The 54295-nt window shown below is 55.4% G+C and overlaps 2 protein-coding genes across 6 annotated transcripts; one reads left to right on the top strand and one right to left on the bottom strand.

The window, feature by feature from the left end:
* Positions 1–12087: 12087 nt before the first annotated feature.
* Positions 12088–23356, top strand: AGPAT2 (1-acylglycerol-3-phosphate O-acyltransferase 2). The gene is made up of 6 exons (XM_063352700.1): positions 12088–12363; positions 16323–16456; positions 17018–17193; positions 17382–17477; positions 19089–19161; positions 20054–23356. The coding sequence occupies exons 1-6, from the start codon at positions 12176–12178 to the stop codon at positions 20203–20205; spliced, it is 819 nt and encodes a 272-aa protein (XP_063208770.1). The 5' UTR covers positions 12088–12175; the 3' UTR covers positions 20206–23356.
* A 247-nt stretch (positions 23357–23603) lies between these two features.
* On the bottom strand, positions 23604–42376 carry EGFL7 (EGF like domain multiple 7). Of its 5 annotated transcripts, none has more exons than XM_063352698.1 (10): positions 42191–42375; positions 37377–37445; positions 31873–32058; positions 30024–30146; positions 29697–29809; positions 28877–28972; positions 27313–27477; positions 26425–26489; positions 25919–26081; positions 23604–23887 (listed from the first exon to the last, which is right to left on the bottom strand). In XM_063352698.1, the coding sequence occupies exons 3-10, from the start codon at positions 31950–31952 to the stop codon at positions 23865–23867; spliced, it is 828 nt and encodes a 275-aa protein (XP_063208768.1). In that variant the 5' UTR covers positions 31953–32058; positions 37377–37445; positions 42191–42375; the 3' UTR covers positions 23604–23864. The 5 variants fall into 5 exon arrangements, with proteins under 5 accessions (XP_063208768.1, XP_063208765.1, XP_063208764.1 ...); XM_063352695.1 differs by lacking the exon at positions 23604–23887 and adding an exon at positions 38073–38321 and having other exon boundaries at positions 23908–26081; positions 42191–42376; XM_063352694.1 differs by lacking the exon at positions 23604–23887 and having other exon boundaries at positions 23908–26081; positions 42191–42376.
* Positions 42377–54295: the final 11919 nt, after the last annotated feature.

Here is a 54295-nt window from a genome sequence, read left to right as displayed (position 1 = left end):
CAGCACAGGGATCCCACCCACCTGGGGATCCCACCCCCAGTTTCACCCCACCGCCCAGGGGTCCCACGCAGGGTCCCCCAGCCCCGGGGCCAGTTGGTGACCATGGCAGAGGGGTGTTCATGGAGATGCTGATCCCCCAGCACTCGCAGCACCTCAGGTTTTATTTAAAGCTATTTCGGGTGGCAGCCTAGAAGAGCCCCCCAGGTCTGCATTGGGTCACCCCCCGAGCACGGCCCTGGGGCTGGGTGCCCCCCAGGGCTGAGAGCAGCCATCGCCCCTGCTCGCTCCCCTCCTCGCTCTGAATCCTAAACCCGAGCAGCGGCGGCAGCGTCTGTCCTCCCTGTTTGCATTGCGTCTGGGCAGGGAAACCTCAAGGCAAGACAGGGGCTGCTTTGTGTCAGGCAGCGAGCAGACAGGCCAGGGACAGCCCCTCATCCAGGGGGGTGCAGTACACGGGGGCAAGCGAGAGCGAGGGGAAGAGAGAGACAAAAATACGATGGAAAATGGTCTGGGAGGGTCAATCATGAGGCCATTGTTAAAATAATTCCTCGCTCGTTATTAGTAATTCTTCACATTACCCATTTGTCCCCTTTTCATGGTTCAGAGTGCTTTCTTCCACTTGAATTTGGCTCAAAATGGCCTTTGAAAACAAGCTGGTCGCTTCATACCCAGCGGTTCCTACTCGGTGTCGAGCACCGGGTGCCAGGGGACCAACGAGCAAAAGCCTGTGCTGGCCTAATCTGACCAGCGGTGATAAATAACGAGCACCACGATAAAACTGACCCAAAACACCCCGAATCCTGCAGCTTGTTTGCTGCCTGCCTTTAGCACCGAGGAGGTCCCTGCTGCTCTCGCACGTTGCAGAGCCGGCGCCGTGCCATGACCTCCGCGCTCGCCTCCCTGCAAGCAGACACGGCCCACGGCATCGCTCCGGTACCGGGGCCGGGTTCACGTCGCCTCAGCTGCCTGCAGCTCTCTGTCATGCAGGTTTTTACATCCTGATGAAGCCAGGATGGTTCTCTGGAGCTTATGCGGCTTATTTTTAGTTTTAATTAGCCTAGTAAAAGAGAGAGCCTTTGTGATTATTTTTTTTTAATTTTTTTTTTTTTTTTGTGTACAGTGGGGTTGGTAATTTGGAAAACAGCAGAGACAGGAGGATGCGTTGCTGGGTGCCCGGTAGCTGAGCCAGCTGTGAGGATGAGGAGGGCCCTGGTGCTGCGACATGCTGCTTTCCTTCTCGGCTACAGGGAAACAGCTCTTTTACTCAAGCACCAATAAATTCCTTATTTCCCTCCCAGCCTGAAATGGTTGTTTTCACGCTCACCTGAGCCTTCCTTAGCAGGATTTGTCTCCCACCACCCTCGGTGCTGTCTCGGGAGGCAGAGCAGCAGCCGGCAGCTTTCCTGCCCGCCCCCAGCCCCTCACCCCAACTCCTGCCTGCTGAGACTCCGCAGGGTTAAGATGATTTTTGGTATTCATCCTGACAGGGTGGCTGCCTGCAGCAAAGTCCCCTCTGTGCCCGTGGCACGAAGCCCCTGCTGCCTGGGCTCAGCGGCATCCCCCAGTACGCAGGAGCATCCCCCGGTACGCACAAGCGTCCCCCGGCTCACCCTCCTGCCGCAGCTCCCTGCACCTTGAGCCCGGTTTCTGGGGGCCGAGCACGGCACACGCAGGCAGAATGAAACCCTCGTCGGAGACGGGAACCGACACATCTGGGCCAAAGCTGAGAGAGGCTTGAAATGCCATGAATCGCTGCTGCGGGGCTCTGCAACGTTCCGGGGTGGATTGTCCGGAGAATCTAATTAGGAATGAGCAGACCTTCCCGAGCTGTAATACGCCAAGTAATTAAGTGATTAGTATTGATCGTTGGAATGCCTAATGAGCAGTTATCACTGAATGATTAATTAATCCAATCAAAAGAGTAATAAAAATTCTGCAGGTGTGATTATACCTTATATTCAATGCGCGAGGGCAGCGGGATCTCTCCCCACGGTGCCTGTCTCCCGTTTATATCCCAGGCACGTGGAGGACCTGGCACCGGAGATGCCTGTTTTGCCACCCTGCAAGGGCTGCCCCTGTGCAAGGGGTCTCTTCCCTTCCCCAAAATCCACCGGCACTGCCAGGCTGGGCTCCGGGCAGCAGGCAGGCATCCGGAGCTGCTCCATGTGGCATGGAGGTGGGGAAGGTGGTCCCCCAGGAGCTGTCAGCATCCCAAAGATGCCGAAAGCCGTTGATGCTGATGTCCTCCCTGGGAACCTTTCACTCTCTCCGTTGATTAAGTGGCTTCAGTTTCTGCCGGGTCGCTCAGCCCCGGGAAAGCCCTGCTAATCTCCGCTAAACCCACAGCGTGCAGCACTGATCACTTCCCAGCCATGCGGTGGCTCTGTGGGCACGTCCCCGAGAGCTCTGCGCCCTCGGCACCCGGGAGCTCTCAGGGCACCCACAGCCTATAGCAGTCATTTGCTGGCCCATAATATTTACCCAATTACCTGATAATGTTATTCAATACGGAATAAATTGTCTTGCCAGCTAGTGCTAACAGCAAAGTACAGAGCAGCCCTGACTTGTGAGCAGGGACCTCCACCTGCCCGTCCCTTCATCCCCGTCAGAGCACCCTTTGCCGCCCACCTTCCTCGGGGTGGGATGTGAGTGGCGGGTGACAGCTGGAGACAGCACAACCCAATGCCGTCGCAACCCCATGCCATCACCCGCAGTGCCCAGAGCTGCTGCTTGGCAGGGGGACGCAGGACCCACAACCAAAAGAGGGGCAGATGCTCACCCCCTGCCCACGCTCCCCCCTCTCCAAGGAGCGCCGTCAGGGTCAGCCCCACGGCCACAAACCAGGGAGATTTCTGCCCGCGGGGCTGCGATGGCGCCCGGCGTTCATTCCCAGGCACTGCCACAGCTCAGGAGATGACGGATCTGGGCTCTAGTGCTCTTTTCTGCGCATCCTTTAAGGATTTGAGGCTGATCGCCCGCGCTTCCTACATGGCATCCACAGCTGGATCCACACAAGGGCGGCAGCTGCCTCTGCCTGCCTGGCGGGCCCTGATGGGGCTGAGCGCAGCGGTTATAATTAGAAATGCTAATCAGCTCTTGTGTTTCTGGCTTGACAGCCCTGCCACCCCCAGCACAATCTTTCCTCCAATCTGTCCTGTGCTCGCCCCCTCCGCTTCCTCTCCAAATCCCCGCTACTTGTAATTAAGCGCTACAGAATTAGTGGGGGAGGGGGCGGTCAAAAACTGGGGCTCCTTGTGTGCTGGGGGCCAGGCATGCAGCCCCCGCAGAGCTGCTGGCTGGCTGGGGATGGTCTGGGGCTCTCACACTCCATTGACTACCAGGTCCCTGTGCTGGGGACACCCCAGGGACCCCCTGGCCCTCACCAAGAGCCCCAGCACTGAGCCATGGGGTGGAGGAGGGACAGCCCAAGGCAGCGCCAGGGTTAAAGGCAAAGGTGCTGGCTGTGGCCAGAAGCCCTGCGGCTCTGCCAGCCCAGTGGCTCAGGAAGGGGAGCCGCTCTCATTAGGATTTCTGTCATGTGCCAACCGCAGGGTCTTCCCAGCCGAGGAGGAAAAGGAGCTTGCAAAGGAGCGTGGACAAGGAGGGTGAGCAAGCAGAGCCCTGCACAGGCTGAGCTGGTTACGGAGTTATTCATGGTCACGGCTTGCACTAGGAGACACAGCCCTGGGGATTCCTCCCTTGACGGTGCCCACAGACAGCCCCTGCAAGCCCCCAGCCCCTCCCCATGGATCCCCCCACCAGAGCCAGAGCACTCCTGGTGCTGTGAGAGCCAGGACATGGCTTTACCCCTGGGCATTTGGCTCCCAAAGTCAGGTTTGGCCAGGGGGGCCGTTCCTTGGAAGCAGGCACAGGGCTCAGCTGGCCACGGAGCAGACAGAGGTGTGCAGGCGGGATGAGCAGTTCCTGCCACCGTGTGGGGACACACAGAGACCGCTGTGCTCAGAGAGGGATGGTGCCCAAACCTGTGCTGGTCCCAAGTTGGCCATTCAGCGTTCCTCTCCCTGGCAAACAGGAGCCGGTGGCAAAACAGCATGGCACAGGCCAGGCAAAGGCTGGTGGCCCCTCGCCCCACGAGTGCTGTTCAGATGCCCACAGCCACCCGCGCAGATGCGTTAATGAGGGGTTGGGGTCTCCCAGCCGATTTCAGAAACGCGTCGAGTAACCCACGGCACTGGTATAACACAGCAGCACCTACACGGAGCAGGAAACAAATTTTATCCAGAGCTGCAGTCTGGACTTGCCTGCCTGAGCTGTGAACTATCGCAGCATCTCTGAGTGGTGCTGTGCTGGGAGAAAACACACACAGCTCGGGTTTTTAAGTCAGCCTTCATCTTCCAGGTGCTCCCTGTTTATTAACCCCAGGTGGCTGCAGGAGAGAGGCTCCAGTTTGGAGGCTTGATGTGCAAAAAAGGCAAGGGTTTTCCAGGAGGCAGCCGCTGCCTGAGCAAAGGAGATGCCCCCCCTCACCTCTTGCACCCAGGATCCCTACGCATGGCCACGCTTCACCTGGGGCACTCGCCTGCTCCCCACGGCACCCTGTGGCAGGGTCTGGTGGTGGGCATGCGGGAAGCAGCAAAGGGCTTCCTCCCCCTCCCCACACCATGAGCACCATGATTTCTGGAGAAAGAGAAATAAGGGAAACAAGGAGGTATCACAAAAAGGAAGCCGGGGGGGGACAGGGCACGGCGGCTCTGATGGTGACGGATTTGTGAAAAAGCCCCGGCAGCACGGGCAGCTGACTGGGAAAGCTCCGGGGACAAGTCGGATTGGATTTGTCATGACTAATTGACTCCCTCCAGTGCCGCGGTACAGGTTTCACGCGTCGCGTGAGCGGGATCCCGAGCATCCAGGAATTAATGAGGGTCTGACCCTGTCTGCGCAGCCACTTGAGTTTTTCCAATGCAGACAGCTGGCTTAAGAGGCCCCTTTATTCTTTACATATCAGATCAATCGGGATAGTTATAATCTAGTCCTCGTGAAAGCTTGGAGCAGCCTTTGCTGCCCAGCTAGCTCAAGGGGAAAAAAAGCAAGCAAGAGGGAGAGGTCATGATGAACTATTGATTGAGCAGGCGGCGGGGCTGCTCCCAGAGATGGCTTTTGCAGAGAACTCGCCCGGGACAGTTTGCCTCTATATCTCTCGCTAATGCTGCTCCATTGATCTTCCGTGACAGGCGGCAACTACAAGATTTTTTTTTAGCTGGAGTCATTAAGAGGCTTTAATCAATAACAGGGGAAACAGAGAGAGAAAAACTGTTTGTTTCATGGAGACATATTCTCCGTGTGGATTTTAGCCCGCTGAGGTGCACATGTTTTATTTCCAGCAGCCAGGGAGGCCTGCCAGGACAAGAATTCACCTTGTGCTGGACTCTGGCACTTGGAGGAGATCCTGAGCTGGTTGCAACACCCTGGCAGCTCCTGCCAGGCTGTGCAATGAGAGGCAACCAGCTGGGGAGATTGTGGCATCTGATTCTGGGTACCCCAGCATCCTACCCGGCACCCCAAATCGCCCAGACCTTCTGTTCCCACGCAGGTGCCCCAGGAAAAGCTGGGTACTGATTTCATATGCCCAAAGTGCCGGGGACCAATTTCACATGCCCAAAATGTTGAGTACTGGCTTCATGTCATGCTTCTGCTAAATCCAGTTGCCGCCTGGCAGGGGTGCGATGGGTCCCGGCAGCTTTCTCAGCGATCCAGCCCCATGTTTGAGCTCGGCCTGCGGAGCTGCTGATGTAGGCAAGAGGGGAATTCATTCCTGTGGCAAGACTGGAGTTGTTTGCAAGAGAAAAATGATCTTTGTGCTGAAGGCGCCCCAGGCTGCACTGCTCCCTCTGCCCTTCCCCAACCCTGTCAGTACATTTCCATTGCTCTATGGCGGCAACACCCATTTTTCTTCCCATACAGCTCCTGTGCTCAGCCCCAGCAAGAGCCAGTGCAGGTGCTGGAGCCCATTTTCCTTTGGAGAGCCAGAGAAGGGAGCTGTAAACGAGTTCAGGAGCAGGAGGATGGGATCACCTTCAAAGGGACTGTGAACGGTGTGTGCTGGCCCCGGGGCAACCTCGGGCTGCGGAGGTGCCGCAGGCTCCCACGTGGGCTGAGCTCAGCTTGGGGAATAGCATGTGACACAGAAGCTGAGCTGATATTTTATCGCACTTGCAGACTTTAGCCCAAAGGCCCTTTGGACCCGCTGCGTGCCAGTGCTGCTGGCAACACCCTGTGGCACCGCATCGGCAGGTCTGGCAACCTAGGAACACCACGCTCAGCACGCTGCTCGTTGCCTGAGTACTGGAGGGAGCACGGGGAGAGAACACGGCTCCTGCTAACAGGGCCTGCACCGGGCAGGTACCAAGTGATGCTTCAGAGTAAGGAAAATGCCCTTTTGGAGGCTGGGATGGAGATCCCGATGGACATCAGCTTCCCTTTCCTCTCTGGGGCACGTCTTGCCTCAATTCCCAAAGCCCCCGTCTCCCGCTGCTCCAGCTCTCACGGGCCACTGCGCAGTGGTAATTACTGCAGCTCTCTGGGGACACGGGATCTTCGTCTTCGCTGTAATTACAGCTACACGTCCACAGCAAAGGGATCAGAGGGAGCAGGAGAGGAGAGGGTGAGGAGCTCGCTGCTGCAGAAGCAGGTTGCACTGGCGGCAAGCACACTCAGACACACGCTGGCCATAAGCACCCGACAGTCATGTCCCTGAAAACACACATGCAGAGCTCAGCACCATCACCCAAATCTAGCCCAGATGGGGCAAGTTATACTGCTGCTGGCTGGTGGCTCCCTGAGATGACAGTCTCTGATGTGGGAGATACAGCAAACCCCTTTCAGGCCCAGGTTGCCCATCAGCAGAAGCCCTCGGCTAACGGCTTTGCCTTCCCTCTTCACTCCATCAGTCTCCAGGTCAACCACCCAGCCCCTTCCACCAGCACAAAATACGTTAGAAACAATTTGATTTCCTTTATTTACACATGACATTTGGGGAAAAGCCTAATCCTGTTGCAACTGGAAAAAAAGAAAAATTAATTCACTCCAATGTTACAGCCTTGGGCCCGGAGGAGCTGGAGTGCTGCAGCCAGACGAGATGCTGTTTCCAAGGCTGTGCCCTCTGCTTGGTACGCTCTCACTTTACTCAGAGCCTGGCCTGGGGCTGATGGCACGACGTCTTGCAGAGAACATCAGGTGCAGGGGGATTTCCAGCCTGGCCGTACAAATGCAAATGCAACAGGAAGATCTTGCGGCCTCATGTTTTCGCCGCCTGGTGGTTTTGTCAAAGCCAGGTGAAAAAATGCTGAGGGGCATGGTGGGGTGTAAGCCCTAGCCGGTCATCCTTGACTGGTGGTGCATTGACTCTGCAAACACCGATCTCCAGACTCACTGACAGCCAGCGGAGCGGTGCCCTGGCACTCAATGGCACTGCTTGTGTGGCATCCCTCATGCGGATAAGCATCGTGCCAAATCAGCCTTGTCTCTTACGTGGATTTAAATAATTGGTTGGGGTTTTCTTGAGGCAGAGGTAAGACAAGCTCAGAGAAAGCAGGTCTCTCAAAAGCACAGCTGAGGAATGGTTTTATGTGTGTTGGGAGCGGCAGGGCTGGGTGTCCCCAGGCACCGGCAGACACAGGGGTGTTCCCTAGAGGGTGGTGGGGGCTCCCTGGGGTCCCTGAGACCTGCAAGGTGCTTCAGCCCCTGACAAATGGGACCATAAAACCACAGCGGATAACACAGTTACTTTCTCAGTAGTTATTTGTAGGTGAGCAAAGGTTACAGGAAGGAAAGTTCTGATTATCTGATACACTTTTGCAATGTTTTTCTGTCTTAATTGCGTGTTCCCTGAGTCAAACTCCCTCGAGCTCTTACTCTTTCCAGTGACCAGCGGAGGCTGTGCATGCAGAGCCCCAGCACCAGGGCAGTTTGGCAACCTCATGCTTTTGTGCAACCCTGTTGCTACGCAAGTCCTGCGGGCAACTGCAGCGCCCGCGTTCAAACCACACTGAGTCAACAGCCGGGTCCCTCCCCAAGTGTTTGCTCCGTTGTCACGAGAACGCTGACGTGTTATTACTTACAAGCACAGCGACTGAAGGGAGTGTGACCACAGGGCAGCAGGAGCCAGTCTGAAGCTCTGCCTGTGCCACCGCAGGCTCGGCCGTGGGACAACCAGCAAGGGCTTCCACGGCACCCCCACGAGGAGGGGTGGGAGGGCTTCGCCTTCCGTGCAGTGGTGCACCTTTCAGGCTGAAACAAGTGCGGTGGAAACGGGGTTCACCCACGTCCTTTGCACAAACTGCTCTCAGCCACTGCCCTCGCCTCGCCTCGCAGCCTGCAGCGGGCCCTGCCGTGCGCAGCAGCAGATACGGCACAGCCCAGGCCAGACCTTTTCCTCTGTCTTTGCCAGGAGGAGATTTCAGCGATGCCACCCTACTGGTGTCAGCCCTTAAGGCAGCCTCGCGTACTGATGCACAGATGGTCCACGTTGCCAGTCTGTAGCCCTATGTGGGATCAAGCTATAGCAGCGTAACTACAGCTGTATTGTGGTGCTGGGCTGTTTGATGTACCCCGAGCTACACAGAGGTGAGACACAGTGATGCCAGGCTCCGAGACGTCTCTGAAAGCCAGCTGCTAGTTGAGACAGGTAAAAAGGGAAGAGGATGGATCAGTGGATGGATAGCCTGACAGAGGTCTGGAAGAGGTTATACCAGATGCACGGATCATCTTACTGTCCCCACGTCGCTGATAATCGAGGCTGCTTTGCAGCACCCAGCAGCAGGGGTTGCTGTCTCAGAGCTTAAGCAACCCGGGACTTCCTGCTGCCAGCACTATCAGCCCTTCCTGGGAGGGCTCACAAGCCACGCACATGCGTGCCTTGACATGGCCAAGAACGAAGAAGCTTGGCCGGTTGCTTCCTCCTCCCCCTGCTTTTTAATGTCACCAAACCCAGCTGCTGCTTTCAACACATGTCCCTTGGCAGGAGGCGAAGGGAAGCAGGCCGCCGGGTAGAGCTGCCAAAGTCAAGGGCAGAGGCGCAGCGAGGCAGCGGAGAGCGAGACGCTGCTCTGCGGAGACACCCGGCCCCCCTTCAGCACAGCCTGCAGCTCCCGGGGGCGCCTCGCCGAGCACCTCTGAGCCTCCACACCCTGCTGAGCTCTGCACGGTGATGCCAGGCGATGGACGCGTCCCTCCTTCCCTCTCTTCCCTCCTCTGCTCACCTTCTCCTGCATGCGGGGGAGATGCTCTCCCCGGCTCCACTTCTTCTCCAGTCAGAAGCTAGTCATCAAAAGTGAGGTCACATGTTGTTTCCAAGGGAAGCAATAAATTACGGCAAGTAAAAGATAAAAAAACACAGCCAGGTTATTATAAGACATCAGAAAATTAAGGCCAAAGGTAACATTCTGGGCTTTATGACTTTTCACAGGCCAGCCACAGAAATCCTGCCATCAACAATGCTGTGTGGACCCTTCTGCTCACCATGCTTTGCCGTCAGCACTCTTTTACCTTTTCAAGGTAGTTTTTCAAGGCAGCTTTTTGAGGTCCCCGTGGAGGGTGCTGGTAGGCACTGGGTGCCACGTGCACCCTCAATGGGCAGTGCCTGCTGCAGGGAATTAGGCGCTTGCTCAGCGCTGGCTGGGTGCTCGCTCCTGCCACTGCCTCTGGACCCCGCTTAGCGAGACTATCTGCAGGCAACGCTCGCAACACGTCTAAATAATTCAGTCAGTAGTTTAAATATGCAAAACACGCAGCGCAATCTAGTAAGCTGGGTATTTTTAAAAAGAATTTGTAACTGCTTTGTTAGGCTTCTGGAGCTTGGGAGGGCAAGGAGGGGATTGCCTTCGCCTGTGCCCAAAACCGGCCACATTTCAGGGGTGGTGAGGCGATCCCGGTTGCATTCTGCAGCGCGCTGAGGCTGTCGGGCCCTCTTCCATCAGGCAGTTTGTTATGGTAATGTTAATGCACAGGCTGTCGTCATCTGGCAGCATAACCGCTTGCCTTGTGAAATAACTCAGCGTGACAGCTCTGCTTGCTCGCAGGCAGGCCCATGTCTGGCTTCTAATCTGGCATCAGAAATCACTCCCCTTCCTTGAGCTACAGACTACTATTAAACGTTTCATTTGCATTACTCCACATAATCTGTTGGAGAGCGTGGGGAGAAGGGAATTACAGCCGAGCTCCTTTAGGAGCCCACACGTGAAGCAAACACGCAACTGCCATCCCCACCACGTCATATCTCCTAATGGCGTTTGCCATCAGCGCTGTGGCTGTGCTGGAATTTGCATTTCAGTTTCCTAACATCAGCCGGCATTTGCGAGTTGAGCGGATCAGCTTGCATGATGCCCCGGTGACAGATCACCAGCGACTTTCTCCCCATGTCAACAAAAGCGAAAGTCACGAGGATAATGCAGAATCGCTCCCGGCCAGCGTATGTTCAGCTGAAAAGGTCTCGGTGACTTCCCAGTCATATGCTGGCTGGCACGGCGGTGGAGCAAGGCTCTCTGAACAGCCTGCACGACGTGGGCTGGAGGGATTAGTCTAATGCTGCGTCGAGATGCTAATACAATAAGGGTTCTTTGTGGCATTAGCAGGAATCATGAGACCAGCGCTGAGATGTCATTGCCTGGCAGCTGTAGGGAGTGCCGGCCTCGAGCTCTCTGACAGAGAGAAGGAGTTTGTCTCCTGCTTCAAGCATTAAAGCTGCTGAGAGGCCGTGAAAATGCGGTGAGACCCCTCCATTTTGGTGACAGCTCGTTTGGGAATAGCCGCTAGCTCTGTTGTTGAGTCTAGGGAGAGCCGAGGGAACAAGGGTTATTTGGAAAGGGATCATCATTTTTCCTTGTGTCTTCCAGGAGGTGCAAAGCTGTGGATACCAAGAGGGTGCTGGGGACCTCAGCGCCAGGGTCACATCTTACCCCAGTAAAGTCACCGCCACCCACGGGACAGGGGTTTTGCTATAAAAAGTGTTGCAAAACCTGCTGAGGCCAGTAAAACAGTTTGTGTCGGTTCCAGCAGACACAGTTTCATCTCCCTTGCCAGCTTTGCGCCCACAAAGCCGTTGGGCGTGATCCTGACCTAACCCCAGCATTAGCGGGGAAAGCTCCATCCCGCTCAACTCGTTTGTGCCGGTGGAAAACCAGCATCAAGCAGCATCGGAGAACGCAGGTGAGACGAGGAGCAGGGAGACCTGGCGAGTGGGGATTTGTCACAGAAATTCGAAACTGACCAATGGTCACCTTGGTCAGTTGCAAATTTTCGTGACAGACCCAAAGACCTCACACCATGCCAGGGGAGACCCAAAGACCCTGCATGGCACCACGAGGGGACCCCGAATGGCACCACGAAGGGAGTGAAAAGGCCTGTATGACACCATGAGGGGCCCAAAGACTCCAATGATACCATAAGGAGACCAAAAGCCCTCCTCACCACACCAGGAGGGGACCCAGACCCATATAGCGCCATGAGAGAACCCCAAGCCCTCAGGGTCCCCCTGCCAATCCTCCTACCATGCCCTGAGGGGACCCAGACCCACATAGCACCATGAGGGACCCAAAGACCCCACATGGCACCATGAGAGACCCCCCAAAACCCCACAGGACTCCATGAAGGGACCAAAAGCCCTCCTCACCACACCATGAGGGGGACACAGACCCAAATAGCACCACGAGGGGACCCAAAGCACTCAGGGTCCCCATGAGGGACGACGTGGTCCTCCCGTCATGCCATGAGGGGACCTCAAGTCCTCAGGGTCCCCACAGTCCTCCTCACCACGCCATGAGCAGACCCAGTCCCACACACAGCACCATGGGGGGACCCCACGGTCCTCCCACCACGCCATGCCAGCACCCAGACCCATACAGCACTGTGAGAGGACCCCAAGCACTCAGGGTCCCCATGAGGGACCCCACGGTCCTCCTACCACGCCAAGAGAGGACCCAGACCCGCACAGCGCCATGAAGGAACCCCAATCCCTCAGGGTCCCCCCGCCGCGCCCTGACGGGCCCGTCCCGCCCCGGCGGCGGGGAGCGGACGGGAGCGGCGGGCGGGGCGGGCCGGGCCGGGCCGTCCGCACCGCCCACATAAGGCGGGGGCAGCGCACGCCGCTCAGAGCGGCGGCGGCGTCGGTGGTGTCTCCGGCTCCTCCTGGGCTCGGTTGTGCGTGGTGTCGGCGGCGGGCATGGAGCTGGGGTGGCTGCTGTGGGGGGCGGCGGTGCTGCTGCTGCTGCACGTCCTCATGGGGCTCAGCCCCGCCGTCAACTTCGCCCTGCGCATCGGCTTCTACTCCCTGCTCTGCCTCCTCGCCTCGGCGCTGACGGTGCCCGTCTGCCTCCTCGTCAACGGCGGCCGCACCGTCAAGAACATGAGGTGAGGGACGGGGGGTGACGGGGACGTGGCAGGGCCGGGGTGCCGGCGGGTGAAACACAAACTGGGGAGATCAGTTTCAGGCCCGGCCTCTGGGTGGGGGCCTCGGGAGGATGGTGACAGTGGCCTCCTTTACCGCAGGTCTGTGACAGCAGGCCCTGGGGTGGCCGCTCTGGTGGCGGCACAGTTGTCTCTTGGCTCATGGAGGGTGCTGGGGGCCGCTCCGTCCTGTGGCCGTGCCCTTCTCTTTGGTGAGCCTCATGTGGGGATGGGTGCCCTCTGAGGGGGCATGGAAGGTGTGAGGATGCTGGCCAGTGGCCATGCTGTGGGGGCCACACAGGTTTTGGGGAAAGCTACATGGCAGCAATGCTTGTTTGGGGGCTTTCCTCCTCCAGAAGTAGAGGCGGTGGCTAATACAGTGGTGCAAGGAGCGCGGCAGCCACGCAGCTGCCTGGGGCACACTTGTTGCTGTCAGGCCTCGCTGCCTGTGTCCTCTGACAGGACGCCTGGGGCAGTGACTGAGGAGCTGGAGAGAGCAGCTCCTCTACAGCAAAGGCACATTTTAAGGGCAGAGCTGGCACTTCTGGCAGCACAGGAGAACTTGGGCTCCTTGCTTTGCTGTCCCATAGGCAGCTTTTTACCTACTCTAACCATCCGTGCCCAAGCCAAGTTATACGGGTGCGGGGCAAAGGGGAGCCCTGTTGCCTTAATACATCCTTTTGGATCAAAGGTGTGGCTGTGTCTCGGCTGGCAGAGATGGACTTTGCTTTGCGGTGTGGCTCGCGCAGGGTGGAGCGAGCAGGCACAGGGCACTGCCATGCTGCCTTGTGGGCTCTGCCCTGCCCGCCCAAGCCGATGGCCTGCCATCAGCTCTGGTGCTGTGGCCCCAGGCACTGGAAACAGAGCTAGGCTGGAGATCCCAGGGCAGATTGCTATCTCCAGGCTTTGGTTGCCTTGGCTGGCTCAGGAGCAGCTTTCTGATGTGCAACCAGCTTTGCAGCTTGGAGAATTTATGATGTTAGTTAGGAGACACTCTCTTTTTCTTCCCCACCCCTAAAACTTTGTAAATCTCTTGTAAACTTAAAGGAACTCCTTGAGAACAAGAACTTCTTGCACTGAACAACTCCTCGTGTTGAAACTTAGAGCTGAATTTTGGCCAGAACCACCCTTTTCCTGTAATTTAAGCCCATCGTTTCCATGTGCTGGCACTGGCTCATGATGCTGGTCATGTATCCCAGCGCCTGGGAGGTCTGTGGCTGAGGTGATCCAGTGAGCTCCTTATTTCTACATCATCCCAGTCTGTTTATTCCGGCTTGAGAAAGGGGGTTGGAGCAGAGCACATGCTGGTGGACAGACAGAGATAACAGCATCACTGCCAGGCATAGAACACCCAGTCCTTGCTGTGCTCCTGGCTTCAGTGCCAAGCTGGTGTGACTTGGAAGAGGTTGCCCTCTGTGTCTGATAGAGATAGAGCTGTTTATCTGGTGGCGAAACCTCTTGCAAGCGCTTCCAATCTGGTAAGTACACTTCATTAATCCTTGAAAATCAGAAGATCCTAAAAAGGCCTCTGTCACAGGCTGCAGAGCATGTGAAGCTGTGGCTGCTGGATTTCAGACTCAGGCTGTTACGGATGTACTGAAAAAGCACATTCCCTCTCATTTTTCTATTCTCTCCTTGAGTCTGGTAATAAATGCATCAGATTTACAGCTCTCTGAAGCTGTGACTGGATCATTCATGCCAGCAGAGGAGCTGCTTGCAGGGTTGAAGGGGAGTAGGACCCATCTGCTTAACCCCGTGGATGACGTGGCCAGCTCAGCTGGTCACCTGGTGGTTCTTCACTTGGTCTGAGCTCTGCCCCTTTGCCTCTTTTGGTGGCTCAGGCCACGTCTTGTGTAAGGAAACACTGGCTCCTTACTGGCAGAAGGAAGTTGGATGGTTGCTCTTGAGTAATGTGTAACCAGCCTCTCCCGGCAGCTACTGAGCAGTGTGACTTCCAGAGCAGTGACCTCTTTTTTGGTTGGCAGTCAGAAGGGAGGAGAAGTGGGATTTAGGTCAGTCTGGTGGCATGGCATCTACCATGACCTCACTGATTTGTGTCACCCTGCCTTTTCTTACCTGCCCCCTTGTCTCTTCATCTGGACTGCACTCCCGTAACCTCAGTGCAGGCCTGTGGTGCTCAGGAGCTCTGCACCTCCCCGTGTCCTTTCCCTGGGTGCGGCTCTAACCTTTGCAGAAAGTTTGAATGACCTGGGACTGATAGCTACAGTGTCACTCAGATGTGTCACCTGCGGGCATTGGCCTGAGCTCCAGTGTCACAGCCAGGGCCTGGGCAGTCTGTGTGGTAGACCGCCCCATGGAGATATGAGCCCTGTGTAGGTAGGAGCAAGCCAGGGAAGGCCGCTTTGACAGAGGACTGTGGTTAAAGAGTTGATGGCAGGAATGAGGAGGCTTTTGGAGAATAGATGCTGGGAGCTGCTGCCAAGCCAGGATAAGATGCTGTCTGGGTGCTTGCTCACCTCCCACCCTGGGTGAAAGGGATGCCTCCTCGTCTGATGGTGCTGCTTAGCCCTATGGCTGGACCCTGTTGGCAGGGAGAAGCTGTCACTGTCCCTCTGTCTCCTCCTGCAGGGAGGAAAGAGGCATCCTCTGTCTGCCAGGGAGGTGGTGGGCCCCAAGCCAGGGCATTCAGGTGCTTGTTGGAGGGCAGATCAGCTCCTGAATCTGCTCTAGGAGAATCAGCTGGTGGCTGCCTCTGAGGGCTTTGTTTGTCTGCAAGTTTCTCTGCCTCCTATCCTGGCAAATGGCTGCTTCCCTGCCCGAAATAGCTCCTGTGTGCTGCCAGCTTCTGGCTGCGTCCTTTGGCCCGGTTGGAGGGTCCCCAGCTCACACCTGTCTGGGGGTGGCAGAGGTGGGCCCTGCTCCCATGGGCTGGCAAGGTCTCGGCTGGCGAGCCTGGGCTGGGTGTGCTCAGCAAGGGCATGGCAGCCTGCTCCGTGCATTGGCAGAGCTGAGTGGAGCTGCTGGTGTCTCATCCCAGGTGGGCCCCCAGGCACAGGGGAGGAAAGCTGGGAGCTTTGTGGATGGACCTGTAGATCCACTGGGGAAGTGAACTGACAGGCAAAAGCTATTTGCTTGAAGATGGGTTTGCCAGGGGCACCTATCCTCTGCCAAGCTGCATGGGGAGCATCCCGTTTGCTGCTCGCATCTTTATGTTTTACAGGGAAGTGTTTCTCACCTTCATTCTCCTTTCTTGGACTCCCCTGGGGTAACGACACCCCATGTTTGTATCGTTAAGCGGCATCTTCCAGCACTGCAGGGAGCAGAACTGGCAGTCTTCCTTGGGTGATGGGTATGCAGGCTAATATCCATGTGCTGGGGAGTGGCAGCTCCTAGGAGAACTATTTGAACAACTTGTGAGGCTCTGCTGATTGCAGGAGGAAAACACTGGCAGTATCGGAGCAGATTGCAGGCGTGGCACAGGGGGAAGTAACAGCACTAAGTGGATAGGACTGGCAGCAGGAGGAGTGGTCCTTGGTTCGGCGTTGAAACCAGTGTCTCTCCTTCCTGGACTTTGGAGGGCTTCCAGTTTGGCCTCTGTTCGCAGGGCACTTCCAGCAGCACTAGGCTGGACTCTCCTCTTCCAAAGAGCTCGTAGTGAGCCTGGTTGTGAGCTGATGCTGTTAGCTTGAATGAAACACGGACCATTGACTCTAGCTGTACTGGCCTCAAAGTTACAGTCAGCTTTGCCCAGGCTTCCAGTAAAATTTCCACACTGGGAGTGGACAGGGCTTCACATGCAACTGAAGCACCTTGAGCACACGGGACCATGCAGGACAAACACAGTGCGAATGAGACTGGAGGCTCTCTGTCACAGAGCTCTTCTTGTCTTCTTCCACCCATGCCGGGTATAGCAGACCCTGTCACCTCCTTGCCGTGTTGCTGACTGCTCTTCTTTTCTGCAGAATCATCAAAACTGTTGTCAAGACCTTCAAGTATTTCTTCGGCCTGAGGTTTGAGGTGAAGGGACTGGAGAACTTCAAGGTGGAGGGCCCTGCTATCATTGTGTCCAACCACCAGAGCATCCTTGACATGATGGGTGAGGAGCTGGTGGGAGGGAGGGAACAGTTCTCTTGCTTGCCACCAGAGAAAGGCTGCTTGCATCTCCTGGCCAAGCAGCCCCCTGCCCTGGCTGGTCTAGGCTACCGAGCCAGCTGGCCCAGCTTTCTTTCAGTCCTGGTTGCAGGAAGGGTCTCCTCTCACTCTGAGCAATCACACCCTGTGCAGCACCCCAGGTACTGCTCAGCTTCAGGTGCTTCTCAGCTCTCTTACATCCCTGCCTCGCTGATAGCCTGGCTGGCCTAGCACTCCTGTCAGTGTGCCAAGCGGCCAGGCATGAGGGGTGGTCCCACTGGGCACCCTGGGACTGAGGAGTGAGCTGCCTCCTAAGGGATCTTGCTATGACCTGCAGCCACTCTGACCCTGTATTTCTGCTCTGTGCTGAGTCTTTCTGCTCTGTTGGTAGCAGCAGAAGCCAGCAGAGAAACAAGGCACTGGCCTGTCCCTGGTACTCCCCACCTCAGGTTGTGTCTCATGTCCCATCTGAGTGCAGGGTTGGGGGGTGGCAACTGCTAGGTCTCACCCTCTACCATCATGTTAGGGCTGATGGAGATCCTGCCTGACGACTGTGTCCAGGTGGGCAAGAAGGAGCTGATGTATGCTGGCACTGTGGGACTCATCATCTACCTCGGTGGTGTCATCTTCATCAACAGGAAGAGCACCAGCAGTGCCAAGATAGTGATGGCAGAGGTGGCCAAGAGCATGGCAACTGACAATGTGAGTGTGACTGTGGCATGTGTCTGGGTATCCTGGGGTGGCTCGGAGGGATGTGGCACTCCTGGTGCTGGCTTGCCTGAAGTTACAGCCACCTGCCGCCCTTGGCAAGGCTGGCTGGTGGCTCAGCCAGCAAGAAAGGAGCACTGCGAGTGGATTGCTGGAGCACAGCCTTATCTCCCCATGTACAGGTGAAGGTGTGGGTGTACCCGGAGGGCACAAGGAACTGCACAGGGGATTTGCTGCCATTCAAGAAAGGAGCATTTCACCTCGCTGTCCAGGCACAGGTAACAGCGCTTTGCTCCTGCACAGGAACCCTGAATGCTTTTGCAGTGGCACTGTGGACTGGTCACACAGTGGTGTGATTTATTTGCACTCAAGTGAGCCGTGTTCCCAGGCCACAGCTGAGCTCCTCAGCTAAACCACCTTGTCCTCTCTCTTGACTGCCCCAGCACTGCATTCCTGGTGTCCTGTCTGGAGGGCAGAGCATGGGGGACAGCCACACTTGACCCCCTAGCTTTAAGCCTTGCAGGCAGCTGCCTGGCAGCGTGGCAGTGCGGTGCCCGTGCCCTGCTCCTGGGAGCACGTCTGCAGCACAGAGCTTGCTTCTGGCAGGGAGCCCAGCGGGTGCTGCACTTCTTGTGAGCTTGCCTGGGGAATCCCAAAGCTGTTGATGCATTTCTCAATCCCCCACGTTGCAACAGTGTAGTGTTGATTCAGGACTGTTAATGCTAGTACTTTAGAGCAACATCTGGGCTTGCTCTGTGTGGAAATAGCTGCTCCCTCCCAGACAGCCATATGGCACTTCTTGGTATGTCTTAAAAGTCTTCTCTCTCCAAAATGACAAGATCCATGAGCAGTTAGTGGGGGAGCAGACAAACTCTTCCTTGGCTTCAGACAACTAGAGCTGGCAGCGCTCCTGAAGGAGCGGTGGTGCTTGCCTGGGCAGAGCTCTGGGGCAGTGTGCTGGGGACACTGAAGACCTGGCTGTGCTGCTTGGGCTCAGGTGGCTGCTGGAAGCTGGGCCACCCTCCTCGGCTACCAGGGGCTGGGAACTAGGTGCCAGAGAGGTGTCTGGGAGGAGGTGGGTGCCTTGCCTTCCCATGCATTCTCTGCCTCGCTTATCAGGACTGGGATGACTCGAGGCCTGAGGGGAAACTGCTTTCCCTAAAACAAGTGTTACAGCAGGGACCCTGGAGAAGGAAGTAGGTGCCAGATCTCTTGCTGGGTTTGACTGGCCAAGCCCAGGGTGTAGCCTGTGTTGTACCATCCCCATTCCTGCTGGGGTGATGCAACCAAGGCAGGGACTGGTGGCTGCTGGAAGGAAAGGACGACAGTGCAAATGGTACCCACCTCTGCTAACGCTCCCCCTGAGTCACCAACTGTAGATCGTGTTTGTTATCAGCACTGAAATAATGACTCTGTTCCTGCCCTCCTGGCTGTGTCTCTGCCTGTCTGGAGCTTTCTTGAGAGCAATTGATTGCACCTGCTGACTCCTTTTCTTAGAAGCTGAAGGCACACCAGCTGGCCTGTCCCAAACATGTGCTTGTACGGCACAGCAAGGCCTGTCAAAACAGGCATCCTCTGTTGTTTGCAGGTCTGGGTTTTGAAGCCTGGCTTGGGATGAGGAACCCTGAGAGCCAGTGCTGACCTGAGGCTGAAGTGTAACGTGGACCTAGTGTCTTGAATGTCCCTGTGCCTTGAGTGTCTGGGGAGTGGTTTTGATCCCATCTGACTCCTGACTGTCTGAGCCTTTGGAAGTGGGTCTTGCTTTTGGGGCTGTGTATGCCCTGTGTGTGTGAGCAGCAAGTCAGCTCTGCTGCGTGGGATTTGCTGCTTATTTCTGCCCTGAGTAGCTGCAGTGCAAGTAACTCCTCTTTTTCCTCTTCTTCCCCAAGGTCCCAGTGATCCCCGTGGTATATTCCTCCTTCACCAGCTTCTATAACCCAAAGGAGAACCTATTTACATCAGGTACCAAAGAGTCCAAAGGCCTTTACAGTCACTCGGGGACAGGGTTGATGCCATACTCATGTAGAGATCTGATTCACAAGGGTGCGGGAGGGAAGTGGAGCTGGGGTGAATGGGAAGAGTCCCCCTGGGAGATGTGTGGAGTAAGTTCAAAGCACTTGGCACCAGAGCCTGGGCTGGGCTAACTCAGGAAAGAATCTAATTAAATGCAGTGAGGGATGTTTTAATTAAAAATTGGACACCACCTCTCCCTGTCATAACTGGCACAGCCCGTGATTTGGTGAGGGTTTGGGGAAAGAGGCAAGCGTGCTCTGCCTCCTGACCTTTCAAAGCAGGGACCCCTCTGCAAGCAAACCAAGGCAGCTGGTGGTATCAAAGCTCAGAAGTCTGCCAGTACAAGTGCTGGGCAGAAACTTGGCTTTCAGTCAACTTGGAGCAGTAACTCTCATTTTTGGGAGGAAGCCATGCTTGCTGTGCTCCCTGCCTGGATGGCTGGAGCCAGCCAAAGGTAGGAGGGTTGGGGAAAAGCAGATGGAGGGAGCACCTGGTGCAGGCTGTGCCTGGCATGGCCCTGGAGCTGAGTGGGTCCATACCCCTGGGCTCTGCCTACTCTTGGCTAAGGGGTAACCTCTGGCTGGGATGTCAGTTTGGGGCACAAAGGAAATACTCTGCTGCTTGGGGCAGCTGTTCAAGGGCAGGGTCCAATCCCCAGAGCAATCTCTGACCCCTGAAACCAGTGCAGCCCCCACCTGCTCTCTAGGGATGGATGCCCAAAGCCCTGTGAGGGATGAGGGCTGGGCTTGGGCTCTCCAGGGCAGGTGGAGCAGGGGTCCTGGGAGGGCAGAGAACAGTGCTCTTGTGGTGTGTGGGTTTCTCACAGGCTCTCTTTTCCCAGGCAAAATTAAGGTGGAGATTCTGCCTCCAATAGAGACCAAAGGCCTGACATCAGATGATGTCTCTGACCTCACTGACAGATGCTTCCACATCATGAGGGAGACCCTCTTCAGGCTGTCGGGCAGTCCCAGTGAGGCAAAGAAATCATCCTAGGTGCTTCTCCAGTGGCATCACCATGTGGTGGTGACTGAAGGGACCTGTCTGTTGCCAAATACTGAAGGAACTTCTCTTCCTCTGCAGTGACTTCTAACTCTGGGAACACCACAGACTGGCGCAAACACAGGGTGTCAAGACAATGCTGAGGTTCCCTGTTGACTAGATTTCTTTTATCGGTTCATTATCTCACAATGAAACATCTCCTTTTTCTGAATTTCTCAGGCATCAAACTTTGGTACCAAAGGGCTCAATGACCAGAGAGGTGAGTTCCCCCAGCTCAGGCAGCTGGCGTGGGGCCACAATAAAAACCTGGCTGGAGGCTGCGCTCTGCCTCACGTGAGTGTCCCCGCACCCGTGCTCCTCCAGGCTCAGCTAATCCTGTGCTGTCCCAGATGGAAACCACCAGGCAGCAGTTTGTACCTGCACAACCTTGATGCTGCTCAAACAGGGCTGAGAATTGGGTGAAAATCCAGAAATCTAGCTCTTCAGCAGTGCTGGGAGTGCGATGTCCTCCCTGGGCAGCCTTGGAGCACTGCCATCCAGCACAGTGGAGCTCACGGGTGGTCTCTGGGGCGGAGCCTGTCTCGAGGGACACCCTTGGGTTGCAGCAGCGTCTTGTGCTGGGGCTTTGTGTTGCCCAGGCACTCCTGCGCCAAGTCTTTCACTTCTGAAGAAAGAACCTAGGGCCAACAACCTCGGCTGGGCTGCAGAGGTGAACGTGTGGGGCCAGTCAGCCTTAGAGTGTCTCTTCAGGCTTGGTTGCCTTATCTGAACAAGTGCCCTTGCTCGCTGAGGGGTGCAGCAGTGGGAGGGAAGCTGCAGTCTGACCAACCCGGTATATATGGTCCAGGCAGCGTTTAGCTGAATGCTGTCCAGCCTCGCCAGTTCAGTCATCTTCCGAATGAAACCCCACACTTGTTTCTACCATTCAGAGCAACCAGCTTGATTATTTTTATTTTGTTTTTAAAACTGCACAGATCTTTGAGTCCTGGGCAAACCTGTCCTCACGTGTGACTTGTTTGTGGCACACCTGGATGCTGTGTGTGACGTGCATCTGGGTTGGCTCAGCGCTTCCTTGGTGTTGGGGAAATTGCGCTGCCAGCTCCCTGCCATGGTTTGCCCATGTCACAGTAGTGCCTGCAGTACTTGTTGCAGATGCAAAGGGCTCTGTCATGCTTGTTTTGCCACTTGTCATGGTCAGCAGTGGCCGAAAGATGGTGCCTGTCCCGTGTGTCTTTGTGAGGATCGCAGTGAACCTGCTGCTCTGCAAGGCTTGTAAAACTCCTGTGGAGCCACGGGGTGGGTGAGCTGTAACGGGGCTTGGAAGGCTTCAGCTCCCGCTTTGGGGGAAATGGGCTCCTTCCCCCGTTCAGGTAAAGGGATTTTCCCTGTGCTTTGGTGTGATGGACTGGCAGGGCTCCTGCATGCCTTGCTGGGAGCTGCAGAAGTGCTGATGACCTCTGTGAAGAGCAAGGCTGGGTCAGGTCCGTGGTTCCAGGGGGTAACCGTCACCTCTGACTCTGGTTTGGGAACGCTTTAGTGCTCCTGTTCATGGCGCAGGATTTATAACCTTGAGATGAAGTGCCTGGGGCTACTCGGATGGCTGACACAGCTGGCTTTTGCAGCCTGTGTGGGGCTGCCTTGGTGGAATTGCAGCCATACAGCATTTGGGGGTTAAAGCCTCAACGGGGAGAGGCAGGGCTTCCTGTAGAGCCAGCGGTCCCCAAGGGAGGGAGCCCTCGGCCTGAGCTGGTGCTGGCGGTGGCCAAGGGACTTTACCAGAGAGGCCTTATGGTACGGACTCAGGGGTCAGACCCGCTGTGGGATGGGTCGGGGTGGGAGGATGGGGACTGAACCAGCACTTTGTAAGAGTGGCAGATAAAGGGCTGTCATGGAGGCTAAATCCAGGAGGGCTCCAGGGGGAAATAACCATGTCCAGGGAGTGATTCCTGCAGCATCCTTGCCTAGGAGGAAGGAGCGGTGCCTCTGTGTGCAGTTGTCTGCTGTTCACTTTTAATCGGGTTGAGAATAATGTTATGTGATTCAAAAAAGAAGAAAAAAAAAAAGTACACCTTTGGTTATTTAAATAAAAGAGACTCCTGGTCTTGTGTGGGAGCTGGGGGAGGAGGGCTGCTGTGGGAAGAAGGGTGCTGACCCTTCAGCTCTTGCAAGGGGTGGGTTTGGTGATTGAGGGGGGGAATGGCAGGTCCTTGTCCCTACCCTGTGTCCCACAGGCAGAAGGGCTGTGCCTCTGTGCCCCAGCCTCACACTGAGCCACAGCCTGGCCTCAACTAAGAGGACAAATGTCTGCGGGGAGCTGTCGCAGGGGAAGAGGAAGGTGGTGCCTGTGTGGATGGGAGCCCATGTCAAAGCAGGGCCCTGGAGCAACCACCTTCCCAGCCAGTAACCATCCCACAGCCTCAGTGTGTGCAGCAGGAGGCTTTATTTTGGTACAGCCCCTGCAGCACCCTGTTGCCCGTGTGGCAAGTGGTTCCTCCTGTGGCTCTGCTCTAGGCAAGTAGGAAAGCGTCGTACCAGGTTGGTCATGTCTTCTCTGCTGTACCAGTGTCCTTAGGCTTGAGCAAACACTGCTGGGGGGGAGGCAGGCATGTGTGCTGCGGGCTGACAGTGCAGCAGCGGTCAGGTCTGGGAGACGCTGGCCGCCCTGACAGCCGGTGATCCTGCCAGTGTCAACACGTGGGTGTGCCAGGCCTCCCTCCCCAATCCGGGCATGCAGAGGACTGTCCCTCCCTCCTTGGCCTCACCCTGTTGGCACTAGAGTGACACAGGTCTGCTCCGTGCTGTTGGTGGGAGTGTCACAGGGAAAGGTTTTCTATTTAAAGCCAGTAAAAACAGACTCTCTGCACCTTCAGGCCCGTGTATAAGCTTTGTCCTTGTTACTGCTCTGTAGGGCCTGGGAATGGTGCAGAGAACTGTCAGCAGGAACAGGTAATTTCAGAGCAAGCTGCTGCAGTTGCTGTGCTGAGAAGCAGAGAGGCACACGCCCACCTCCAGCGCTGGTGGAGGGAGGTCGGTCCCTGAGAGCAGAACAGAAGCTGCAGGGATGGGCACCCGCTCCCTGTACCCAGCCAGCGCAGTACCTTTGCAGGGACCAGTTGCACCCATCCCCTGCTGTGACACTTGCTTTGGGGCTGCCCCTTCTGCCACAGGTTATTTTTGGCCATAGTCCTCCAAATGCAGGACTTGCCTGCACTTTCTTTGGGTGGGAGCAGGTAAGGGGAGCATGGGGACAGCTGTCCTGCCTGGGCCAGCTCTGTGCTCCTCTGGGAGATGATGTCCCAGGGTAATGCCAAGCAAAAGCCAGGCAAAGCTAAGCACCACACGGCTTCGCGTACAGCCAGTCTCTCTGGCACAGCCAGACAGGCACTAACAGCATGAGGTAAGGCATTTATTTTCTGCCACTCCAGCAGGAAGGGGGTGAGATGCTGAGGGCTCGGAGTCCAGTTTGAAAGTAACTGTGTGACCTTTGATAAGGTGAGTTGGAAGAGAAAATGGAGATGCTGATGGGAAACCAGCCTTCTCCTGCTACCCTGTGCCTCCCTGTAGGTGATGTGGCTTCATCCTCACCCTGGGGCTGGACAGTGAGATAAGAGCTATGGATGCACTCGGCTTGCTCCCATTCCTCGGGTGTCCCGCTAGAGATCATTCTTGCAGGAACCTGAAAAGATAGAAAAAAAAAAAACAACACAAAAAAAAATCTAGGAATGTTGTTAGCCTGGGTTCTGGGTTTGGTTCATCTCTTTCCCCAAGAAGGATGAGGTTGCCCTCAGCCTCTGCAAATGTCACCCACACTTGCTGCTTTCCCTTTGCCGAACACCCCTAGGCTGGCTCTGTCCTGACACACTTGGGAGCGTCGCTCTCCTCCCCGGCATGCCGTAATCCTCAACAGCCTCAGCTGGGCCTGGGAAGTCCTGCGCAAAGTGTCCTGAGGAAGTGGGAAAGCCAGTGACAGTAACACTGGCTGCTCCAGGATGGGAGGCTGGGACCGGCCCGTCCCACTGCAGACACAGCGGGTGGCTCTGTGTGTGACAGTAATCGGACACAGGCGCTGCTGGTCACCAAAGTCCCCAGTGTCTGGGGAGCTCCGTGGGCTGGGGAAGGGACCGTGCGGGGTGGCTGCGGCACAGCTGCATGCAGCTGGGGGTCTGTTGGGCCACTAACAGGGTGTAAGTGTCACAGTTGAGCATCAACACGTGGTCACCAGCCTGTGCTGAGCCGGGGGTAATTCAGACTTGGGCTGAAACAGGGCGTACAGAGGTCTGATCTTGTGCCTTCACTGGTGTTTAAGGAAGAGAAAATGATTTTTAGTCCTTACACACATCCCCACAAGGCAGATAATTGGAGGGTGCAGCTGTACCTTTGTATTCAGTTGTGAAATGCTTTGCAAGGTGCAGAAAGCGGATGGCTACTTAAGTCTCCGTGGGATGCCCTGCAAGCCCCAGTGCTGCTGGGGTATGAAAGGACAGACTTGCGGACTCCCGAGACCACGAGAGAGACAAAAACAAGTTTTGTTTGCCCGAACAGGCTTGGCAGAAGTAAAGTTCAGGACTTTGGAGTCATCCCTTGGAATAAATCCATGTTACCTTGTGATACAGCTCACATTCCTGTCACTAATAATATGTGCAGGGCAATACTAGGAAACCCTGTCTGCCTGAACGCTCAGTGGTTCTGATGATTACCCCTTTCTGAGATGTTTTCTAAGTGTCTATTTGCAGCTACTTAGTCTTCAAACAAGTCCTTTGAAGTCTTTTATATCTAAGCCATTACTGCAAGCAGTGAACTGGGACTGGATATGCCCTGAAACACAGTTTCCCCTTAAGTCTTTCCAAGCACCCATGAGCGCCAGGCTGCTGCTGCACACCAGCACCTGAAAAACGCCCCGGCTGTGCCTAGTTTCTGGGCGTTTCACTGGGATTATTTAATGGGAAAATGAGCTGCAAAGAGCTGGCTATCAACACAGAGTTCCTACAGTTTGTGCTCTACTCTGAGTCAAGCCACATGCTCCAGGGAGAGCGTTGCACCCACCTCAGGGACCCGAGGGGATGCTGCCCCACTCTGCGGTGCTGTGGGGGAGCACACCAGGCAGGACCCCCCCCGCCTATGGTCATTTCACACACAACAGCTCCCACCAGCGTCTCTTCTTCAGAGTTTGCTACTTGGGAACCCTCTCTGGTCCGCTGCCTGGCAGAGAACTGGTTGGTCTGTAGACTTCAAAAAGAAATGCCTAAAACTTCCCAGGCTCGTAAATCCGCCAGCCTCTGCACGCTCCCTAAACTTTCCTGATTGACTCTTCGGACTGTTAATTTCCTAACAGTTGAGGTTTCTTTTCTAAGGACTAAGTTATAACGGTGCAGGAAGGGAACAGAGCTGGTGAGGGTACTGATGGCCAGACATACCCCACTGCTCAGTGGGCTCCCTCTGCTTCTGCCCCAGAGCCACGTTTCCACGGGCCGATCACGATTTTTGGCTGCTACAAGGACAGTCAGATGGTGCAGCCATAGAAACAGCTTTGAAATGAAGCTAATGGGCTGTTTGTGTTCATCTTTTATTAATTACAGGCTGATGAGCTTGAGGGAGATATAGATTAATAGTGGCATATGTGTTACTGATCTCGCTGGCCCGCATCTGCTCACCATGGCCAGTGTGAATGGAGTGAAATACTTCAACCCTGCCTTGTCCAGGCACTTACACGTCTCCAGCCGCTCCTCGAGGAAGGAGATCTGCTCGCTCAGGGAGTCGATTCTGTCCAGTTGCTGGAGGGAGTGGGACAGCCGGCTGATGGGGTCTGCGCCGACGTCCTCCGGCGCAGATGGCATGAGGTTGTGGAAGGGGGCCAGCACCAAATGGAGTTTCTACAGGGAGACGGGGAGCCATGAAGCCCTCCCCAGCCACAAGGACCACCCAGCGGGACATAGCGTGCTGCCTGCTGGGGTGCACCCCACCGGGGTGGCACGCTGGCCCGCTCGAGGGGCTTTGGTTGTGTTCAAAGGACCGCCGGGCTGGAAGAGCTGCTGCGCGGGCGCTGCCGGCAGCGTGGAGCACAGCTGGGATTGCTGTGGCATGAGGCCAGCAGGATGTTAAAAATAGAGCCCGGGCAGAGGGAAACCCTGGCTGCAAACAGCCTGGGGTGGGAGCTGGCTGAGCGGGGCCTCGAGCCGCGGCAGGGCAGGGAGGAGGTGTGTGCTGTCAGCTCACCTGCTCCAGCGCTTCCACTCTGCTCTTCAGGTCTTTCATTTCTTCCTTCATTTCCCTGGGGGGACCTGAAAAAGTGACCAAGGAAAGGTCAGTTAGTAAAAGCCCATTGCCCGAGGTGGGGAGAGACATTGCTGCAGGGCTCAGGCCAAGCTCTGCTGCTTTCCACTCCCCTCCTAGTGAGCCCCCAGGGTCAGCCACACTGGGACCAGCCCCCGGAGCATCGATCGGATCCAATGCCTACTGCAAGTACTGGCATCTAATCCTGCTGCTGGAGTACCTGCAACAAAGCGGGGAATTTTTCAGGCAATGGGGTGATGCTTCAAGGATAAGATGTCTGGTGAAGCCTTGTGCCCATGTTGTCATATTAATTAGCACCCGGGTCTGCCCTGTCCCATGGCGAGCACAAAGGTTCGTCCCTGCTGAGGGCCCAGGACAGGGGATAAAGGCTCTTCCAGGCGTTTCACGCGTGATGCCCGTGCTGGCCACAGCGCATTATTACTCACGGTACGAGTTTGAAGTGTCACAGCGCGTACCAAAAGTAATAATGGACCGTCACCAGCAGCGCCCACCGCTCCTCGTGGCTCCAGACTTGCCCTGCGGCAAGGACGATGATGGAGAGAACAGCTGCATCCCGGCCACCACGCGCCACGGATGGGCTCTGTCACCCTCGCAGATGGAGCAGTGGCTGGATTTGTGCACAGGGAGGTTGTTTGGGTGGCAGAGGGAGTCCCAGGTCACTGGGAATAAAGGTGAGGCGTGCTGGCTGTCGTCCCCTCTCCTGTCTCTTGCCAGTCCTGCTCCAGCCACCCTGCGATGCTGAGTGTTAATCCCAGCTTTCATCAAAGGCCCCGAGCAACCAGGGCTGTCCTTCAGCGCGGGACAGGTTACCTGCTTGGCTGATGGTTTCTGGCCCAGGGTCTGGCACCAGGGGCTGGCACGCCTTGTCATCGGCAGCGAGGGTGAAGCCGTCCCAGCAGGTACAGCGGTAGCTCCCGGCCGTGTTGATGCAGAGCTGATGGCACCCGTGGCTCTGGCCGGCACATTCATCCACGTCTGAAACCACAGGTACGGCTCAGTGAGGACAGGGGAGGTGAGGAGATGCTCACCGGGGGCAAGGGGCACGGACCGCTCAGCCCTGCAAGCCAGGGTTCTGCTACCCCCGCTAGAGCCACACGGGCTCACACGGGGGGACGCGATGGGACCCCAGATGGAGCCGGCGTTTGGGCACAGCTCTGGGTGCTGTCAGCACTGCGGGGCGTGAGCACAAGATGCACCCGCGCCCGGGACAGCCTTCCCTCTTGCACCCGGCTGGAGTAAACCTGGGCTAACCCCGAGGGGGATCGAGCCTCCTCCCCTCCGCCCACTCCCCCCACAAAAGAGCCAGAAACAAAAGCTGTGGTCAGAAATGTCCCAGCTCTGGCCGGGCGGGCGCAGGCAGCGCTCGGCTCTCATCCTGGATTTACGGCCGGGGTTTTGGTTCCAGCCAGCCGTGGCGAGGAGCTATCAGCCTTTCAAGTGTGTACAAAACCCAGTAACCTCTCCTCACACGGGGGAGTTATTAAAGCTGTTCCCACAAAGCAAAATGAGCTGAACCGCTTCCCACGCCCGGGCGAATCTGTTTTAGGCAGTGGGAAAATCCTTTTCCCCCCCTGCGCTGGAGCTGGAGCTGTCAGCGATGGGCTCAGCCCTGCCTGGCCCAGCGTGGGTCAATGCCACGCACTCCTCCCTGCCTTACAGGAGGGCAGAAAGCCGGGAACGCGGTGGCAGGGGTTTGCACCACGCCGGTGTGCCAGGGTCTGCGGAGCACTGCTGCCCTCCATGCTGCCTGACCTCCCTGCACTCTGGAGAGGAGCACCAGGCTGCTCTCATGCCGGGGAGGAGCTCAGTGCCTGGAGATGGCCAGGCTTTCCCTCCACCCCCAGATATTTTTGGTTTACAGATTGAGTCTCTGAGTAAACGGGCGTCTTAGTTTACAGCAAGAGTTTACAAAACTTGGGAGATAGAAAATCTCCGGCTAACTCCCCGAGTGGAATGGCTGCTGTGCAGAAAGCCTTTTGCTGGCTGCAGAGATAGGCAGAGCCTCTGCTCGCGCCGACCCAGTGGCGCAGCAGCGGAGAGAAAACGTGGATGCCAGGGCTGGGAGCACCAAGACAGCCAAAGGGAGGTCAGAGCTCCCCTGGGAGCCGAACTTCCCGTCCTTTCCTGGCCAGACCATCAGGCATCACTGCCCTGGAGCAAAACATGTTGGTGTGCATGTGTGTGTCTGGAGGGGAACGCACTGGTTCCCTTCTGTGGTCTGAGTAGCACCAGGAACGTGCCAAGGCTTGGTGAGGAGCCACGGTGCCGGTCCCCGTCCCCCACCAAGAGGCTGGTCTGTGGGCAGAGCCCCATGGCAGTCCCGTTGCTCCCCAGAGAAGCTCAGGAGCCCGGAGGGGAGCAGCGCGGCTGGTACCTGTCTGGCAGGCTCGCCCCGTCCAGCCGGGTGGGCAGGCGCATCTGCCGGGGAAGGCGCAGGTCCCGCCGTTCTGGCATGGCACCCAGCAGAGAGCTGCAGGACCAAACACAAGCACAGCATCACCGGGCAGCTCTGGGGGTCCCCAGCTCCCTCCCCTGCCACTGTGGATGCGTGGACACACACACAGAGCACACACACATCACAAAACACACCCCGGCACCAGCCCCGGGCCGCGATGCTCTGCCCCAGCCCCGGAGCAGTGGGGTTAAGCTGGCTGGGATGCACAGGGCAAAGGATGGGTGGGATGAGCAGGACCTTGGTTTTGCAGCCTGGAAAGAGGTGCAGGTGCCTGCAGCCAGCGCAGCCGGCAGGGAGGAGGGACAACGGGCAGCAGTAGACCCTGGGAAGCCCCTGGTGCCACACTCAGAGCTCATCTGGGGACAGACCAGCTGCTGATGTTTTGTGTTTGTTTTCTGCTGTACATCACAATTGCCTCCTGAAAGCATTTCTCTTCCATTACTGCTGATTTATATGGAAAGGACTTGTTTTATTTATCCTCTGGTAACTATAAAGTTAATAAGCGATCCCAAAGGACAAAGGCCTGCGAGGCTGCAGGGAAAGGCTGGGAATTAATCAGAAATTGAACTACATTTGGTTGTGATGCTGAAAATTTAAATGCTTTCCTACAGGGAGAACCCGCCAGACAGACAGCGTGCCGGTAAATGAGAGAGCTGGCTGCCAGCGCCTCATCCAGGGACCTGAGGTACGCGGCCCGTGGGGTCCGGAGGAGGAGAGCGCTGGCACAGCAGCCTCTTACCTCTGTTGCAGCTGAGCGCGTGGCTGTTAGCCCTGCTCCAGCCGGGACAGCACGAGGCCGCGGGCTGGGGCAGCTGCCTGTACGCCTGCCGGTAGGCAACCCTGTAGATGGTCCTGCAACACAAAGATGGAGCTCAGCCGGGTGATTGAGAACCCACCTCAAGCCCCCCATCCCGCTCCCATACCAGTGGGTCAGACCTGGGGGCCCCTTCCCCACGGATCACGGCAGGACTCCCCCTTTTCACAGCCCCCACGGGTGGCTGGCTCGCTGGGATGGATCCGGCTCCCTCTGAGGGCCCGGGTCGATGGTGCAGGCAGATGCCCTCACCTGTAGGTGCTGCAGAGGCGGTGGCCCTGGCAGGTGGTGAGGTAGGGCTGGTAGACGGGCTGGACGTGGGACTCGGTGTAGGTGGCCGCCTGGTTCTCCGGTGCCGCGGCACAGACTCTGCGGCTGCGGAGAGAGGAGCAGGTCAGACACCGGCTAAAAAACAACCCGCCGCTTCGGGGCAAAGGGGCTCCACCGATTTACAGCAGCTCAAGACATGGCCTGACAGTCCCTCTCTACAGAGGGCTATTTAAATGGCAGTGGCTAATTGCCGGAGTGACCTGGGAGGCTAATTCAAGCTGGTTTGGGGCAGCGACACAGAGCTTGAGCACTGAGGGCTGGATGGGCTCTTCCTCCCCATCCCCTGCGCGAAGGCACTGACACCTCCTTGTACACTCACCCCGGCACAGTCCCTCCATCCTGGGAGAGCAGCCAGGGCCCAGATTTAGGGGGTATTTACTCAAAGCAGTTCTCCTTCCATCCATCGCCTCCCTTTCCTTGCAATCCCTCACTTTCTGCATGGATTTTTCCTTTCTGAGACTTTTGCACTCCTGAAACGGATGCCCCTGTCACCAGGAAATTAATGATTCCACAGGAAGGGTCAGGCTCACCACAAAAAGGTAGAGGCCAGACGAAAGTCGCCCTCCAGTCTTCCTAAGATAACTGCGATCTAGTCAAAAACTTTCCCAAGGTCAACAGCCAAAGTGGTCTGGGTTAAAGATTCTTTTGGTTTTTTTCAACATTTTCCAGCCCAAGCAGGTCAGTCCCACTGAGGAACTCGCCTACTTGTCTCAGCCTCCCAGCCCAATTAGAAACTAGAATAAAAAGCCTGGGAATTAGCATGGTCATCAGATGGCTTCCATTAACTCCAGAAAACTCCTCTCAGCCTCACTGATTAATGCTATAGAAGAAGTAATTTTTAAATGGCAATTGTTTGCTTTGCAAAATTTAGAATAAAGCTATAGCTGCAGCCTGTGCGTGCGAGCGAGGAATTCAGCCTGTGGTTTTAGTCACAAGCAGAATGCAAAAGGTTTAACACTAGAGGAGAGTATTTCGATGTAAAAACAAACTTTGTAGAAAATGTGAGCTGTATCTGGGGGGGTGGGCCTTGAGCTCGAGCTGCTTTTGGCTGGGGAAGAAACTGGGGCACCGAGCTCTGGGCTTCTGGACCCAGCAGGAGCTGAGCTGTGCCTGCCCAGGCTGTGCTGGGATCCAGGGCGCCGTGTCACCCCCATTTCCCGGAAAGGGAAGGGGAATTGCTGGACCTGCCATTCTCGGGCTTGCAGGACCGTGACCACAGCCACCACAGCAGCCCAGGGAGCACAGGGCATGGTGGGCAACAGCCCACCGGGGCTCTCCATGCCTGTGTTCCCTGGACGGTGCCTCCTCTCAGGGCTGGGAGGCTGCATCCTCCTTTGATGGCTCATTTGCACAGTTTGATTGGCACGATAGCAAGATTGCGCCCCTATTTTTGTGCAAGGATGTGCTTGAAAGGGACAATAATAATTGACAAAGAGTTCAGGGCCTGTTTAGCTTTTGACTCTCCCAGACAAAAAGCCCAGAGTGTCTTTGTGTCCCCTGCATGGAGCTAAACGGAGCCATGGCGTTTTCTCTGAGAGGTTTTTTCGCTTCAGTGACAAAGGAAACAAGCACCAGCAAAGGGCTACCAAGCCCTGGCTGCCCCAGGAGGACTCAGCTGAGTCTTTTCCCACCTCCTCGCCAGTCCGGCGAACTGCCCACGCAGATGCAGCTGGCTGGCTGAGCGGGGCTCTTCATCACCCAGAGAGGATGTGCCTCGCCGTGATGTGCAGATGGGCACGCCTGGACAAAAAGCAGACAAAAAGGGGCTTACCCTGCCCGGGAAAAGCCATCCGTGTTGGTCACAGTGAGGATGAGGAGGAGTCCCGAGAGGAGGCAGCCGGTGCGGTGCATGTCCCGTCTGTCCTGCGGCGCCCTGGGCTGTGCGGCACGACCAAGTCTCGCTCTTTGGTGGGAAGCGCTGGCTCCTACCGCATGTCTCGCCCTTCAGCGGGGAGCCCTGCAATCCAGAGAAGAGCACTGTGAGCATGTGATGTCCACCCCCAGCTGGTGACAACTGACAGAGCCACGGGGACAGGGATGGCCACATCTCCCGGGGTCAGAGGGGTGGCACCGAGTGTGCACAGACCCTCCAAGGGCAGCAAAGGGGCTGGGGCAGGAGCACACTTGCTGGCAAGAGAGCAGTGTGACAAGCCAAAACACAGGGGAAGAGGGGACACGAGGGACCCGTGAACCCCTTGCAAGGAGGGAGCTCCTGCGGGAGCAAACCCACTTTGCCCCACTCAAGTCACTGGTGTGGCAGTGATTTACCCCAGGGGGACGCCTGGCCTGGCACACAGGAGATGCTCTCGTGGCACCAGGGGCCACACGGTCGCTTGTCGAGTGGCAGGGAAGGGACCTGTGTCGCATGAAATACAGTGCCCGCTCCAGAGAGAGAGGGCAAAACAATGGCCCGTAATTTCTTAATCCATACGGCATTGTAAAGCTGCGTTTTCCCACCACATAACATGCTGAAATCTGATCTTCTTCTCTTTAAAATACAAGTTCTTGCCAGGGAAAAGTGCTGTAAGGGCCATATGTACCATCTGTGGAGTCAGAACTAACCGAGTCATGAATAAAGAGGCTTTGATTTTCTATCATGGGACAAATATGAAACAAGGCTGAAGAAGGTCAATAACAATATCTAATTTAAACAAAACAGTTGGCCTCCGGATGGCAGCAGTTAAAGGAGGAAGAAATTAAGAAACCCACCTTAAATCTATGCCAATTAAAGAAAGAATCAGTCTTTCTGATTAAACCTTGAGAAAGGAGTGGCTTTATAAGAGGCAAAACAAAATGAAACCTCCTTCCGAAACTGCAAATACAGTGAGCTGCAAATAAACTTTCTAAAATCCACAGGTGATGTGGGATGGGGGATTGCAGGTTCATCCCCAAACTCCTTCAGGACAACTCCTGACTCCGACACAAGCTGTTGAGGGTAACTGGCATAACCATCCCAGATCTATAGACCCTGCAGGTCTCAAAGCCCTTCTCCAAGGCGCTCAGTATCATCTTTTCCTTTGTGCAGGTGAAGAAACTGAGGCACAGAGAGATGCAGACCCACATCTGGAGATAAACCAGTGTCCTGGCTTGAGGGACAACCAGCCTGGTGCCTTCCTGCCCCTTAATATCGAACACCTTGTGCATGTTTCCATGCAGTGACAGAGGCGGACGGCTGGCTGGGCAGCCCCTTCCCTCCTCACCCAGCTGGGGACGCAGCTCGGTCCATGAGCTGAGCAACAGGCAGGGGTTGTGTCACAGCACAGCGACTGTATCGCTACAGAACACCATCAGGACCTCATTCAGTCCCTGAATTCAGCGGTACTGCGGAAGCTGAGGGTCTGGCTCCAGGACAGGGAGGGATGGCAACGTGCCCACCCTGCTCCTACAGCCATACGAGCTATTCCCATGGAGCCGCAGCCCAGCAGGGAACTGCAGATGCCCGGGCACATTTTAACCTCCGTACAAGCTCAGCTTTGAGGATGTAAGGGGGATTTTGGTGATATAAAGCCTGTAGTCCTCTATCCTCCTCCAAACGTAGCAATAAATTTCATCTTCTAATGATTAATATATGGTATCTCCACCAACAGGAAATCAAATCTTGGTTGACCTGCAGGGAAGTTTTAAAAAAATAGTGAAGAAACCTTCTTTTTCCCTAGTCCTCCTGGAGACGTCCCAGGGACACCAGCATACAGAGACGTACTAACTCCCCACCGCTCAGCTAGCCAGCTTTTCCCAGGGCTATACTGGGACACATATTTTCCTCACAATCACAGATCCCCAGACTAGCGGTGCTTCTCCAGAAGTCTGTAAGTCAAACTCTGCCAACCATCTCCATCCTCCCACAGGATTCCCGTGACTGCCATGGGAGCTTTCCCTGTGGGGAAGGCAAGAAACGCAGGGCACGAGCCTAAAATATAGATGGTTTGTTTTTTCTCTTTGAAATGGAGCAGCGTTGCCCTACCTCAAGTGGTCAGAGTATCCCTCTGGGTCATAAAATTATGATTGCTTCATACCAGAAAAAGTTTCAAAAGTGAAAATATTATAGTCTATATTTGTCTTTTTCATGAGTTTATGAAAATCAGCCTCTTTAAAGCCACTGAAGATGCTCCAACCTGTTGCCGCTACCTGTTCTCATACACAACTTTTAAAGCACATAACTTAAGGAAAATCCTTTCATGATTAAGAAAAAAAAATATTTTTTTTTTATCACTGCCTTTCTAGTCTCCCAGATGAAAAGGTGAAGGTCCATGGTCTGGCAAGTGAAACCATGTGGGTGCATCTGAGCTTCTGCTGTTTCACGGCGCAGCAAAGTCTCCTCGGCGGGCCATGTGCTCCTGTAAGTCTGGGGGTCCCTCTCCCGCCAGCCAGAAATGTTCCTGTAATGCTCCTAAGTCTCCCTTTGCCTAACCCACCTCAGCAACCAGCGGGAAAACACATCCCACCACATGGGTGAGCCGTGCTTTGGCCAGTTCTGCCCATGGAACCAAGGCTAAAACTCCAGCTGATGGCAGTAGGAGGAATTGGAGTTTGTCAGGATAGTGGTGCAAGAGAATCTGGTCCCTCAAGAGGATGAAATTCCCCTCACAAGAACACAACAGCTGCACTTTTTCAAACAGCCTGGCCTGGTTCTGCAGGTGACACTGCAGCTCCCGACTGCGCGCCAGACCTGGTCTGTGCCCTCAGAGCCAAACCCTCCTGGAGGGGGTCAGCATCAGCAGCAGGGAGATGGATTTTCCCCTTACAAACACCTCCAGCTGTTCTCTGCGCAGGCTGCCGTGCAGGCACCGCGGAGCGCGGGCACAGGGATGCGGGCAGGATGGAGCAGGGCACTGGGACAGGGACACCGCAGAGCAGGGCGCAGGGACGGGGACACCGCGGAGTGGGCTGCGGGGATGCAGGCACCGCGGAGCCGGCTGCAGGGGTACGGCAGCGCGCAGCAGGGCGCAGGGACGCGGGTATCAACGGAGCGGGCGGCGGGGACGCGGGTACCGCGGAGCGGGCTGCGGGGACACGGGTATGACGGAACAGGCTGCGGGGACACGGGTACCGCGGCACTCGGCGCAGGGATGCTCACCCCGGCCCGCAGCAGGCCGAGCCCCGCTCCCCCGGGCTTTCCACCCCCCGGGGCAGGCGAAGAAGCCTCCGGGGCACCTCCCGGGCCGCCCACCCCCCCAGCCCTGCCGGGACCCCCGGGCGCTCCCGCTGCGGCAGGGAGTCCCGCTCCGCGGAACGGCCCCCGCTCCCCGCTCCCCCCCGTCCCTCCCCGCCGGAGGATGCGGCCGCGGCCCCCCCAGGCCGTGCCGAGCCCCCCCGGGCGGCGCCCGCCGGGACTCACCGGTGGCGGCGGCGGTTGCGGAGCCGCGGAGTCGCCGCCGCGCCGCGGCCCCCCGCGCATTTCCTCCCCCGGCCCGAGCCGGTCCCTCCGCCCCGGCCCAATGAGCTCCCGGCGGGGAGGAAAGCGGAGCCTCCCGGCCGGGGGGAAGCGCCGGGGCCCGGGGAGCCTCCGCCTGCCCCCGCCCCGCCGGCCCCCGCCGGCCGCCACCTGCCCCCGCGCCCCAGCTGAGGTGCCCCGGCTCCCCGGGGGACGTGCAGGGACAGGGCAGGACCCACGGAGAAGCCCAGTCCAGAGCAGGAGGACATGCTGGGCATTGTGCCCCACATGTTGTCCCTGCCGCGCTGGCCCCTCTGCAGGATCCCTGCCCTGGATTGATCTGGAGCCTTACCTGCAGACTCTCTACGGCAGGCTGAGCCCCGCAGCCTCACCAGCCCGTGTCTGCATGCCCCACTCTACAGGGGCACAAGGTCCCTGACCCCCTCCACAGCCCAGGGATTAATGGTAAGAGAGGGAAAGCCCAGCATAACCCCCAGCCCCTCACCCAGGGGTGTTCAGACTCCCAGGTGAAATGGTCCATCACCAGTGCAATGGCCAGGGCAAATTTATTTCTCTTTGCTAAAAAATACTGTAGCTGGTTCTGCACTGCCCAAGAGGACATCTAATTATAAAAGGAGACATCATTTTTCCCTAGGTTAGAGACCTAACACGGGTCCTTAGCCTCCCACCGTGCCCCGTTAATCCCTCTGAGCTCATTACAACAGCAAAGTCCTCCAGAACTGCCAGGACAGGGAGGCTGGTTTCCAGCAAGCCCTAAAGGATGCTTAAGGGATTCCTTGGACACCCCCCGTAGCCATGGAGATTCCCGAATTCCATACACGGACCCACGCAAGGCACAGCTCCGCTGGCTTCCCAACACCTGCCCCAGGAGAGATTGGGCAGGCCGATCCCCCAGCTGCCTGCAGGCTTCTCGGGTTAAACGCCCAGTTATTTATCGAAGCAAATTCTGCAGTTCGGTTTGTGCCAAACTGCCACTTGTTTTGTCTACATTTTTCTCGGGAAAATTAGAGCACAGAGGCTTATTGTTTTTCAAATGACTTAGGCGCCTGCCCATGCACAGAACCAGCCTTAAAGATCGCAGGGGTCTGATGTACAAATGAAAGGCAGGATACAACCCCCTGGGAATATTTGTTCCCATTAAGCTTTGCAATTTTTTTTTTTTTTTAAAGCATGTAGGCATTTAAAGGAAATATTTACCAGTTAAACAATAATGGCTCCAGAAGAGCAACTGAGATCACTGGCCCGTCCCCTGTGTTTCCTCATGGATACGCTGAGGCTGCTGATTGAACTGGAGCTGTCTCGGGCGCGACGCTGCGCCCTCCAGGGAAGCTGATGGGTGCAAGATCTGCTGGCGTAGGGCTCTCGGGTGGGCCCGTGTAAAAGGAGCATAAACTGCTTTGGTGAGATCCTCCCCTGGGGAAGGGAGCAGAGCAGAGGGGAATCAGCTCTGGGATGTGCCGGTAAGGATGGAGCTGCATTGCCGGGGCGGACCGAGCGTGTGGGAGACGGGATCCCTCCCAGCAGCAAGGGCAAGGCTAGCCGATGCTGGTGGAAGCGCAGCTCCACGTTACACAGCATCTCACATGGCACAAACAGGTTTGCTCGTTCTGCCTGGATCCAGCCAACCTCTGGGGAATGATTCCAGCTCACTTAATCTCATAAGCACGAAGCACAGGCAACTTTTCCCAAGAGCCTCGAAGGGACAGTAATTATCTCATTACGCAGAGAGTGTTATTGTTTTTTTCTGGTGCATGGGGGAGATGAACAGAGCCTGATACTCAACTTCCCTAATAATTGCAAAATGCATTTGGAAGCCAATTGAAAGCTTCTACATCAGACCATACTGAAAGCACAGGATCTAATTTCACGGCCGAGAAACTCACCTTATCTGTGGTGCTCCGTCATTTGTCCTGGGCAGGGATCCTTTCCTTATGGAACATCTTGGTTTCTTACTGTCAGAACAGAAAAAGCCCGCTGTTACGCTCCCCTTGTCATGCAGGCAGAGATCAGTGATCCAGCCCTTGCCCATGACGGACCTGGTGTGGGGTTCCTTGGATACTCCCAAAGGTTCTTGCAGAGTGGGGTGGAGGATGAACGCCGGACCGTGGCCACAGAGTGCCTGTGTCAGGCATTGGCACTGAGCTCACACCGCAAAGCCTCGCTGGGCACCCTGATACCAGCGGTAGAGCACCCGTCCCTTCCCTCCTGGGCAGCACAGGCTGCACAGAGGGGGCTTTAGGAGCATCCTATAGGTCCTGGTCCTCCCCTCACTCACAGGAGCTTGCGGTGTAGGTCACCTTGCTGTGACCCTGGTGGGAAAGGCCAGGCAGAGCCACGGTGCCTTGGCACCCTTTGGGGCTGAGCAGGCAGGGATATGAGCGAGGGCGGAGCAGAGCAGAAGCTCTGGTTCCACCTGACGCCGCAACAGGGCTTCACTGAACCCCGAACCATCCCCTCCAGCAGGATTCCCAGGGCCTAGGGATGGGATTTTCCAAGAACCCGAGAGACAAAAGTGCCCTGCTCCTGCTGACACTCTCCTAGGTGTATCCAAGTTTCCTTACACTGACGTGTGATCTCACCTGCTGTGCCGCAACACTGTATTTTACCATCTTCAGTACGTACACATGCTCATTTAAGGGCACAGATTGCCCAGGCAACCAAAGGTAAACCTGGTGGTGAGAAAGGGGATGGACTTGCTGGCACCCAGCGTCCCACGCAGCGCTCAGCTCCTTGTGGGACAATGACACCCAGCACAGGACGAAGCACGCCGCCATTCAGGGAGTCCATTAGAGCCTTCTCAGCCATCAGACAATTAGTCCCGAAGTGCTCTGCCACGTTTTAAAATTCTGTGAGTATTTTAACTGCAAAATGTTTGCTTTTCAGTTCCACTTACTCGGCCAAATCTTTGCTCAAGCAAGTACCCATGTCAGCTGCTTAAGAACTGCATATAACCATTAAAACAGCATTTAATCCTCCACTCTTAGGGAGGGTTCAGTGTCTTATATGCTAATATTCAGTACGCTGGGAGGAAATCCCCCAAGACACTGCCTGGCAGAGTTCCATTGAAAGCAGGGGAGTGATGCCAGTTCAGAGTGGGGGAAGATCAGATCTGTTGGCTCTGTTAATATCGGCGTGATGAGCTCCTGACAAAGGCAGTAAGGGATTTTGGCTCCTGACTGCAAGTCTGTCTGAATTTGAAGTCCTCCCTGCACCAGTGTTTTACATGTTTCCTCCAAAGCTTTCTCCCTTGCGCACGCTAGAAGCGTACTCCCACGACATCTAATATTAATGCCTGTCTCCAGGCCAAGAAAGAAATGTTTCTGTTCAATCACTCTCTTAGTTATAACAATGCCCAAATCTCCTCATCTCCCACTGGTTTTATCACCAGTATGAGCTACGGAGGCACGCTGAGTGCTGGCCCAGAGCAGATCCCGGGCTGAGCACTGGGCTGGCAGCAAAGGTGAGATTTTTACCCACCTCCCCATTTCTAGAGCCCGTCCCGCAGACCTGCCAAGCACAACACACTCGCCCTGGCAGCAGCACCAGATCCAGCATCACCCTGAGAGCATCCGTGGTGGATGAGGGCTGGTGGGGTGGGCTGGGCTTCCAGCCGGCCGCCTGTACGGTAGGTGAGCTCAGAGGGGCTGGGGTGGAAGGACTCAATTTTGCTATGGCTCTGCAGGCATGAAAAAGGAATGATTAACAGAGGAGAATTAATAGGAGATGAGCGCTAAGGTCCCACATCAGGAGCCCTCTCTTAAGAGAGGGGTGCTTACAGCCCGTCACGGTAAATGGGACGTGCCCAAGCACACGAGCACTTCCCCAGGCTGGGGCCAGAGGTGCTGAGGTGGCAGATGGAGGCAGATGGATGGGGAGACAGACAGAAGAGTGACACACATACAGATGCAAAACTTTTCAGCTACTACAAGCCACGGCTGACCCCGTACCTGCTGTGTACAATGGGCTCTCGCTGGCCTCTGCAGGGGTCTTGTACAGAACTGGAAGCGCTTGCTAAAGCCATAGGAATTTTTGGTGCTTCTGAAGAAAGAGGGAATGGCTTTTCCTGTTTTAGGACAAACTCTTCTGCTCAGGCTTTTCATACGGCTGTTTGTAAACTTTACACTTAAGTTCAGGCTTTGGAGCAGCCCCTGTTCTGCAGAGCTCTGTAAAGAAAACGACCTCCCACTATTCTATTATGTCCCATATTGTTCCCGGTTGCGTCAGCTGCAGACCAGTTATCTCAGTGGAAATCTAGAGGAGTCCATTGATGTCAGTGGGATCAAAGCAGGTCAAACCAAGAAAAGTACTTGGCCCATAGCTCTCGGTCTGTCGTCACCAGTTGCCCAGTGCTATGCATATTATGACCGAGATCTGATTCCCACAAAGTGATATTTTTTTTTTGCCTAAGGACTTCACAAGCATTAATCGCCTCAGGACCGGTATGTAATAACTTAAAGCGACCACAGAGACATACAGCAGCCCAGCTGTACCTGTGCAAAAACAAACGTGTGAACAGGACAACATCCCGCAGCCAGGTTTATTTTCCCTTATGTGCACACAGATGAGTTCTTATTTACATTTAGAGCAGGCAGTAATGGCTGCTGCGCAAAAGCTGGGAAATGATTCATCTCACCCAAGAATAAACTGAATTTCGCGTCTTTCTGTGAAATTTCCCTGGAAAAAGTGGTATTAGTCAGCAGGGAATCGCCCCCACCCCGCCATTCCCCTCTGCGTTTTCCCAGTGAGTCGCTCCCCGAGGAGCGCACGGGAAGTGCGGTGGGAATAGCTGTGAGTTGCATGCACGGCTCGGTCCCTTCCTCCCGGCCAGCCCAGTGAGCAGCTCAGGAGAGAGCATTTTGCGCAAGACTGGTTTTTGCTCTGGTTATCCTTCTCTAGCCGGAGGAAGTCTCCAGCTCCATAAACCTGCCCTAAGCGGAGTTCCTCTCTGCAGTCACCTCCCAGGCTACGGGCAGGACGGGAATCCAAGCGTTCACTTTGGGAGACAGGACAGAGAGTGAAATTACATTTCTGATCATCCTCTTCTGTTTGCAGAGACCCTTTCCTTTTCTTTCCCTGTCTGAGAGACAGAGAAACCTCAAGTTAAATCTTCCCTTGTGTTTCACCATGCCCTTCTGCTGCTGGTGCGACTGTGAGTCAGGTTCGTTTACTCTAATTTGTTGCAGTTTGTAAATCTGTCTCCCCAGAGCCAGCCCCATCTGCAGCAGTAGAGTCTGGGAAATGGCTCAAATGAGCTTGCAGCCCAGATTCAATTTCTCTTCCTTACCTCTAGGGAAACTTGTGCAGAGCTGGTAGTTCAACAGCATAGAGGGGGACTAACTCAATCAGCAGAATGAATGCGGGATCACAGGGAATAACATTCCAAACCTGCCAGAGCAGACTCAGTGTTTTCTGCTGCTGCCCGGAGGAGAGGCGGATTTTCGAGGAGGCCCAAAGTCCAGCCACTGCATCTGGGCTTCTGTCTTGCACAGCTTCCCAAGTGGTGGCAGAGCTGCCCAATCTGCTTTTAAATTAATTTTATCACTGAGCAAGCCTTGTTATTTCTTTTTATGTTTGATTCTCTGCCCAGCAAATTGATTCCGTGAATGTTAGACCCCGGGAAAAAGGTTATTTCAACTGAGAGCCGTTCACTGGCGTGGTCCTGCTCCATATTCCTGCCCAGCCAGCCGGTGCCTCGGTATCCCAGCTGCTCCTATCCACAGCCAGCCTTTTATCCCCAAAAACCCCAGGTCCCTCACTGAAAGCCTCCTGCCTGCACTGTGCAATGCCACAGATTAGGACAGCGGGACCCACAAGTCTGCAGGTAGCTGAAAGCAGATAGCACGCAAATCACCCAGCTCCACGGTTATAAATGTGAGAGGCTTTGCTGAACTCCTGGCATGCAAACGCGGGCACGCTGCAGGCTCGGCCCTCAGCCAGTGCGAGCCGCAGGGCTGCGGGAGAGCAGGGACGATCCCTGCCTGCAGCCCTGTCCTGCCTGTGTCCTGCCTGCATCTGGGAGCCCAACTCTGCCGTGGTGCCATATCAAATCAGATTCACCAAGAATCGCGGTGGTGCCGCTCGCTCGCAGCTGCACCACAAAGGAGGGCAGCCGGGGGAGCACAGATGGAAGGATGAACAGCATGGCGTGGTGTCGGAGGTGTTCAGAGAGCAGGCGGGTGGAGAAAGAGAATGAGTTACAGAAAGAAAAGAGGTTCGCTAAGAATTTCCAAGTGTCTCGCAGGTATTTGTGCAAGTGTTCACAGCCTTCCTCTGCATGCGCAGGAGGTAAAATTTACCCTCTGAGTTCTCCCCTCCTGAAAAACAGCCTGAGTGCCAGTGGGGTGAATTAAAAAGAGTAGTGCTGCTGGCTGGGCTGTGCTCCGAGCAAGGCAGCGCTGGAGACGCTCCTCGGCTCAGCACGTGCGTGGCTGACAGCGGAGCCAGCCTCGCTGGGAGCAGCCGAAGGATGCTTTGAAACCTCCTTTGCTCAGGCAGCCCTTTGCCAGCGCTGTGTGTTCTACCAGCCCCTGAGGCTCCCGCCATCGTCACCTCCTGGGGTGGTACAAAAGCCCACCCTGGAGCCCGTGGGGTCTGGCCTGGCAAGGACACACTCCCGCTGCCCCCCCAGCGCCAGCTCCCCATCCCGTCCCGTCCACCTCATCCCCACCGCGGTGACAGCCACGGGCTCGTACGGTACCTGAGGTGCCCTGCTGTCCCCTGCCGTGCCAGGAGCAGCCCCGCCGCTGCGCTCCACCATGGCTCCCAGCGGCCATCCCTGCCTGGCCGCCCTGGCTCCAGCCGGCCTGGACACCCGCCTTGCGCCCCCAGCATGGCCGGCCGCCGGCCACGCACAGGCAGGAGGTGGCTGCTGAGGTGGAAGGGCGGCTTTTTATGCTTTTCTTCCTGTATAAATCAGGCCGGGGATGGACAATCCCAGACAGGACTTCCTGTGTGTGTTGTGCGCTGATAACGGGCGCCACGAGGAGAACAAACACGGCCGACCCGCGCCCGGAGGGGGAGAGGGGCCGCGGGGCGGCACCCCCACACCGTGCCCACTGGGGATAGCCACGGTGTGCCGAAATGGAGGGGAGGCAGCCATGCCTCCCTGGGGACACAGGGAGGGAGAGGGCCACCCAGCTGGGCTCCCTGCCTGCACCTCACACCAGGCCTAAGATGGCTGCTGCCCCCCCCCCTCCTGCCTTGCTGGCATGGGGGATGTTTCGGCAGCCCCCACCACAGCCACCCATCATTCCACCTCAGAAGGGGTGGGTGGGGGGCCAATGGGGACCCCCACAGCACCAGGGCCTCTCTCCCAGCCCCTGCCAAGCATGGCGGGGCCAGCAGCCATCTTCTCAAGAGGGGGCCATGTTGGCATTAGGCACCAGTGGGGCATGTCCTGGGGTATTTGCGACCCCCCTGAAATTTGGGTTACAATGCAGTGGTCAGTCAGTCTGTTGGATGCCTTGTCACCCTCATCACACTGTCCCTGTGTTGGCAAAGAGCGAGGTACAGGCAATTTGGACCACTGAACCATCAGGACATCACCCAGCAAAGATGGCGTGAGCGGGCAGCAGAGAGGGGCATGGAAACAACTGCCCCAGCTCAGTAATTTTCAAGGCCATCCTGGTGCAAAGCTGATTGTGATTTCAAATTTAATATAAGTGTATGTGTGACCTTGGTTCTGGGAAGCCAAAGGAGGAATAGTACACATTTTAATTGGAATTTGAAACTTCACTCCAGACTTTATGCTAGGAAAGGAGACATTTTGGAACATGAGGGCTGTGGAGGTGGTAATTCTTTCTTGATTCTCTTAGAGGACACGATCAGGCCACCAAGCGAGTGACCCCATGGCTGGCTGTACGCTTTCCTCCTGTCCTGGCAGAATGCATGGCGTGGGTCTGGGGGCATGTGTCTTCTGGGGCTCCCCTGGAGCCACATCCCTGGGGACATGGACGTCATCCATGTCCCCAGCTTGTGCCACACATGCTGGGGTCCTCTCGGTCTGGGCGGCACAGGGCACTTGTGCGCAGGCTTACGGTGGATGATTACTCCCACCCTTATTCAGCAAAGTATTACTCTGGGCAAGTCCCCTGGGAGACGCAAAATATCCCTGTGTTTATTTATATAAATGCATGGCTAAAGAAAGACCCCACTTGTTTTCCTTGGCAGACAGGTTTTTAAAGGCTGTTTTCTGCCGCCCATCATCCTCTCCGGCAATAGGTGATTTTAAACGGCGTGCTGCTTTCTGTGAGCGTCGCCGCTGATGGACTCCCTGGGAGTGCGTCTGTCCGGGGGAGTCTCTTCTAGGCACACGTGTGTGGTTTGTGCTCGGTTGGGCATGAAACGCTGTGTGTGTTTGTGTGTGCATGCGACATTAACCTGTAGGGAGGGTCTGTCTCCGTCCGTTTTTGTGCTCAGCACTGAGCTGAGCTTTAAGCAGCAGCTCCCTATGGAAAGTTACAGGGCTTGCATGGACAGCACACGCTGCCTGCGAGAAGAGGCAGCACTGGATGCTCCTTTCAGATCAGAGATGCTGGACACTGGAAGCTCAGGTCCAGAGCTGACAGCTTGCTCCACCCTCAGCAGACACACAGGCTCAATCCTGCAATGTGCAGAGCCTTCACAAAGGTGCCCAGCATCCTCACATTCCCCCCCACCTCCTCCAAAACTGAAGCCCATGAACTTTGGGGAAAACCCTAGACCCAAATTTTATCAGTCACAGCAACCACCGCTTGGCCCTACGCCATCTGCCCCGTGTCCTCTGCCCCGGGATGGACACAGGTCACGGTGCATGGCCGGGACATCGCCCACCCACCCCTCCACACGCACGCAGAGCCGAGCACGGAGCGGGACCACTGTGGCCTCGGCTGTGGAGCCGCAGGAATGAAACGGGATGTGTGGAAAACGCTTCCTGTTTACCCAGTATCTAGTATCTTTAGTAGTAGCTGCCGGAGCGGGAAGCGGTCAGCAGGGGCTATATGAACGGGTATTTTTAAATTTGAAATCATGACGCTTCATCTTGCAGAGCCGCCGCTACCCTCCTGTGGAAGTCGGTGCTGGGGAAAACCTGGGCGTCAGCCAAGGCTCAGTTACGGTGTGTGAGAGGGAGGGAGCCACGGGGTGTTGGTGCCGCACACCGGGACATGCGTGGCCTTGCCCACAGCCCTGCCGCTGCTTGCACCTGCCCATCATCCCCAAACCTCCCGCTGGCGTCCCCTCCAGCCCATGCTGAGGCACAGGCTCCCTGGCAGCCTCCCCAGCCCATCACAAGGTGACCTTTTCGATAGCCCAGGGTGTCAGGTGGCAGTGGGACCCACCAAAAGCAGAGCACGCAGATGGGCAGGCAGCCCCGAGCCAGGACACGTGCTTGTCCAGAGGCCACGCAGCCTGCTCCACCGCTCTGCCCCCGCTCAGCCGCATTCAGGGCCTGTCAGGCGTGAATTGAGTACGGGGATGGAGTGGGCTTTAGCTCCTCATTAGCGCTAGCCAATTAGTGTGGCATGCTGCTCTCCTGTCAGCTGATGTGGCTGCCGTTGAATACCCCCTGCCCACACTGACCCCTGTAAGTTTGAGGCTGCGTTTGTTTTATGATCAGTTTTCCTCCATGGTTTTGCTGGAGGAACTTTTCTTTTAAGTGTGTCTTTTCCCTCCAAGTCTCAGCTGCTCCTGAGAAACAAAGTCCTGCCTGGCTCGTTTTATTGGCCCTTTTGGGCTGCTTTCTGCTAACGTGCTGCCGTTTGCTGTGACACCGCAGTCAGTCAGGGTTTAATCAGCACATGAGCAAGTATCAGGGAAAACGCTGTCCCACAGCAACATTTGATACTTTAAATAATAAAGTCAATTACCAAGCAGCAGTCAAAATCAGATGGCACAAACTCCATGCTGAGTTCGTGCAGCGTTTGCCAGCGCAGTGAGCCGAGGGCAGCGCAGCCGTGTCTGGCAGGGGCGCGCAGGCTGCTTGCGGAGGGATGGGGTTGGAGTCTCAGCCAGCGGAAAGCCCTGCTGCACCCCCCCCAGCGCTGGCCCAGACCTTTGTTGGATTCAGGAGCACCGTGTCAAATGTTTCCAGGCTCGAGCCACTCCAAATCCTTGAGTGACGACTGCTGCTTGGGGAGCACGCTGCATCTAGGAATGGCCCCCGGCTGTTGGGTGGGGGCATGGGATCCAGGCTTCCCGACTGCTGTTTCCACCCGCTTCCAGTATTCTCTGTAGAAAAGCTACTTTACCATCCCTTGCCTGCTTTCTCATCGGCAGATAATAAAAGCGCGGGTCCCATCATGGGGATGTTGTGCTGCTTGCTCAACTAACATGCATGAACTGCTTTTAGATTCCTGCACGAAACCTGCTACATCAATTTAACTCTTAATTTTAGGTGTTGTGAACTTTTCGCAGGGTTTAATTCTCTTCTCAGCAGAAGAAGCAGATGCTTGCTTGAGCCTCAAAGTGTAAGAGGAAACGGTATTTCAAACCTGAACCTCTTTGGGGAGCAAGGGAGGAAAAGGAAAACCTTTTGCTGCTCATCCTCCGCTGAACCCGGGTTGCCGTCCTCATGCTTTAACAACCTCTTGAGTTGTTTTGAGGGTGCCCAGGGAATACCCACGCAGTGCAGACGTAATTAATCAAGTTCAGAGATTGTATTCTTCATTAGTGCTTCTCGCTGTGCAGGGAGAGCCTCGGGAGTCTGTCAGGCAACCGCAGCCTGGCTGGGAAACAGATCTGTCTTCTGCTGAAAATTGTCTATGAAAAGGAATTTTACCCATGTTTGTAGATTATGTTTCAGAGAAATTGGAATTCAGGAAAAAAGTTCCTCTGAAACTATCAGAGTCTCCCAATTCAAAAACTGAGTTCTGAACTTCAGAGCCTCAAAGTTTGAACAATTAGCTGAAACTGTATTTTTCTCACTCAAATTTCCCTAAGTGTTAAAAAAAGCATTATTGTTAAAATAAAACCTCGCCAGTGAAGTATCTGGGGAGGCCGTGAGCCGGAGCACACGATGGATGGTTTGGGAAGGGGCCCTGCAGCGTGCTGCGGGGTGTCCAGCTGAGGTGGCCGACAGGCTTCTGTTCACAGGGGGGTTTGGGGGTCACTGGGAAGCCCCGTGTCCAGCAGGACACTGGAAACAGTACTGGGGAAGGCGCTTCTGGCGGAGCTGTTTGGGGAATATTTGTTCCTTCGGTTCTTTGAGTATTTGTCTTTTCATTTAAAAAAAAAACATCATAAAGAGAGGTAAAGAAAAGATGCTTTGGGATAGCTGCCCCTTCCGAGGTCTTTCCCTGTTGTTTCAGCTTGCCCGAGGCTTTTTGTATCTCTAGATTTTTTATCTCAAGGTAAACACTTATTTTATCTCTGACAGTAAGAGTCAGAAAGACTCCTCAGTTTCAACACTTGGGAAGCACCATGCAACATCACCCAGGGACAGCGGGATCTGCTGCTGACACTGCCGGGACCGGAGGCTGCCGATGCCGCCGGAGAGCGGCTGGGTCTCTCCCCCCGGAGGAGTCAGCTCGGGCCCGCTTTGGGCAAAAACCTCCTCTTTCTGCAGTTCTCTCATTCCTCATCAAAGTCTCCACTTGGGGAATGAAGACACTTTTCAAGGTGTCTTGACGCTCATAATGCCTCCTGTCCCTCCCATTAGTGGCTGCTCATTAACACCAAAGGCTAATTGCTACCAATTTGTTAATTAGATATTCAGCATCACGTTGCACAAAGAGTTGGGGTTGGGATGACAGAAGGCTGGAGGCTGACCTCTATAATGCTGACTTTAAGTAGTGCTTCCTATAGAAGATGGGCAGGTTCTTCCAGGACGTCTCTAACATGGAAATAAGCCAAAGCAATGGCTACGTGCGGGGCTCGGGACACAGCCCCTGGCTAGAGAAGTGTTTCTATTGCGGGCAACGCCTGAGTGCATGCTTGAAGCCCTGCATGCACAATGTCAGATGCGTGGGGGAACCTCAGTGCCAGCAAGCGTGTGTCATCAAGGTCAGCTTGTCCACATAAATCAACTCCAGCAAAATTAAGACCGGCACCAAAAGATCAGCCAGACTGCATCGTAAAGCACCTCATACGTCTGTGCTTTCCTGAAGCAGAGCCACCCTGAGACACTGCTGAAGCCCACCCACACACGGCGCTGCCAAGGGCTGTGTACTAGTTACCAAGAGAGTTTGTGTGTGATTTCCCGTGAAAAATCCATTCCTGTAAGAGCGGTGGCGGGCAGCTCCCGCGCAGGCAGGCTAAGGGGCACGCCAGCCCTCATCTGAGCAACCCTGCGGGCTCAGCCTCCCCTCGCACTCTTGCTCTTGACAAAGAGTTCAAAGAAAGCCTGATAAGAGAGGGGGAGAAAGCGAGGGAGACAGGGAGCAGAGACTGAATACTCTGCACGTTGGTGTCCTGCACACGGGCAGCAAACCCTGGGCTGGGGGACAAACTCCCCTGCTCCGCAGCGGTGCGCTCTGGGGTACCACTGGGACCCCGGTGTACCCAAGGTCGGGGATGCAGCCGTGCCTTGCTGCTGCTGTTGTGACAGCATCGAGGACAGAGATGGGGAAAAAGCCCAGAGCCTCTCTTTTACTAAGCCATGTTGGTAAAAGGCTCCTTTGGTGTGAGATAAGGTTTCGGTGTTGTCCTGCCGGAGCAGCTTTGTATCGCTTACAGATACCTCCCCTTGCTGCAGGAAGGTAGCAGGCATTCAGAAAATATTTGAGCAAGACCGTATCTTTTTGAAACCCGTGTGCAATGGAAAGACACACAGGGTGGATTAGAACTACACTGCGGGGGTTTCAGTGTCTCCTTGTCCATGCAAGGACAAAGCACGTTTCCTCAGCTGGTAGGACCAGGCTGCGAGGGCCTCGCTCATCACAAGTCCCTACGGAGAAGGATTATCGCGGACTGAATAGGGACCAAGTGCCTGGGCTCCTTACTGGGCTGGGAAACCTGCATGTTTTCCCCCAGTTCCCCGAGGTGCGAGGAGATGCAGTCCCTGCAAGTCCCTGGTGCCTGCCTTGGAGCCAGCTCCCACCAGCACAGAAAGATGGGAAAACATTTTCCACTGCCAAAATTTTCCTCAGTTAGTCCAGCTGCCCCTTTCTTGTACCAGGAGAATCTATACAGATGGGTACATCTATAATCAGTCTTTTATTTTTACTATCCTTTGACAACAGTTCAAATCCTCAATGCAGAACTTTTCGTTCAGCAAAGATCCAAAATATGCATTTTGAATTCTCCCCACAAATGACCAAGAGCCGCCCCAGACCTGCCTCCATTCTGAGGATGCAAAAAGAAAACGTCCTCTCCCTGCTTCAAACCTTAACGGGTTGCCTTGGTGATAAATAAACACCTGGAGGGCTAATCAAAATTAGCATTTGTTTTGATGAGTTAGTGAGAACTGTATCTTATTGCAACAAGCGACGTGCTTTAATGTCCCTGACATACGCGTGTATTTGAAAAGGATGAGCTGGATTTCTCTAGGATGATTTATCACCATCTGGGGGTTCAGCTCCTCTCTTCGTGCTCTGCACTCCCGTACAAGGGACCTGGTTTGGAAGACCTTCAGTGACCATTTATTTCCATGAAATCCTTATGCAGCACCATGAGGACTGCCTGGGAGGAAAAGGCGTACCATTAAAATAGAGGATAAGGAATAAAAGCCATCCCTTTGCAGGGTCTGACGGTAGAGCCGTGCACCCCACGTGCGCAGGCGTGCGATTCGGGCGGTGCAGAGGCACCAACCTCCTGGTGCCTAAAGCCAGAGGCTGGAGCAGCACCTTCATGCTGGCTCACACAAGGTGGGCTTCTGGGGGAAGGCACCGAAAGGGGAAAACGGTTCCCTCTCACCACAACAAAGCTATTTGCACGGCACAAAATGGTGTTAGATCCTGGGGAGGCAACTTCTTCTGGGCTGCTCCGTCCTCCACCAAAGCCCTGAGGGCTGAGAGCCCTCCTGCTCCCTGCCTGCAGCTGACACTCCCATTCCCAGCAACTCTTACTGGTCCTAAGAGACAGCAAGAATTGAAATTTTAAAACTGCCCCCATTGCAGATCAAAACACTTGCAACTGATTAAAAGTTTTCTGTGTTAAAAATACTTGGTGTATTGAAAAACGCACTCAAAGGGCCGGTTCTGATCTCATTGTGTGGGTCTAAGTCCAGAGGAGGTCTCCATGGAGAAGATCTGAAGAATGGACAGGAAGTTACGATAACAGCGCTCTACAGAAATGATTAAGCCAAATAACGCGCAGCTGAATAGAGCTCAATGTTTTTTTTATAAAATTAATAAGGCGTGTAATAGATAACTGTCTCCCCATTAGTGGATCTAATACCTTGGCTTAAAAGTCCTACCCAGGAAGCTCTCATGGCTTTTCTGCTGACTCCACTGGATTTCAGCAACATAATAGAGAAGTAGAATTCAGCCTAAAAGTCAGACAGTGAATGCAGAAGTCAAGACTTAGGAAAAATATACAAAAAAAGAACTGTTGATATGTCTCTTCTCTGACACGTCGCAGCGTATCAAAATGGCCACTGCCTGTATTTTGTTTAATCACTTATCTCCACGGGGGGAAGAGGAAATTCCCAAGAACGCATGATCGTTAAAAATATTAGCCAGGTCCTGGTGATTATTTTTGGTAGCTAAAAACTTCCTGACTGAAGGCTTTTGGTTTGCATTGGACTTCAGTAAATGTTTTAGTATAACTTTCATAAATACCCATTATACTCAAATCAGTGGGCAGTTTACAATTCAACTGGGAAGGGCGGGGAGATGTTTCTCTTTCTTTTGTTTTGCCATGCAGCATGCTAAAGCGCGTAGCGCTACACTGAATTAGCATTTAGCTATTTTCTTGTATCCTTAAATAAAGGACTAGTTCACACAGTCAGAAATCTCTGTTTCCTTTCGGGCAGGAAAAAGGAAGTGAATGCGAGGGGCAGATTTGGAGTTTGCTTGCAAGAACAATTGAACTCCCATCCAGAGGGGAAGGGGATCTGCGTCAAGAGGAATTCACTTTTTTTTTTTTTACTTTTTTTTTTTTACTTTTTTTTTTTTCTGGAAGGGAAGAGAAAATGACCTTTAGTTTAAAAGCCTGAAAGAATAAAGGTCTGAGCAGTTAGAGCTGCCTGCACAAATATAGTCATAAAGGCTTTTTCCTGACAAAGGGCTCATTGCAGCCGCTTGCGCCATCCTTCAGCGGCGGGGCCCGACTGCGAACGCTGCACCGCCTGCTCCCCTCTCGGTTATCCTGGGTGAAGGGCGTCACCGAAACCTGTCAGCGGTTCCTGGCTAGGAGGGACAGTCCCTGGGGTTTTTTTGCAAAATATTTACCATTTCTCTCTTTGTCCCTCCCCCATGCTGCCAGTTTAGTGGGTCGGATGAGATGTGGTGGATGGGATTTAGTGGATCTCCTTGCCTTTCTCCCCAAAAGTCCTACTTCGAGCCGTCTGTACAAGCAGACAGGGCATCGGCTCAATCTGTTACGTGGTCAAGACCTCGCCCTGGCCCCACCATTTGTGGTCCCTTTTCAGTCAACCACAAAACTTTCTCCCAGCTTCCCTGGGTAAAGGCTGTGAACTGAGGCCCTGGGGGCTTGACGAAGTGCCAAAACATTATCTGTGTGGTGTCGTCTGTGAGTCCTAACCATTTTAGTCCTCACCGCTAGACTCCATTTTAGTGGGGAAAGCCAGATTCCCCGGAGCCGGAGAATACAGGAGCTGAGACCTTAAAAGATGCTTAAGCATCCTATCTCCAAGGGCACTGGGCGCTTCAGGGTGTTTGAAGCAATCAGCCCCAGAGCTGGTCAAGGCGAGTGCCGCAATCTGGGGCCTCCTGTGGTACCCAGCGCTTTGCCAGAGCAATCCTGGATAAAGAGCATTAGCAGGCTGCATCCCTGCAGCCCTGCAGCCGAAGGGACTCATCGCCCTTCCCTCCTTCTCATCCCTTTTCACAGCATCGGTCAGACCTGTACCAAGCCCCCGGCACAGCCCTGCGTGAGCCAGTGGAGGGGTTTCTGCCCCAAAATCAGAGCTCACATTGTGCGTGCTGCAGTGAGAGCAGCGCTTTCCCAGGCCTGCTTCCTGCTTTCCTCCAGGGATGCAGGTAATAAACAGGGGATCCAGCTCCAGTTTGGGTTCCCACATACGCACACAAGCTCCTCGGGGCTGATTTTCTCCCATCCAAGCAAAATATTTGCTCAGAGCGTGAAGCTGCGGCTGGGCAATGTCAGCAGCAAATGTCAGCAAGTGTCAGCAGGAGAGAAACTAATTAGACAAAATGGGCCAAATTTCTCCTGGGGGGAGCTCCTCTGCGATCACTGCAGGAAGGATGAATGTGGCCTAATGGTTAAATAGATTATTTTGTGCTCTCTTGTTGCTTCCATCCTGGTTTTATCCAGGCAGGCAGCCTCACTGGTTTTGCCAGAGCCAGCCTGCCCACCCAGTGCCTCACCTGGCTCCCGGGATTTACTGGGGGGCAAAGCCCCCTGGGCGCGGAGCCCCCTGACAGCACATCACGGACACCTCACAGCTCAGCTGGGATGAAGTCACCTCTCCATACTAAAGCTGCGGTTCTCCAAATATATCTTGGCAGGCTTCCACTTTTCTTCTCCGAAGTTGTCCGGCCTCAATGCGTGCAGCTGGAGGGATGCCCCCGCCAGCCCTCAGAGGGACAAAAGCGGAGCCGAGAGAGCGGGGGGGACATCTTCCCCGCTAAGGTCATACGTCTGCAGAGCCTGGCGTGAGGCAAAAGGTGCATCTGGAAATGCCGTGGCTGCGATGACTCACTGCATGAGGAAATGGTGTCACCCTCCAGCTCTCTGCAGCAGGTCTGCTCCCTCACCTCCGCCGCTGCTGCCAGCTCTAACACGCATTTTTACCTTTTACTACCAAAAGTTTCAGCCCAAACCCCCAGAGGTGAAGCCAGAGTGTAATTCAGGTTCTGCATATGGGTCTGTTGGCATCAAGGGAGCCGAGCTGGGCGAGCCCAGCCCTACATCCAGAGAGCGGTGTGAGTGGTGCACGGAGCAGGCAAGGATTACAGCGCACGTGGATAGGAGTTTGCCAGCCCCACGGTTTCTATTCGTATTTCTGTTCGCCTTGAACTCCCAGTCCCACCTTGGTGCACAAAGGTAGTTCATTAACCTGCAAGAACAAGGAGGCCTAAACTTTCCCCTAGTCACTGCGACAGCTCCCAGTCATGCCGGTGTGTCGGGGACGGCTCTCGGAGCAGTGCCAGCAATGCGGGGAATGTGTACACAGCTCCGCAGGAATGCACCCTCCGAGCAGGGGCTCGGGGAGAGGGAGGGCTGTGGAGGGACAAGGCAAAGCGTGAAGTCCAGGAGAGCCTAGAGGGTACCCCCGGGACGCGGTCAGGGAAAGGACAACACAAATCCCAGTTCACACTCCCTGTACCCGCTGGATTTCCCTGGTGGGGTAATCCCCATCAGTCAACAGAAAATGCTGCGTAACAGTCAGGCTGATGACCCAGAGGCACCACGGGTTTGCTGGGTTATTTGAAGAGCAGGGAGGTGGTCTCGGTGGAGTTGGACGTGTAAGGCTGGTACCCGGGAGGTATTTTGCTCCTCTCACAGGAAGGATGGGTTTAGCAGTCACAGCACTGGGTTTGGGACTCCAGAGCAGGCTGGGAGGACAAGCCCTAGCATGGTGGGACCAGGTAGGCTGCACCCTATGGCGATGCCAAGGCATGGAAGATCACGACGGTTGTGAATGCTTGTGCACAGCCAGGGATAGTGGCAGAGCTGGAGAGGCAATTAGAGGAGCCCTGAGCTCCCCATCACCTGCAGGACTGCCAGGTCCCCCGTGGGGTTGGAGTAAGCTCATTCCCTCCCCACTCCTTGGTTTACCCATCAGAAGGCAGCAGAAGACAGTCCCAACCTGGGCTGCACGCAGACGTCAGGATTTCTACCCAACTCTGGGCACACGAGTGTCACCCAAGTGCCCCAGCACACAGGAGACAACTTGTCCAGCAGAGATGCTGGGAATGACTCAACTTTCCTTGAGCAGCAGCAGGGGACTTTCCCTCTACTCCTGGAGGAGCCGTCGCTCAGGGAGGCTGCTGGAGGCTGTGCCAGCCCAGCAGACTGCGGGGAGCCTTTAGTCATAGAAATCCACCCTGCAGACCAGCCCTGGAGCTGCTGCTGCCTCCCTGGCACCAGCCCAGAGAGGGTCTGCGCTCCGAGCACACGAGCAGGTCAGCAGAGGCACCGTGGCCAATGTCCCAGCGGGAGTGACAACATCTAGATCAGGCAGTTGGTAGCAGAGAAATCAAGGCATTGGAGCAGGACATCGTCACGTGCCCCCTGTTCCTCCTGCTACACAAATGAACACTTCAGTTTGGATCGTGCATCTTATTTTCCATAAACATACCAGATTTTGCATCCCGGATTTGCAGGAGAGCGCTGCTGGCGCCGTGCTTTGAGCTCAAGCATGAGCCTTAAAGCTGAGCTTCACTGAGACTTGTCCCAGGTACAAAGCCACCAACGCTCAGTGTGTTCTATATGAGCACAAAAATCAGTTGGATCAGGATTCCTGTGGCACGCAGTGAGCTATATTACTTGTCTGTTATTTCTGAGTTCCTATTTTTTTTTTTTCCATTTTTCTTTGCTTTGTTTTGATTTTGATTTATTTTTCTGCTATGATAGGAAGCAGCTCGGAGATTGGTTGTGACATACCCTGGGCTAATTCAGTGGAAAGCCTGTTTTCAAAAGGAAACATTTGCCATCTTGCTCCCAGCTTTGATTTGCCTGTCCCTGCTCGCTTGCCAGAGCTTATTCTACAACGCTAATAGGAAAGTTTCTTTGCACG

The sequence above is a fragment of the Chroicocephalus ridibundus genome, chromosome 15 (genome assembly GCF_963924245.1).
Source record: "Chroicocephalus ridibundus chromosome 15, bChrRid1.1, whole genome shotgun sequence".
NCBI lineage: Eukaryota > Metazoa > Chordata > Aves > Charadriiformes > Laridae > Chroicocephalus > Chroicocephalus ridibundus.
This window is presented reverse-complemented; position numbering and strand designations above follow the sequence as displayed.

Coding starts and splice junctions, on each gene's coding strand:
- AGPAT2 (XM_063352700.1), top strand. CDS start 12,176: ATGGAGCTGGGGTGGCTGCTGTGGGGGGCGGCGGTGCTGCTGCTGCTG. Junction 12,364..16,322: donor CGCACCGTCAAGAACATGAG/GTGAGGGACGGG, acceptor TCTTTTCTGCAG/AATCATCAAAACTGTTGTCA. Junction 17,194..17,381: donor AGAGCATGGCAACTGACAAT/GTGAGTGTGACT, acceptor CCCCATGTACAG/GTGAAGGTGTGGGTGTACCC.
- EGFL7 (XM_063352695.1), bottom strand. CDS start 31,952: ATGCACCGCACCGGCTGCCTCCTCTCGGGACTCCTCCTCATCCTCACT. Junction 29,810..30,023: donor CGCCTCTGCAGCACCTACAG/GTGAGGGCATCT, acceptor TTTGTGTTGCAG/GACCATCTACAGGGTTGCCT. Junction 27,478..28,876: donor GGGGCGAGCCTGCCAGACAG/GTACCAGCCGCG, acceptor CTGTGGTTTCAG/ACGTGGATGAATGTGCCGGC.